The following is a 72,089-nucleotide window of genomic DNA, read 5'->3' as shown; positions in this document are numbered from 1 at the left end:
TTTTTTTCGCTTATATAAGCAGCCTCTAAGGGTTTTCCCTAGGGCATCCAGTCTTTATTTTCAGTTTTTACCTAGACTTGTTTTGGTAGCCGCAGTGTGTTCTTCCTGCGACTTTGTATTTGCTTTCAAGTATTTTATAATTCAGTTTTTGTTTCAGTCTTTATCATTTCTTGTTATCATGTTTTCAATCGTTTCATTGCTATTGTTTTTGATTATGTCTGAGTAGTGAATTGTATTTCTGAGGATGGGATAGAGTAGTCGGGGTTGTCTTAGTCGATTTAGATGGTTGAGTTTAGATTGTTTGAATCCCTTCTGGATTAGTTGCGCTTATTGCTTGTTCCTTTCTGATCAACTGGAAAATGAATCCAGACATTCCCGCACCCAAATGGTGTTTGATGGAATGTCTGATCCACTAATTCCAGAAATACTCATCTCTATCCCAAGGTATTGGCCGTTTAGAGCGGGTATTGGCTTTAACAAGTTGATTCGGTATTGCCTGCTTAGTTAGAGATCGCTAATGGTGATTAGGTCTGTGTCTAGCTCTGCTTGAGAATTTCTATCACGGTGGTGAATTGATTTGCTTTTGAACTTGTTGTCAAGGGATAGCTTCTGTGAAGTTTTGTCAACCGTCTAAATAGATTAAGGAGACCACGCTATTCGATTACCCTGTCCTTAGGAATCTCTCATCCATTTGATTGCCTGCTATCTTACCTGCTTTGCTATTGCTAGTTTACATTTCAACTTCATTTCATTTCTGTTATTTCGCATTAGGATTATTAGAAAACAACAACTCTCTGCTTGGCTTGACTTAGCAAATTCTAATCACATCTCATCTGTTTGCATCACACTAGATTGGATTGACACCCTAAAATACTACAACGACACGATAGTGTTTTAGGTTTAATTGAGTGAAAAATCTATTATCAATTTGGCGCCGTTGCCAGTTTAGTGTTTGTTTGCTATATTTGAGATCATTAGAATCGTTAAGATCAAGTTCGTTTTTGTTACACAAGATACTGACATTGTGTTTTTCTGTCTGTGTTTCAGGTACTCACAGTAACCAGCTTTACAGACTCATCTTTGATTGGTCTGCTAAAGCCTTGCTGTTACCTGTTATATGCATACACGGTCAAGAGGAAATCAGAATCTCCTCTTCAACAACAAAATCGACCGTATCGCTCGCCAACTAAGAGAACAAACAGCAACAGACACAATGGCTAATATTGTAGATGACCAAGACCAACCCAACAACATTGGTGCTGGTGACTTCCCACACAATCACAACCAGCGTCATGGAATTGTTCCTCCACCAGTCCAGAACAACAACTTTGAGATCAAGAGCGGTCTCATTGCAATGGTTCAGGGGAACAAGTTTCACGGCTTGCCAATGGAGGATCCGCTTGATCATCTTGACGAGTTTGAAAGGCTCTGTGGCCTTACTAAAATCAATGGAGTAAGTGAAGATGGTTTCAAGCTTCGCTTGTTTCCATTCTCACTTGGAGACAAAGCCCATATGTGGGAAAAGACGCTACCCCGGGGTTCAATCACGACCTGGGATGACTGCAAAAAAGCCTTCTTGGCTAAATTCTTCTCCAACTCCAGAACAGCAAGACTCCGGAATGAGATATCCGGATTCACTCAGAAGAATGCTGAAACCTTCTGTGAAGCATGGGAGCGCTTTAAAGGTTATCAGACCAAATGCCCTCATCACGGCTTTGGAAAAGCTTCTCTTCTCAGCACACTCTACAGAGGCGTCCTTCCCAAGATAAGGATGCTGCTTGACACCGCTTCCAATGGGAACTTCCTCAACAAAGACGTTGGAGAAGGGTGGGAGCTCGTTGAAAACTTAGCTCAGTCGGATGGCAATTACAACGAGGATTATAACAGAAGCATCCGCACTAGTACTGACACTGATGACGAGCACCGCAAAGAGATGAAAGCTCTCAATGACAAACTTGACAAGCTCCTGCAAGTGCAACAGTTGCATGTTCACTTCGTCTCTGAAGATGAACAATTCCAAGTCCAAGAGGGGGAGAATGATCAGTCTGCTGAAATCAGTTACATTCAGAACCAAGGTGGCTACAACAAGGGTTACAATAACTACAGACCAAACCCGAATCTGTCATACAGAAGCAACAACGTTGCCAACCCTCAAGACCAAGTTTATCCTTCTCAGCAGCAGCAGCAACAACAACCCAAACCGTTTGTTCCATACAACCAAGGTCAAGGGTTCGTTCCAAAGCAGCAGTTCCAGGGAGGATATCAACAACAGCAACCACCACCTGGTTTCCCATCACAGCAACATCAAGCACCTTCGCCCCCGGATTCTGATATAAAGAACATGGTCCAACAGATACTTCAAGGGCAAGCCACAGGAGCGATGGAAATTGTAAAAAAGTTGGCTGAATTAAACAACAAAGTCGACCGCAATTTCAATGACCTTAACAGCAAGTTTGAATCATTGAGTACTAGACTGCGCTATCTGGAAGGCAATCCTATTTCAACATCCATTTCCAACAACCCAGGCCAACTTCCAGGGAAAGCAATCCAGAACCCAAAGGAGTATGCCACTGCTCATGCTATCACTATCTGCCATGATCGAGAGCTGCCACCTCGACATGCCACTACCTCAATCACTGAGGACAGTGAAGTTTAGGATTCAGCTGAAAAGGCAACAGAGGAGCATATACTCGATCCATCTCTTCGATCACCTCCTGCAGCATCTCAATTTCTTGAAAAACTATCTGCTGCAATGACCAAGGATACAGTCTTTGTGCCACCTCCCAAAAAATTGGGAGATCCTGGTTCGTTTACCTTACCTTGCTCTATAGGTCCTTTAGTCTTCAATAACTGCCTATGTGATCTAGGTGGTTTTATAAGTCTCATGCCTCTCTCCGTGGCCAAGAGACTAGGTTTCAGCGAGTACAAATCTTTTAACAACACCTTGATCCTGGCTGATGGGTCTGTTAGACAACCTCATGGGTTATTAGAAGATTTGCCTGTTAAGATCGGAAATGTTGAAGTCCCCACAGACTTCATAGTGCTAGAAAAGGATGAAGATCAAATAAACCCTTTAATCTTAGGGAGGCCCTTCTTAGCTACAGCAGGAGCAGTCATAGATGTCAAGAAGGGGAAGATTGATCTTAATCTTGGAAAAGATTTCAAGATGGAGTTTGTCATTAATGATGCTATAAAAAAATCTACTCGACATGCCCCTAATTCAATCACTGAGGACAGTGAGATTCAAGAAGGGGAGGCTTCTACTCAGATTGAAATCTCTGTTATTGAGCTCGACTATTCAGCTCAACCTAGCCATCAAACTCAGTCTTCCTTAGAAGAGAAAGCTGCTATAATTGAGAGAATGGTAAAACGATTCAAACCAACTCCATTACCTTCACTTGCTCTCCCATGGAAGTTTAGGAAAACTTGGAAAGACAGATATGAATCTCTTGCAGAAAAACAGCTTGACGAGATGGAAGCAGTGATGCCATTAATAGAAGTTCTCAAGTTGATTCCGGACCCTCACAGAGATGTGAGAAACTTGATATTGGAAAGGCTCAACATATATCAAGATTCAGGTGATGCATATGATACCAATCCAATTCAAACCCCTTATGAGAGGATTATTCAAGAAAAGTTGGAAGATCCTAGATCCTTCACTCTGCCATGTTCCATCAAGCAATCGACTTTCAGCAATTGTCTATGTGATCTAGGAGCTTCAGTCAGTCTAATGCCACTCTCTGTGGCACGGAAGTTGGAATTTGTCCAGTACAGGCCTTGCGACATCACCTTGATTCTTGCTGATAGGACTACAAGGAGACCTTTTAGCCTGTTGGAGGAGGTGCCAGTAATGATTAATGGAGTAGAAGTGCCTACTGATTTTGTTGTGCTTGACATGGATGAAGAACCTAAGGATCCTCTGATTTTAGGAAGACCTTTCTTGGCCTCAGTGGGAGCATTAATAGATGTCAGATATGGTAAGATTGATCTCAACCTTGGGAGGCACGTCAAGTTGCAGTTTGACATCAACAAAACTCCAACAAGATCAACAACAGAGGGAAAGACCTTGGAAATTCAGAGAGCGGTTCAGGGAGAAGGAATTGAGGCTGCAAAAGTGAAGGAACCAGTTCTGGTCCAGACTCAACCTTCGAACTCAATCACTCAATCGAGTATACCTTCAGCGCTTGATTGGCGAGAGCTCAAAAGGAAATCTGATCTCCAAGAAAGAACCATTCAGAAGCTGACCCACACTGTTGAAAAGCTTAAAGACATACTAAGTCATATTCAAAGGGGAGTTCAACCTCAGCCCAACATGGACGTTACTTCTACTAGGAAATCCACTTCGGAAAGGTCAGAGAAAAAGGACTATCCACCAGAAGAGGAAGCAGCTTACTTTGAGGAAAGAGGAATTGAGTACTCAGCTGCACAATTGTCAAGAGAGGATGCTGAGTATGACGACGAGTTCAGTGAAGGAGAGGACTTCTCAAGTTCTCTCTCTCACAATTTTTCAGCCTAATAAGTGTGAGGAGTCAAGCTAGAGCTTCTAAACAAGCTCACTTGGGAGGAAGTCCCATGATTATCCTTGTATATACTTTTTATTTTCTAGGTATTTTTGATGTGTTTTGGTTCTCAGAGAATAAATAGCATCTGGAGTAATAAACAAGTGTGCGATTGAGTGTTGAAATAAAAATTGTTTCGATTTTTACTAAACCACTCGATCACAACATAGGAGTGGAGAGCTCGGGCATGCGATCTAGCGGTTCTGGATCACATCCTTTTAAACAATGTTTTTAAACCACTTGATCGCAACACACACTTGGTGAGATCGAGTGGTCATTTATTTGGCTAACCCATTTCACTCGATCGCAAGGGTAGGTGAAAGTGTCCGACAAGAACTTCAATAACAGCCCATACTCAATCACAAGGCGCGTAGGTTAAAGCAGACCCATCCTGCCGACATCATAAAGGGTCATTCCATCCGCAATCCGGCTATCCGCTACTTCCAACGTGCCCTGGCCAATGTCCCGTATGCTAGAAGTATATCCGCCACCTTAACCAACCCAGACATGGAGACGTTGGACTTGGCGTTGAAGAGTTTACTCCGTTACACCAAGAATGGCGAGACGATAAGAGGCGATACATGCGACACACCTCCGTCCATGTATCTTCTCAACCACCTATGCAGCTACAGAGGGTGGGCTTTATCCAATAGCAAGAAGAGAGTAAAAGGCGCTCTTTGCGTTGGAGGGGTGGTGACACCAATTCTCCAATTTTGTGAAGTACCTTTGACATCGGCTCCAACTGAACCAAGGTGGATGGATATTGCCCATCTTAAGCTTGCCCATGTGATCGAGCACCAAATGCACGATGAGAGATACGCCTACAAGTTTGACCATCCGGCGGTAGGAGCTGCACAATTCCTCATTCCGTTCCGCGAGATGACGACCATCACGGTGAGAGACAACATTGACTTCTCACCACCCATCGAAACCCTCCATGCTGTGATTGGAGGCTCTTCATCCAGAAATGTTGCTGAAGAAGTAGAAGAACAGAGCGACAATGAAGAGATTAGCTGGGAGAACTATGACACAAGCAGGTTTCACTTCGAAGAACACAAGCCTCCTTCACGAGAAAGTAAGAGTCTCGCTGAATCACACCAGAAGCTCAGTCTAGTTCAAAAATGGTGCAAGTTTCAGGACAAAATCATCAAAAAGTGTATCAAGGCCCTCAGCTGCACATCATCGACTACTGCCGTCGCAAGAGACAACCCGCCCGAAGACATGCCGTCCAGGCGCCATGACATAGCCCCGCCAAGGCAATCCGCCTATCAACAGAGAGAACGCGCCGCTCCGCAAGAACCCGCAAGGCACTCGTCTCACGAGACCAGAGAACACAAGAGGAGGAAGAATGCGAATATAGTTCGTTCATCAAGCAAAGGGCGAGTAATGTCAAGGAGGAGATCGCATGATCGCCGAGCTCAACAACCTGCTGGGGTTGCAATTGAGCACGATGATGAGGAGATGGCGGAAGCGCAGCTAGGACCTGTCATGCCTACGGATTACACTCAAGCGGAGATGGATGACTACATCTCCAGGCAATTTTCCTGAGGTAACACACCAAAACACAATTGTAAATACCGTTTTTGTTTTTGTTTCTTGTGTTTATCTTGAATTCTTTCACAAATTTTTATTACACAAGGGACTGTGTAATTTAAGTTTGGGGGAGGGTTCAAGACGTATTTGACTTGTTTTTTTTGTGAATATCATTTGAGTCTGCATATTATCTAAAACATAGAAAGAAAAAAAACAAAAAAAAATTTGAAAATTTCTGAAAATGTATTCCACAAAAACAGAGTGCTCATGTAGCTGCATTGCATTTAGGATCGAGTCTAGAGTGTTTCATTTAGGATTGTTGCATATGCATAGGGGATAATGAGGAAATAACCTTGTAAGCATGTTGATTTACTGAATAAACTCAATGCCCTCGTTACTAGTTGTCTGATGCATTTGAATGACTTTGAAGTAAAACCGCACCATGTTCTATAGAAACCACTCGATAGCATGTCATGAAACCTTTCCCTGTCAATTTGAACTTGAATCTGACTTATAATTATCATGTTTGCATCGGTTTTGAACTCGTGGATAGAATACATACTTGGATTTTCTTTCACTTATTCACCACTCTTGTTAATCCAAGTAGCTGCTTCTGTTATTGGAGCAGTTTCCCCACCCTTAACCAACCCTTCTTTCAAGCCATGTTATTTGTGAGAGCATGTGAGGTCTATTTCAGGATTGAGCTTGGTAGAACGTGTTAGGTTTGAGCCGACAAGAGTAGTATCTCATGTAGTTCCAATCCGCGTTTTCGGACTTGGTAGGACTAGGTGGGAACTTATTTGGGATTGAGATTGGGTGTGAAAAGAAAAAAAAAAAAAAAAAAACGGGTTAAAGTCTTAAGGAGAAGGAAGCTGAAAATCATACTCAGGTCTAGTGAATGTTTGGGAAGTAAAGAATTGTTAAGTTATGCTCTAAAAAAAAAGATGGCAACAAAAACAGAAAAGATTATAAGAGCCATAAGAGTTTAAGAAAAACCAATTCACTAGACTAGACTCATAGAGTATAAGAAAGTTTCTCCTTAAGAACAAGAGCCAAAGAAAAGAAAAGACATATTGATCCAAGAAAAATATCGAAATATGCCTTTAGTGCAAAAGGGTAGACTTAGGATCATCAATGGGTTTAGAAATAGGACCATCTACTTGTTATTCACAGTTTATGTCATTGGGTAGATGGGATGCTATTCTTGTATGCATAGGTTGGCACTTACCTTTAGCATTCTTCTAAAGCTCAGTCTATTCTTATTGAGAGTCCCCTGTTATTAATATCTGAACCACCTTAAAGGGACCATCTTTGTCTCATAACCTGTCCTTAGCCAAACGAGTTCACTAACGTTGCACAGCTTGATTCATGATTTTGAACTTAATGAATGTTAAAGGGATTGGTTGATTTTGACGAATTATGCAATTGAGTGTGAGTTGGATCTTGACAGAGCATGGCTAAAGTTTTTAAGTAGAAGTCGTTCACCTCGCATCTTAGAACTATTAACTTGGACATTGAGCTTAATTACTTCATCACATGTTTTGGTTCTGAGTCCCCAACTTCAAACCTCTCCTCCCGCTTATGTTTCTTGTTTGCTTGAGGGCAAGCAAAGACTAAGTTTGGGGGAGTTGATATGTCTATAATTTGCATGATTTAAGCATTCATTCTTCATCACTTTGTCATTGTTTCAATCACATTTCATCTCATTAGTAGTCGTTTTTAGTGTGTTTTGCATACTTAGGACGTTTTTGCATTAGGATTGCATGTGCATCGCATATTTGGTTGTTTTCAGGTACTTTGGATGCTTTTGAAGTTCAAACAGAGGAGAAACAGAACAGAAATTCAGAACGCTCAATCACTCCCTCAGCCAAAGCACTCGATCGCAACCTCGGAGCCCTGACAGAGCAAAGCACTCGATCGCAACCCCAGAAACTGTCATGAAGGGCAAAACCACTCGATCACAACCCCGGAGCAATTTCAGAAGAAACCACTCGATCGCAAGATCGAGCAGAAGCTGTCATGAAGGACATATCACTCGATCGCAAGCCCTGAGGGATCACCCACTCTACACCACTCGATCACCACCTCACGTCATCTACTCGATCGCACCACTCGATCGCAAGGTCGCTGGACCATTCCATCTCGTCTTCACTACAGACCACTCGATCGCAAGACGGAGTTCCCGAAGCCCAGTTTGATCAGTTTCACTCGATCACAGGGAAGCCCATTTCAGCCCATCAGATGTTTGATCGCAAAGTCTCGTTTTGAAGACCACTATCCCGAACTTTCCTTATTTAACTTTTTTTCGCTTATATAAGCAGCCTCTAAGGGTTTTCCCTAGGGCATCCAGTCTTTATTTTCAGTTTTTACCTAGACTCGTTTTGGTAGCCGCAGTGTGTTCTTCCTGCGACTTTGTATTTGCTTTCAAGTATTTTATAATTCAGTTTTTGTTTCAGTCTTTATCATTTCTTGTTATCATGTTTTCAATCGTTTTATTGCTATTGTTTTTGATTATGTCTGAGTAGTGAATTGTATTTCTGAGGATGGGATAGAGTAGTCGGGGTTGTCTTAGTCGATTTAGATGGTTGAGTTTAGATTGTTTGAATCCCTTCTGGATTAGTTGCGCTTATTGCTTGTTCCTTTCTGATCAACTGGAAAATGAATCCACACATTCCCGCACCCAAAAGGTGTTTGATGGAATGTCTGATCCACTAATTCCAGAAATACTCGTCTCTATCCCAAGGTATTGGCCGTTAAGAGCGGGTATTGGCTTTAACAAGTTGATTCGGTATTGCCTGCTTAGTTAGATATCGCTAATGGTGATTAGGTCTGTGTCTAGCTCTGCTTGAGAATTTCTATCACGGTGGTGAATTGATTTGCTTTTGAACTTGTTGTCAAGGGATAGCTTCTGTGAAGTTTTGTCAACCGTCTAAATAGATTAAGGAGACCACGCTATTCGATTACCCTGTCCTTAGGAATCTCTCATCCATTTGATTGCCTGCTATCTTACCTGCTTTGCTATTGCTAGTTTACATTTCAGCTTCATTTCATTTCTGTTATTTTGCATTAGGATTATTAGAAAACAACAACTCTCTGCTTGGCTTGACTTAGCAAATTCTGATCACATCTCATCTGTTTGCATCACACTAGATTGGATTGACACCCTAAAATACTACAACGACAAGATAGTGTTTTAGGTTTAATTGAGTGAAAAATCTATTATCACCCTGCACCCCGCCGGCTCGGACTGGTAATTGGATGGTTCCAAACGTCATTAAAGTTTCTCTTGAAAATCCGAGGACAGGCCTCGGGGTCGGAGTTACCTGTGACATATCGATGTTCATTTGTCGGAGCGTTTCGCGGAAGATCACGTCGATCGTGCTGCCGGTGTCAACTAGTACTCGGTAAATGTCATGGTCTCCGATCGCTAATGTGATGACGATTGGATCGTTATGAGGCATGTCGAGCCCGTTCGTCTCGCTTTCTTCGAATGTGATCACGTCGTTAGGTCGATCAAAGGGTCTTGTCCAGTTGCTAGGCGTCTCGGCTCGGCGTTGATAAGCTTTGATTACCGCTACGGTGTCAGGACAGTATGGCGATCCACCCATTATGGTGAGAACCTTCTGCCGTGTACCATCTCGGTCTTCGTCTTCCGTCCCACAGGTCCTTTTTTGAGACTCCTGGTTCCTTGGTTCGGGATCTCTTCCCGGGTTGGTCTGTTCGGGCTCTGGCTCTGGCTCGAGGTCTTTAAGTGTGACGCTCGTCCCGAGCTCTCCTGCCAGGAATTTGGCTGCTAACTTAGCACCGACGCTTCGGCATCTCGAGGTGTGGTGGCCGAAGATTTTGTGGTGTTCGCAATATTCTTGATCATTGCTCGGTGGCTGATCTCTTGTCCAGGTGAAGGACTCTCTTCCTCGCCCACGGCCTCGGCCTCTGCCACGGCCTCGGCCTCGGGGCGTGTCAATCTGGTAGTTATGGTATCCTGAGAAATTGCGCCCTTCGTGATGCGTATACGTACCGCTCTCACGCTTGGGCTTTCTCGGTTTTCTCAGCTCGGGGCGCATGCTTCGTTGGCTCATGCCTCTTTGCTAGCAACGCCATCTCTTCTTCGTGGGCGACGAAATCCGAGGCTCGATGCAGCGCGTCGCGAATTGTTGTCGGTTTAGACAGGTTCAACTCTTTCATGAATTCTGACTTGTACCAGAGAGCTTTCTTCAAAGCCGAAAGAGCGGCTACATCTGTAATTCCTTCGACCTTGGCTAGCGTCGATTTGAAGGTTGTGAGAAAATCTCTTAACGGCTCGGTGGGGTGTTGAGACAGGGAGCACAGATCCGCGTCGGAGGTTCCGAGGTCGATGAGCACGGAGTATTGCTTGAGGAATAATGTCGACAGCTCGTCGAAACTGTCAATCGAGTTTCGTTCCAATCTTGAAAACTACTCTAATGCGGGTCCCTTGAGGTGTTCCACGAATAGTAAGCATAGACCTGCGTCCTTCTCCCCGGGCTTGAACCTGGCTTGGGCCACGGATATCACGAACGATTTAATGTGACACTTTGGGTCGGTCGATCCGTTGTAAGAGTCGATTTTGAACTTCCCCAGATTGGACATCGTCGTTTCGGAAATTCTTTTGGTGAAAGGCGTATTCCGAGATTCTTCCAAAATTCGGTCGATGTTCGGTGCGGAGGATGAAACGCTATGTATCTGGGTTTTGAGGAGCTTCATATCTGCTTCCGCCTTGGCTAGGGAGGCTCGGATCTTGCTGAGCTCGTCCTCTCTTTCGGATTCTTCGGCCCACCTTATGTTTTCCTCAGTTTCTTCATCATCAGTGAGATCGGTTCGCTCGGCGGAGTTAGCTCCGGCTCGGGTGCGCTCGTCTTGCAAATCATCCGGCTCGTTCGTCAAATCCACTGCATCTGGCTCGGTGGGATCATCCTGATTCTCGCGTCTGGCAGGGTTGGCTCGGGTTGCGACTCTGGTGTTGTCGGTCGGCGTTATGAATGTGAGCCTTGTCAGGTTGATGCCGGGCAAGTCCCTCCGGGCTCGCACCGGTCGAGTCTGGAAACGCGTGGTTTTTTGTTGTCCACGGGTTGCGATTTCGTCGATTCGCTGCGCCAAGGTCTTGTTAGCTTTCTCTTGGTCGTCAGCTTTCTTCTGGAATTTAACCATCAGGTCTTTCAGTTCGGCTAGGGTCGCTGTAATCGTCGGATCGGCTTGAGGATTTTGAGGGTTCGGAGCATTGGGGTTCCCTCATCCGGCTAGCGGTATCTGACGATCGTCTTCGTTCATCGTCCTTTTCGGTAATCGAGTTCTGCGTCTTAGGGTAAGAGAATTCTAAAGTATCCCCACAGACGGCGCCAAAATGTGGAAGTCGAAACTAACACAATCGAGATTTGTCTAGGGTTTTAATTTAGGGATTCGATAAATGTGAATTCTCAAAGAACAACAGAAACAATTGTAACCAAAGATGGTGTTCTTGATCTCATTGATGAAAAGAGTAGTTTTGATCGTACAAGAGTTTGATCGTAAAAGAAAAGATGTTTGTGCTGTGAGAGCTTTGCGTAGTGTGAATTCTAGAGCGATATTGCCTCCTTTCTGCGAGAGCCTTGAATCTCTTTATATAGGGGTGATAAACCGCCTCTCCAGCGATATTCTCGGAAGATTTCCATTTATCTTGAAGTCGGCTTAGAATATCGGATTAGGATAGTTTCCTTATTCTTTGGGGTTTTCGGAAGTTTTCCTGATTTGAGTTGATCCTTCGAGATTCTCCCTTATCATTTCCGGGTCTATCGGAAATGATCCTTCGGAAATGACGCCTTGCTTGGAAATGATACTTTGAAGATGAATATTTACTAAGTCTTTGCCTCGGGTGATGATGAAGACTTCGCCTCGGAGAACTTGTGCAATCGGCTTGGGTATACAGGAGAGACTGGCTCGGGTACCCCGATGTCTTGTTCAGGTGCCCCCGAGGCGATGGGCTCAGGCACTCCGATGCGATTGGGCTCGGGTACCCCGATGTCTTGTTCAGGTACCCCCGAGGTGACGGGCTCGGGTACCCCGAGGCGACCGGGCTCGGATACTACAAGATGATGGGCTCGGGCACCCTAGACTGATTAGGTGGATAATCCAAGGTGGATGATGCGATGTCCCGAGGTGATCTCTGAAAAACTCCCGAGGTGCTCTAAGTCTGGCTCGGCGCCAAAGGATGGAATCCGACCCCAACAAACAAGCTTGCTAAAGTTGTTCTAGCAACATGGTATTATAGATTTACTTTTCCACTAAATAATGTTCATGAAACTCGGTATATTCACATTTTATATGGAATAATCTTATGTTTGTATCAACATTTAATCATAAATAATATATACAATTAGGTCAGCAATCGATAATTAACTTCAAAACTTTTAAAGAAATGTTTTCATAGAATATGAATAAGATAAAACTTCAATTCAAAAAAAACAAAAAGAATAAGAAAGAAACTCTTTTAGAGATAAAGAATCATGAGATGGTCATCGATACCGTTTATTCTTTTTGCAAATTTTTTAAGTGATATTTGTTAGTACGTGATATATACCAAACTATTTATTTGTCAAGGAAACATTCTCGTCGACAATATATATGTTCTATATCGCTTCATAAAATAAGTTTAATGTTTATATAGATTTATCTTTTAAAATTTGAATTATTATATTTATACTCAAATATTTATCTTTTAAATTATACTGATATACTCAAAATTTTATATTAATAGAAGAGAAATTAAATTAAAATCCCGCGTAACGCGCGAGTACAAAATCTAGTGGATTATCAATGTCTTCAATAAGACGGTTTACGTAACTACCAACAAAAAAAATTTCAAATTACTAAATTTTGGGAGGATAAAAAATTATACATTAAAGAAATTAAAGAAAATTACCTTATTGCTCCCATGGAGAATGAATTTGGGAGAAGTAATGGTGCACCTAAAGCACCCACCAATTGCCCTTGTTTGGGTTGGTCAGAACTAAATTTTGACCAGGTGATATTTGTACCTTCTATTTTTGAATCGTGAATGTTGATTAAACAAAGATCCCGATCACTATCATACGAAGATATTATCCTGATCACTATTGCGCCAGTATAGAGAGTAACAACAATCTGCAAGTTAAGAAAATAATCAATATTGTAAAACACACAACAGAAAACGAAAACATAAATATATATTATCAGTGCTAACCTCTTTCCCTATATAATATGGTGCACGCAATTTGAGCAAAACGTTATAAGTTGTAACGATCATGTTCCGGTTAAAAAAACCAGATCCACCACTACCGCCACGAACAACATCACCAGCCAAATACACAAGAGAAGCTCCAACCTTTATAAGGGTGTCTGAGAAGGTATCCCTCGTGAAAAAAGAATGACGCTATTGTTGTTTTGCCGACAATCTATCATCCTCTACTATTATTTGGGAAATACATCTTATAAGTCGTAATGTTGATTTTGTAAGACATTACAATATATACCATTAGAGATCTCTAATCATAATCATTTTAATTCTATGTCACTAATATATATTAACGGGTCAACAGGTCAAACGGGTTTAAGGATATTAAAGAGATTTTGTTTAGATTTTATAATTGTTATAAATAACATTTATAAAGAAAATGTTGTTATTCACGTATGATAAAAGTATTCACTAATCAAAAAAATATAAATAGATCGTTTTTATTTAACTTAATCACGCATCAAATATTTTATGTTATTCAGTTTCCATAAAATCTTTCGAAAATATTGTTGGTAGTTATAATTTGTTTAGATTTAGGTATAAATTTGTGCTATTAAAATTTATTTAATAAAAATTTTACAAATTTTGTGGCGTACATCTAAAATTTTAAAACTAAATTGCTAACTAATCCGAGTTTGGTAACTATATTTTTGTTTGTTATTTTTAGTATTTATTAAAATTTTAAAAAATAATTGCTCATAATCCATTTTTCCATTTATTTTCTACAAATGTAAAAGAAATTTCCAAGATTGTCATAATAAATACAAAATTTCTAAATATATTTAATGCTGAATATTCTATAAGTCGAGATCATATTCAATTCTTTTTATTTCCTTAAATAAGGCTTTTTGTTAAAAAAAAATATTATATCTTTAGTTAATTATTTTATTTTGAATATATAAATATTAAAAGATTTAGTCAAAAGATTATCATTCAATTTATTAAGATTGCTCTGCAAGCTAAAAAAATATTCCACTAGAAGATTTTAATTTTTTAGCCCTTAATCGACATCTCCTCTTCATTATATAAGATCATCCATTTCTCTGAACAAGACATCCTTTTGTTTCTTTCAGTTTATATGATTTTTTTTTCTTTCTAATTTTGTTCAATCAAATTTATTAGTTTCACTTTAGCTTTCTTATTATCAGATTATATATAATTTCATATACATTGATGTTAATATCCTTTTCTAATATAAATTTTTTTCTACATTATGCAGGTGCATATTATATTTGATAATGGAAAAGCAAAATTCATATTTGATTGGGATGTGATTTTTAAAGTTCAAGGTACAATACTTTTAATTTTCCATTGCTGCTACTTTGATATATGCTTTAACCAGATTTCAAGATTGAAAACTATAAAACTACAACAAAAAAATGATAAGATTTGTAAGCTTAGATTTTTACTTTCAAATATATTAAAACTTGCTAACAAAAATATATTTGAAAGACTTGCTAACAAAAATTCCTTTAAATTGATATTTGCGTTTTATCTTGCGTCTTGACATTGTTAATTCGTAGATTTATTCCGTAATCAAGGAAGAAGAGATAAAATTCTTATCAAATATAAATATATATTTTTTTCAACAACATGATATTGGGTCAAACAAAACCCAATATAGCCCACGTAAAAACTTAGACCCAATACAACTATTTTTTTTGTTGCTCTCAATGACACAATGCAATTATGAATACTTAATTGAACCAAATAAATTGTTAATCTCATATAAACAAAAATATAAATCTAATGCAGCTAAATATATTTGATATACAATACAATATTCTCTCCTTCTTTATTACCAAGTCATGTTTTTCAACCAAGTTAAGACTAAACAACATTTAATTCCTACAATAAAATAACCCTTTATATGATATAGAATATAGATTTAAAATTTATCATATACTATTATTTAATTCTACAAACAAATACAACCATCATCAAATGAAATATATAACATTATATCCAAATAGAAATAAAAATAAAATATTATGATATATTCCCTTTTATACTATACTATTATACTATTATACTATATTATTTCATATTTTTTCGAACAAAATTTACAATTTAATTCATAAAAAATATTAAATTCCGTGCTGTATAGCACGGGTCATGATCTAGTATACTACTCCCTCCGTTTTCGAATAGTTGTCGTTTTAGAGAATTTTTTTTGTTTTTAATTAGTTGTCGTTTTCAGTTTTCGATGCAAAATTTATTACTTTTTTATTTTTTATATTTATTTTTATTATACAACTTGATTTACTATTGGTTAAATTATGTTTAGGTAAATAATTAATGATATTTTTATATTGAAAAACTAACAACATTAATAGTTTCTTAATTTGTGTGCATATAGTTAAAACGACAACTATTCGAAAACGGAGGGAGTATTATTTGAGAAGTACATCAATAAATTGTAACATTGAGAAGTGTAAAAAATTAAATTATATCTTATTACAAACCTCTAATCATAAACATAATTAATCCACGTCACTAACATTACCCACTTCTTAATCATGCGGGTCAATGGGTCATCAAACGGGTTTTCAAAAATTACCTAAACAATATAATCAAATAATTTTGTAATTGATTAATTAGGAAAATTTCGTAAACAATAATAATGAATATTCATTTGAATAAAGTAAGTATCAAATGTTTACCTACACAATAACGCATCATAACTATCATTCATTATCAATCTACTTAACATTTTTTAAGTACATTTTAAGGAATCCAATCGGGTCGGGTATTTTTTTAATTTTGACCCGGAAATAATTTAATCGAATCTTTGCTAAGAGTTACCAAAAATGAATTAAAGCATTAATGAAAAGAATTTAATGAAAAAACCAAGAAAAAATCATTAATTAGAGTAACAAACTTAAAAGATATTCCTTAAACCAAATATTGTGTTTTCAAATATTTGAAATGTTAAATATTTACGAGTTTTATATGGTTATTTTTTGTTACTAAATTACAACATAAATTTTCTTATATAATGTAATTCATGTGTAATGTTTTTTGTTTTCTAATACGTTTTTTTTTTTTTTTTATGTATGGTTTAGTTTATACTTTTTAATATCCAAATTACTAAATTAATTTGTTTTTTCTCATAACATTTTTGAAGTACATATTTGCTCATCTAATCGGGTCGGATTTTCTTTTTCGACCCGAAATTTTTTCTATCGGTTCCTTTCTTAAATTTCTTAGATTGTAGTTTTTAATTAAGTAAACTAACAATACAAAATTTTTAATATATTCTAGTATCATAAATTCATAATTTCTATATTTACTGTAATATTTCTGTTTTCTCTTGCCAAATTACAATTAGTATAAATCAAATTTTCAAAAAAAAATGCTAACAAATCAGATTTTTGGTAACTAAATTTCCGTTACCAATGAACTTTAGAAGTACAAGAGTAGAAAGATGATACACTATTATGTTTCCACAGATCCCACTTTCACCTTAGCAACTTGGTTGGATAACACGGTTTAGGAATAGCAACAACGGGAATCGGTCCAACAACGATCTTGATCTGCGATGGTTTAGATAACTGGCCAAAGATTATTTTCCATTAATAATCTATGATTAATTTGATAATATCCAAACTTAATTCTAAACCTTGATTAAGAGTTTTTGGTATTTTCCTTTGATTAAATTACTAGATCATGACCCGTCTATACAGCACATGTTTTAATATTTTGTATGAATCAAATTGTATATTTTGTATGAAGAATTAAATAATAATATAGTATAATAGTATAGTATAAAAGGGAATATATCATAATGTTTTATTTTTATTACTATTTGGATATAATATTGTATATTTTATTTGACCATAGTTGTATATTTTGTTTGTAGAACTAAATAATAATATAGTAATAAATCATAAATCTATATTCTATATCATATTGGGTTATTTTATTATAGAAATTAAATGTTGTTTAATCTTAACTTGGTTGGTCTGCAAGCCAACTCAGAGGAAAGAAAGGACGGAACAGCCATTACATCAGTGACTTGATAATTAAGAAGGAGAAAATATTGTATTATATATAAAATATATTTAGCTGCATTAGAATTGTATTTTGGTTTATATGAGATTAACAATTTATTTATGGGAACTTTACTCAGATGTATAACATTTTATATGAAATTACCAGATACATACAGATCTTTTTTTTATTACTATCATATTTCGGGTATATTTTTTATACCCAGCGTGCCCCTGTTAAACGTTACAGGAAAAAACGTAATTACAAAGAATGTCACTGCCATGTCAGCAAAGCCGCGTCGCCACGTCAGAAATCGCTGACGTGTATTAATGAACTCGCCGTAAAGCGATACAGCGGCAGTGACGGCTGAGTTACGGTTAGTAGCGGCTGATTTATGGAAAATGACTGAGTTATGAGCAAACGGCTGACTTACGAGTATAACTCAGACATTAGTTACGGCTGAGTTAATGAAGTCGGTCTGAGTTATGAGAAAATGGCTGACTTTCGAGCATAACCCAGCCTAAGTTACGGCTGAGATTTCACCCGTTGGTTGATTTGTCAAAATTTTGGCTGAGTTATTGTTTCGACACGGCTGAGTTAACTTTTTCCGGTTGGCTGAGTTATCAAAGACGGCCTAGTTATGTGATGTCGTTACGGCTGATTTAGCCTCTAGTGTCATAAATCAGCCGTAATGAGCTGAGTTAATGGAAAACTCAGCCCAATTACGGCTGACTTAGTAGCAAAAGATTAATTACTAGAATAGCTTGCAATTACGGCCGACTTATCAAACGATACAGCTGAGTTAAAGATTTTCGGTTGAGTTACGACATTAAACGGCTGAATTTGGCTGCATTTTTTTCGATTTTTAATTACTGTAATAGTATGCATGTTGCGACTGAGTTAAAGTTTTGTTTGATGGCTGGTTTAATTCGGTTGATTAACATTTTCGTTTGGTGGCTTACTTGCCACTTCATCAATTAAAAAAATGACGTCGGATGCAACATTCCATGTCATCATCATCAAGGGAAATACGAAAGGTCTTTTCTACTACTCATCTTCTTCTTCATTGTGTCGATCTTCACCTGTGTTTTTTCACATCTCTGGAACTTAAATTTCACTCGACTCGTCATCGTCTTACTTCTTCATTTTCGTTCTTCCTTACCCCGATATGACTGATCCGGTTCCGGTAATGGTTGTTTTCGGTAATTGGGTAAAGAAACACAAATTTGTATTTAACACCGATGATAAAGGGTGTAGAGTTGTGCAGATAGATGCGGAAACAACGCATGACAAGCTTGTGAAGTTGGTGCTCGATGACTACGGATTGAATGAGTTGAGCCATCAGTTAAAGCTGAGCTACATGTTCTCGAAGAAGGCTATGAAAAATATGTCGCTTGATAGTCCACCAGTTTATGTCTCCAATGATCGACAGTTGCAATGTTTTCTAAGCCTACAGAAAATCAATCAACTACGTCTCTGTGTGAAATTTACGGTGAAAGAGTATATGGAAATTAGTCGGAAGGACGGATCGAGAGGAAGGATGAAACGGCCATCCAGTTCTGGCTCAAATTTAGAATCTAGATACGAAGTTCCCGATGGTGGATTTGAAGGTTTCTGTTATGATTATAGTGAAAATCAAGACGAAGAAGCAGGTGACCAAGAATCAGGTGACCAAGAAGCAGATGACGAAGAAAAAGATGATGAATTTTCAAGCCGATTTGATGTTTTTGACGACTCCGATGGTGCCTCATCTGATGATTATAACTTTACTGTATACGGCGATCCTCAGAATAAAGACGAAGATTCACCGTCTCTGCCTCCTAAGAAGAAACCTCAGAACATTGAAATGGCCGGATCGGCTGGGAACTCGAAGGCTTTAAGGTTGGAGTTGTCTTCGCTAAACCTCGCTGTAGGTCAACGATACCGGAGCAAAGAAGATTTGGTGTATCGACTCAAACATAATTGCATTGTGTCATTGCGAAGAAAAAAAAAATTGTATTGTGTTGGTTTTACGTGGGCTATATTGGGTTTTGTTTGCTCAGTTCTAACTGTATTTTGTCTAGTATCATGGTGTTTAAAAAATAAAAATATTGACTGAAAAACGAGAAGAAAATGTCTAAGAGTTCTTCCAACGATGATCTGATGTCGGCATCTTCAAAAATTGAAAAATTGGAACGTATACGGTTACAAAGATTGGGGGTTTTCAGTTGTCAGCTAAATTCAATCCTGTCGGGAAAGTTTTGATGTCTTGGAAGGTCTCAATTTATTTTCAGGTGTCTGACATCACAAAGAATAAAGAACTTGCCTTCAATATGTGGTCTAGATTTTAACCCGCGGTACATTGCGGGGCTATAATTTTTTTTGAAAAAATCAAAATGTAATTTATTTAATAGATTATCTTTATGTATAACCTATTGTTTTGTATTTAAAAAATATATATATATATATATATATATATCTAGTTATTATTTAGTGTAAAGTTACAATGTTTTAGGTAGCATCATCGGGACTATATATACTTAGAGATTGACCCACGGTGTACTGTGAGACGCGATATTTTCTAAACATTTATAATTTTCAAAACTTCATAATTATGTATTAATATATATATATATATATATATATATATATATATATATATATATGTATCATTTTTTAGATTTAACTCGTAGTACATGTGTAATTAGTATTGCAATTATATATTTAGGTGTCTAACAATTTTATTTAACTCATCTTATATCAGACTAATGTCAATTGTAGGATCCAATCATACCCCCTTTTCTCAAATTGTGGTAGTCATACTATTGGTGATCCTAACCCGTTCTACCATATGATTTGGGAGCTCTTATTATTTTATTTTATTTTAGTAAAACTAAAACACTAAAGAGATTTGTTATATTTAATCTAAAAATTATTTTGTTTGTAAATAATATATGATGTTAGCATAATAATAATAATTTATTTTTTGGAATTACATTTTAGATTCTATAATTATATTTGGATTATATATATTTTTTTTGTTGGTTTCGAGTATTGAATAGATACAAAAAAAAAAGAAATTACTATAATTATTATGATATTCAAATCCGAATATAATAAATAAATAAAAAATATAGTCAAACACAACAACATGATTCAATCAACTCCCACAGTTGAGATTGCAATAACAGATTTTACAATGTTAGTGGTTGAAACTTTTTTTAAAAAATCAGCTCTTACAATCTTGCAAATCAAAACTTGATCTTCTTAATTAGTATGTATTTATAATCTTTTTAGTAAGCTATGTGAGTTAACAGGGGTGTTATTATTTGATTAAAGGTTTTGTAAAAAATTACAATATATGCCATTACAAATCTTTAATCGTAACCATTTTAATTCCACGTCACTCACATTAACCAATTCATTAAAAAACGGGTCAATTGTTCATACGGGTTTAAAGATATTAAAGAGATTACCTAATATTTAGGAGGCCAATCACAAATCTAACAAACATGGATTTTGTTTAGATACAAATAATTTTTAATCATACAACGAAATTTAGTTTAGATTTTAAAATATTTTCTTGACTAAACTATACTAATTAATTATGATTAGTATATATGGAAGAAAAAACAAAATTGTATATATGTAAACTAATTAAATTTGATAATATATTAGTAGATATTTCCAGAAATGACAATCCAATTTAATGTAATTAAATAATAACGAATCATCATTTATTTTTAAATTTCAAAAATTCAAATGATAAGAAATCATCATTTTAAAATAAATATCTTTTATTTTAAAGATTTTGTCAAGATTTGCATCTTAAATTAAGAAAATATACCTTTAATCGATAGTATTAAAAAGATTATTCTAAAAAGATTGTAACATATGCTCGTGCATCAGTATTTGCAAGTCTTTGCTTAATGTCTTTAGCAATAGAGAAGAAAACTTCCTCAACGTTTAAGTTAGTCTTGGCACTCTGCAATTAGCAAGCTCTTCATTCATCAAAGTTAAACAAATGAAAAGTTAAATATATTATTTTATTAAATATATGTATTTTATATAAATTCAAAAATATAATATCAAATAAAAGTGACTAAATAATCTATTTAAGTTTAAATTAAGTAGCGAGAATTTAGGAAATTGGCAATTAATCTAATGTAGTTAAAGAAAGATAAGATTTAAGAGAAAATTAAGGAAATAAATCGTTTTGTTTTCAATTTAATTTTGTTAATATTAAGAATTTAAGACAATGGCATTAAAACAATTAAACAATCATAATTTTAAATCTTAATCAAATCTTCTAAATATCTATATTATTAAATGTGAAATATTATATGGATATTTTTATTTTATAATTGATGTTAAAATCTTTTAATTGTGTTTGGTTATATGGATAGTGGAGAATTAATAATAAAGTTGTTTAGATACATGATATACGTAATGATATTCTTTGTAAACAATATAGAAACAAATATTTTTCTCTAAAATGTACTTAAAAATGTATGTATAGTTTTAGAATATTATTTGTTAAAGAATTTTTTTTGGATTGTAATAGTTTCGAAAAATATATTACTGCATTTCGAAGTTGTTTAAAATGTTCTTTTGTACTTCAAAAGGGATCGTATCTTGATAAGTCTGTATTTTACTTGTTTTAAGCATTCATTTGTCATGGTTTTAGCATCATTTCATCACTGTTTCATACTAATTTTCATCATTTGTCTTCACTTTACATGTTTAGGATAGATTTGCATGCATGTTGCATATTTGAGTTGTTTTCAGGTGATTTGAAGTTGTTGGTGAGCAGACTTGGAGAAGCAGAGCTAAATCAGACAGCATCACTCATCTTACTCAGTCGAGTGTGATCAGGAGCAGAACGAGGAGCCACTCGACCACGGCGGTCGAGTAACTCAGCCCTACTTCATCAAATGACTCAACCACGCTCTTCATCAATATACTCGATCACGCACTCGACCGTGTTGGTCGAGTACTCTCAGCAACCATCCTCCCCAGACACTCGACCACAACCTCTGCATCAACACTCGACCAACCACTCGACCTCGTGGTCGAGCATCACCTTCTTCATCCACTCGACCAAACACTCGACCACGTTGGTCGAATACTCTCAGCAGTCTTCCTCACCAGTCACTCGATCACCACTTCCCACAGTCACTTGATTGCACCATCTAGAGACCACTCGAGTGACATGGTCGAGTAATAGGCAATAGAGGAGAAGCAGAAGTCACTCGGCCAAGTCACTCGACCACATGCTTCGGAGTCTTCTAAAATCCGCACTCAACCAGACATTTGAGCATAAGGAAGAGAAGATGATGAAGCAGACACTCGACCGCATTGTGACCAGAGCAAGAATCCGCAAAGACGCTAACTTTACTTGACCGCTCATACTCGATCACAGGGGTCGAGTACTTTCTTAAACCGTCTTAGTACTTTGTCATTTTGTGTATTAGGGCTTTCTAGTATTTTCTATAAATAGGTTGTTTCTCTTTGCCCAGAGGACCTAAGTTTTATTCAGCAGACAATTAGTGTTTTCTTCACATTTGTAATCCAGATTCCTCTTAATCTATTGAGTATTTGCTTTTGATTTCTTCTACAAAGTTGTTCATCTTGTTAAGATCTTGCTATTATGAAGTTTTTATGCATTTATGGGTTTATGTTGTTGGCTATGAAGTTTGAGTAGTGGTTAGGGTTCTTGAGGATGGGTTAGAGTAGTTTGGAATCCTTAATCTACTAGGTGGTTGAGTTTAATTGGTAGATCCCTTCTGGATTAGTTGTTCTTAATGCTGATTGCTTTATGATCAACTGGAATCTGAGCCCAGACATTTCCGCACCCAAAAGGTGTTCGATTAAATGTCTGAACCAGTAATTCCAGAGATTCGTGCGTCTGTACCAAGGTATTGGTTACAGAGAGCGTTTTGACTTTAACTTGTTGATTCGTAATGCTTGTTAGGTTAGCTCTCGTCAATGGTGATTGAGTCTGGGACTAGTTTAGCTTGAGGATCTCTGTTGCGGTAGCACTTTGATTTGGTGATTGAACTTTTTGTCTAGGGATAGTTTGAGCATGTTAACCACCTGTAGATTAAGGAGACTTCATTACTCGATTACCCCATCCTCGGGAATTTCTCTTCCAATTGATTTATTTGCTTACCTTGCTATTGATTGCTTGTTCTTGTTACATGTTGCTTAGTTATTGCATTTCTAGCCTGTTTCACTGAAAACACTCGACCACATCTTTAGCATATTAATAGAGACTTTTAACTGAACCAAAATACAAGTTAACCAATGTCTCAATCACAAAGTATTCAATTACAACAAAACACAAAGAACTAAATTCATTTAGCACAAAACACTAAAGCATAAAATTCATTTAGAACAGAACAGGGAGACTGATTCAAGACATTAAAGACATCATTCAAGCATTTGACAGCATGATGTCGACAGTTTTACTTAACAGCTACCAAGAATTTATCACAAACAAGACATTTAACAAGAAACTTAAAACTTTACCTAATGAATAGCTAAAGAGTTAAAGAAAGAAGAATTGCCTTGATTCGTTGGTGATAGCACTTGCATATTCTAATTATGTGATGTCGTTTCTCGCAGTTTCTCCAATGACCTCAACAAAAACAGAGATTCATATCAAATTCAAGATAAAAACTGAGCAAACTTAATCAAATTCATGTAGATAGAACCAAATATTTTTCATATTCGACATACATTTAAAAATAATTGTTTCAGCCTTGCGCAACAGAAGCAATATAACCAACAACTTAATAAATTTAAGAACAAATTAAGTTCCAACAATTTTAGGAATCGAAACTATGGATCAGGATCATGGGAACAAACAATTTATGCCATAAATCGTCTTCAATCATGGCTAATGTCGCTAAACCTAAGCATAATCATGTCCTACTCGTCTTCAAATTACTCTAATTCAACTAACAAAACCCCTAATTTTTCTAAAATCACAAAACTCTAATTTCTATAGCCTCAAACAAACACGAAATCGAAGCATGAGAAAGACATTTGTACCATGAGCAGCCGATTGATGAAGCAAATACACCGATTGGTGAAAGAAAGTCGCGGATCTGCTCAACCCGAGTCGCAGATTTGCTCAACCAAAGTGGCTGATCGTGCCTCGCGTCGGTGGAGATGATGATCACGGCGGATCGAGGACTCGGAGATCATTATTTCTCCTCTGTTTGCTTCCGATTTCAGTGATGTAATCGCCTTTTCCGTGAGAAATAGATAGAGAGAAAGGCGATGAATCGAGAGAGAGAGAAAGAAACACGGGCAAAGTTTTTTTAGATAATTGGGTGAGAGACGCTACTTTTTGAAGTATTTAAATTTTTCGGTGCTAGGCCATATAACCCAAGACATTGATAATAATTAGCCATCCTTTTTTCCGATTTTAGCCTTACTCGCCTCTCTCCTTTATTAAAACAATCGGTCCAACTTTTCTTTTCTGCAACATCTCGCCTCTTTCGTCTGTTTTCGAAGTTTCTTGAATTTAGTAAGATTTTTGGTCGATTTATGTTGTTTTTGTGCTTCTAGTCACCGGTGTTGGTTTTAAATCTTCTGTTTCTCCGTCATTTGCAACAAATCCTAACTATCTATACTTGTCGTTTTTTTCTTCCCAGATCCACTTAGTTCTTTACCTATTTTTTTAGATCCGGGTTAGATATTCACAAATCAGCATAGATCTATAATTTCATGTTTGCATGTTCATAATTTTTCTAGGTGGTCTAATAACTGATGAAAACCTTTTTTTTTTCTTTAGGAACATGTCGGATGTAGACCTTCCTGATAGATCTACAAACTATAGATGCATATCTCATGTTCATCTCTCTCTTTTCATTTTGTTCTAATTTATTCAACCGATAAAAAAACATCGTCTTGTTTATTATTCACACCACCATTGCTTATTCATCGGAAAAGATAACTTTTACGATACAAATAAGGATCTAAAACATTTTTTGGATCTTCACAAATAGATATACAAAGTATAGATGCAGATCTATGTATGTGTTTATCTGTATACAAATGTTAAAATCGTGTAAAATATTTATTGGATGTCCATGCCTGATAATAGAATTTTAAGATCAATTAATCCTAAAGCACTATCATGTCGTTGTAGTACTATAGGTGTCAATCCACTTTAGGAGTGATGCAAACAAATGAGATATGATCAGAAAGCACTAAGTCAAGCCAAGCAGAGATTGGTTGTTTCTCTAACAGTTCTAGTGATTGATGCAGAAACAGTAAAAAGTCACAGAAATGACTAATATACTCGATCACAAGGCTCACTGCCTGAAGGGAGGCTGTGATCGAGTAAACTGGTCCAAAAACAGACAATTATCAAATTCAATAGCTGTTAAAAGAGAAGGTGAATGCAGCAGATAAGTAAACAGATAAATCAATTGGATAAGAAACTCCTAAGGATGGGGTAATCGAATAGTGTGGACTCCATAATCAATTTCGATGGTTAACAATTCTCAATGAAGCTATCCCTAGACAACAGGTTCAACAACAGATTTATTCACTCCTGTGTAACAAATCCTCAAGCAAAGCTAGCCCAGACTAATTCCCATTAACGGAATCTAACTATGCAGGCAATAAGAATCGACTGTTAAAGTCAATAACCGCTCTAAACGGCCAATCCCTTGGGATAGAGACGATTATCACTGGAATTAGTAGGTCAAGCATTCCATCGAACACCTTTTGGGTGCGGGAATGCTTCTGATCGAATTCCAGTTGATCAGAAAGGAATAAGCAGTAAACACAACTAATCCAGAAGGGATTCAATAAAACTACACTTAAGCATCAGAATCGACTAAGGGTCTCACATCTACTTTATCCCATCCTCAGAAATCCTAGTCACTACTCAGACAACATGCTCAAAGACACAGAAACGATTGATGATTGCATAACTTCTAAGATTAAAGGAAATAAAAACAGAAATGAACAAGGAAACGAAAGCGAAATCTCAATAACTTAGAAGAAACGAAAATACAGAGTTTCAGAAGCAAAAACGGCTACTGAACGAAACTAGGTTGCGATTCTAAAACGTAATTGAAAAGAGAATGAAAAGTCGATGTCTCAGGGGAAACCCTTAGAGACTTACTTATAGCAAAAACGACAAGGATAAGTAAGTGGGCTTCGAGTCCGCTTAACAGGCCCATGGAACGTTGTGGTCGAGTATATGGGCTCAAAGTGGGCTTCATGGTCGAGCGTGAATCGAAACCCGCGATTGAGTGGTTCCTTCTCTCCTCTTCTCTTTCCTATGCTCAGGTTGTCTGGTTGAGTGCGGATTGATCAGAGGGTCGAGGTGGTGATCGAGTAGAATGGGTGGTGGCGTGGTCTGGACTGCTTCTTCTCTCTTGTGATCGAGTATGTGGGTAGACTGTCAGGACGGACTGCTTCTTTAACCTTGCGATCGAGTATAACAGTGAACTGGCAGGATGGACTGCTCCTCTTCCTCTGCGATCGAGTAGAACAGTCTGGCTGGACTGCCCTGTGATCGAGTATAAGGGTCCTGGTGGTCTGCTGAGCTGACTGCTTCCCTCTCTGCTACTGGTGATCGAGTATAAGGGTCCAAATTGGACTTTCAGCTCTGTTTTTCCTCTTTCTGAACACCAATAGCTCCGAAACACCTGAAACAACTCCAGAATGCAAAATGCATGCAAGACTAATGATAGACACACTTAAACATGCAAATTATGCGAAATGATGATGAATGCTATGAAAGATGAACGAAACTAGACTCAAAATGGTGATAAATGGATGTATAAAACATGCAAATTATAGACATATCAATGCCACATATCAATGCCACTAGGTTAGTAGTTTAAAAATTTCAAAATAAGTATTTATTGAGTGTCCATGCAATTACAATAGTTGTCTATATTCAAATTTGAGTTAGCTCGAGTTAAGATATGTTGCATTTATTAACAATCACTTTCCATTTAATTTGAACATTTAATTTGTGTTAGTATGTTCATTCGTTTATTCGTAAAGCCATATTCTCCTTCCCCACGCGCACGACGTAAACCCAGCCTGGTATTCTTGTAATTATTGTCAACTACAAGACTTATTCCAACTTTTTTTTCAATGTTGTCTCCGACGCTTCTCACTTATACCGATTTCCTAATTATTATAACAAATAACGTCTCTGCAAAAATTCACTCAAGTTTGTTTTCCCGTGTAATAGAGTTTCCCAAACCAACCAATTAAAGACACGTATAGGTGTCTAAATGATTTCTAAAAATCTAACTTTAGACACGAGTCCAATGTTTTCTTTTTTATTGTATTTAAATTTTAGACATTTTGGGTTTAGATCCCATACTTAAACCTCCCGATAATCATGCTCTTACACGCCATCTCAGAAATTGGGGAAAACGGTCTATTTCCCCACGCGAAGTATGTCATCATAACAGATAGAGCCCAAACTATGACCACGATTCAGATATCCCCAAAAAAATACTTCTCAATCTATATCTCTTTAAATCGATGGTTTTCATCTATTTCCCCATAAATCTTTGTTTAATCGGTTTACGAACCAAACCCGATGAAAAACCACTCAAACCGATTTCAAACCACTTGCATGTCTAATCTTTTTGATTTAGAGAGTTTTAAAAACGAACAAAAAAATGACAAAATTACATCCTCTTCCGATCCTTCGTCTTCTTCATTCTTCCCCTTCTCATTTCAGATTACACTTATTTAGAAAATTAGTGCATGTCTCTCTTTGATTGTTATGATGGGTTTCAAATTTATTTTGAATTTGCATTCAAATTTGACAATAACTAAAGAAGAGATATTTAACAAAGCACTAGATTTTAACCCGCGCTATACCGCAGGATGATTTATTTTTAAAGTTAGTATAAAAATATTTTGAAATTATATCTCTCTATAAAATATTTATTTATATTATAGTTTACAATTGTTATTAAGTAACGGAATACCACGAGTCCACGAGACAATTGTTAATAAACTGAGGATTTAACCCATATTAAACGGCATGCTAATGATATTTATAAATATTGATTCAAATTTGTCCGCCATATAAACCTGTTCTGAAATATAACCCGTTCCATAATTTCTTAATCCGTCCCCTGATTTGTTTTAGTTTAAAATTTAATGATTATTTATTATATATAAAAGTTTACAAATCATATCATTCTCTAAGACATTTATATTTTAATAAACTGAAGATTTAATCTGTATTAAAGCGGCATGTCAATGATATTTTAAAATTTTATAAATATTGATTCAAACTCGTCCACCATATAACTTTGTTCTGAAATATAACTTGTCCTGTAACTTCTTAACTTGTCCCGTGATTTGTTTTCTAAAAGTAGTAATTTTTAAAATTTAACGATTATTTATTATATATAAAAGTTTGCAAATTGTATCATTTTCTAAGATATTTAATTTTTATAGTTTACAATTGTTACTAAGTAACATTATAGATATAGAACTATTAATTCGGGGAGATTTAGATATTGAACTTTGTTTCAGGGGGAAATAGATATAGAACTGTGTTTTCGGGGATAAGTGGCTTTCGGTCATAGTTTGGGCTCTATCTGTTATGATGTCATACTTCTCGTGGGAAATTAAACCGTTTTCCCCATAAATTGTACATAGAAGTAGGAAGAGACGAAGTATGTGGTACCCGCAACAATTGGAAGAATACGACGCCAGATAAAATTCACTTCTATGTAATTAAAAATTAAATTATACTTGAAACTATAAATATTGAAATTCAATAGTACAAGTTGTTTGTAAAAAAAAATTCATAAACAAGTCTTTATGAACATCTTACAACGAAAAAACAATAAAAAAACAAAACAATTAAATCTTACCTAGCGTGAACAGTGATGGTTCCACAGACAACAGCTTGCTTTGCAAAAATAGAAAATATTGAGTGGCAAGGAGAGAAAGGTTCTGACATATCAGAGTAGGGTTCAAGTAGTAATTGTTGCAGATGGGGCAGGTAACAAGAGGGTACTTATGAAACAACACTGTTTGATGGAGATGGGTTGCAAGACACTCTCTGCAAAAGTAATGGTAACAATCTGTAGTCAAGCAGATTTTGTTCTGATTATACACACCACATAGAAGCTGGAAAAAAAGGAGGATTAGAGAATTAACAATCAAAACAAAGACATGAATATAATCGAATGGAGAAATCTACATACAATTCTGTAGATTGTGTACACAGCTCTTTCTGGTCGTCCTCTACCAAAACATTGACTTTATCTCCTCCTTCACTCAGATCATTAACTAGATTTTCTCTGTCCCAGTTGTACTGGGCAAGTAACAATAAAGCTGACCCGTTTTCAATGTTGGTATGTTCAGTAATTGAAAGTATCGATTCCCTAAGAGGGTCAAATTGATCCTAAGACAATGAAAGACCAAATCCAAAAATCAAACGATGAACAAATCAATAGATCCAGATACTACATACAAGAATTAAAATCATACCGGATCTTTCTTGAGCGCCATGTAAGAAGTTGATCGATGATTAGATAAGATGAGAGCACAAGACCTAGAAACGGATCGACACATGAATGAATCACAAAAGTTAGGTTAACGTAAATTGAGAGGTCGGAGATTATCAGGTGGATGGAAAAGAAACTTACCAGAGAATCGCCGACAATCAGGATCGGAAAATGCAGATGAGATCCGAGAGCCGATATCGGTGAAGGGCGCCAGCCCTAGAAACGAATCGAGACTAGCCAAAGAAACTTAATTGCTTATGAAACCCGACTTCACAAATATTAAGCGAAGCGCTTAATATTTGAGTAGCGAAGATATAAGTATCGGATCTCATCATAAGAGACAAAATAAAATTTAGTTCTTGGAGAACAAGAAAGAAGGTAACGAGTTTCTTGACATATCTCTGAGTTTTTTGAATTTTATTGTACAATAAATAATAAAATTTGAGTTTTTTGGATAACACGAAAAAGAAATACAACTACTATTTAATAAATTAAATATACTTTTAATCCTAACGTTCTTTTTCCTTTGTATTACTAATTATTGTTGTTGTCTGAACAAAAAAAAAATAGGAATCTTTTCGTTAGTATATTACTCTATCCGTTTCGTTTTAGTTGTCGTTTAAGGTTTTGTCACACAAATTAAGAAAATTATTAAATTTTCTGTTTTACCCTTTATTAATATATTCTATAAAAAATTTCATTGGCCAAAACATTAAAACAGTAGGGATAAAACTGGAATTTTCACCAAACATTTGCATTGAAAACCTAAAACGACAACTATTATGAAACAAAATTTAAATCCTAAAACGACAACTAAACCGAAACGGAGGGAGTAATACTTTTGTTTGTCTTCTCCCAAGAGGAAAAATATCATTTCCTAAGTCATTTTATAGTTCTCTTTAGTTTCCGAGGTCTAATAATAAAGCAAGTTTGAGGTGAATCAAACGACTCCATGCGTAACAGAGTTTATTTACGTTATCCGATTGTGTAATTAAACATTTGGTTACTCTTTATTTTTCCCAGCAATTACCATCAATATAAATCACAATTCATAATTTGACAAGTCCCTCAGACATTAGAACAAATACATCAAAAGTTCAATATTCAATATTCAATCTAAGAAAAGAAGCAATGATGGGAGAAAATAGATCTTTATAAAACTAATTGACGAAAGAGATAGTCGTGTTTAGCTACAGCCCATGGAACCAAGTTTTTATATTATTTTACCCAAGAAGATCTTAAACCCACAAAGATTTTTCGCTACCCTTTTTTTCGACAAATGTTAACTTTAGGTAACACATGATTGACTTTAGGTAATATAAAAAAACAATCATTGACTTTAGGTATATATACAGATTGTATTCATTAATATACAGATGTTAATAGTCGGATTTTTATTTGGCAATATACGGATTTTCTTTTAACGACTTTCCACTGATCATAAGTTAGATTATACTAATACAAATTAATATTAAAAAACAAAAATTCTTACAGCATTATTACATTTACTAATTAAAAAAAAATGTTTTAGAAAGAATAGTCTTGGTATATTCTTCTTGAAATTGATTTTTTAAATTTCAGTTAAAAACATTATATAAAATCAAATGAAGGTCACAAGACTCAAAATAGGGGTGATCAATTAATCTAGTAGTTATTATAACTAGATCACTGGTCTGTTTATGACTATAATTTCAAAGTATATAGAGTGACATCGCTTTGTCGACCATTCAAATTCTTAAGCATAGAAATATATCTTCTTGCGGTTTTGGTGGTGGGTTTGTCTCACCAGACATCATCATCGACCATTTTGTATCGCATTGGCTATGTTCATTAATCGAAATGCCTAGCGAATCAAATGTTCCACTATGTAGTCGTGAGCTTTCTCATTTTTGACTCGGATACTCTCCACTTAAACTAGCATAATGCTGGTTAAGTTAGTAGACCGTGGTTTTCTTAGCCGAGATGTTTTATATGGTTAATCAAAAAAAAAAAAAAAAATTAGGCAGACACAGACACTATTAAAAAGAAAAACTAGAGCTCAGTAATAAGGCTATCACATCTGAGAAGTCAGAAAGAATGCTAAGGACCCAACCATCGCTAAAGCCCGTGTCTTCACAGCTCCAATAATTGCACCAGTCGGGAATGGAACCCGGGTTTGTACCGTGGGTTTATTGATAACTTAAAAATTTTACAGAACAATATGGAATATGGTAAGAGAAATTGAGTGATATACTCATAGAGCAGAATACAAAAATATTTATAAAATGTGACTTAAAAATTAGTTACCCAATAAAAAAAAATGTGACTTAAAAATTAGTTTACACAAGGTAAAAACTAAAACAAGAGCTCAGAGGTGTGGCAATTCTCAACAAATATAGTCCAACCAACGCTGATGCCAATTTCTTCACAGCTCGTGGGTTTCTCGGCACAAGTTGGCGGATCGATCAATCCACACTACGGATCGACCGCTCCACGCGTGGGATCGATTGATCCCGTTTCGGCAGGTCGTGGTGGATGTCCTTTCTTTTCTTGCACCCATTGTGGCAAAACGGGTCAAGAAGTTAGCCGCTTTTATCAAATTATTGGCTATCCAGACTCTGGTTCTGGTTCTGGACGCGGTCGTGGTCGTAGCATACCTTTGGTGGCTGGACGTGCCAATAATGTTCAAATATCCGATGCTATTGGTGCAACTGCTCACACAATTACTTCTATTGATCGAGAAGGTCTGTCATTAACTGACTCTCAATGGAAACAGCTCATTACTACATTACGGCTTCCTCATGCGGGTTCTACCTCGGCTTCTTCCTTGCGTCTTTCTGGTATTGTTATCGATACCGGTGCCTCCCATCATCTTACAGCTTCCCTTGACTCTTTGCTTGATGTTGTTGATATCCCCTCATGTCCTATTGATTTACCCAATGGAACGCTTACATTGGCAACTAAGCGTGAGAAATTGTTTCTAGGCGGTTCTGTTACTTTGTCTGTTGTTCTATATGTTCCCAAATTAACCAATACATTACTCTCTATTGCTCGGCTAGTTAAAGAGAAGTCTTGTATTGCGGTATATACGAACAAGTTTTGTTATGTGTATATAGGACCGGTCTACGAGGATACTGATTGGAGCCGGGGATGAGTGTGATGGCGTTTATCTTTTCCGCGGTGCTATGGTGGGTCAAGCGAATTCAGTAACCAGTCTTGGAAATTGTGATCTGTGGCATCGTCGGTTGGGACATCCGTCTTTATCTACGTTTAGTCATTTGTCACATTTTGTTGATGTTGGATCTAAGGATCAGTTTTATTTGCCTTGTGACGTTTGTACTCGTTCGAAGCAACCACATTTCAGTTTTCCTAATAGCAACAATAAAGCCGAGGCTATTTTTCATCTCATTCACTGCGATGTTTGGGGTCCTTACAGCACACCCTCTACTTGTGGTGCCTCTTATTTTTTGACGATTGTTGATGATCACTCACGTTCCGTTTGGGTGTGCTTAATGAGAGCTAAGAGTGAAGTTAACACTCTTTTGCGTAATTTTTGTGCTATGGTTACTCGTCAATTTCACATAGAAGTTTGTATGGTTCGTAGTGACAACGAGTCTGAGTTTGTGGGGTTGAAGGCATGGTTTGCTTCTGAAGGTATTATTCATCAAACGTCTTGTGTCGGCACGCCGCAGCAAAATGGATGTGTGGAGCGCAAACATCGATACATTTTGGATGTTGCACGTTCACTTCGTTTTCAAGCCGATCTACCTCTCGAATTTTGGGGAGATTGCGTGCTCACTGCTTGTTACTTGATAAATCGCACGCCTTCCTCTGTCTTATCTGGGAAAACTCCGCATGAAGTTTTGTTTGAACAGTCTCCCTCTTTTGATCATCTTCGTGTTTTCGGTTGTTTGTGTTATGCGCATAAAGGCACTATGATTCGAAAGAAGTTTGATGAACGTGCCTCTTGCTGCGTTTTTCTTGGATACCTCTACAATCAAAAGGGTTGGAGGGTATTCGATATTGACAAAAAGAAATATTTTGTTTCTCGGAATGTTGTGTTTAACGAGAAATCCTTTAGCTACTTCTCCTTCGGTTTCGGTTGAGCCACCATTTGTAGCTCCGATCACACCCTCAAACATTCTTGCCGAGGATTATTGTCTTGTCTCTTCCTTGACGCAGACAGTTTTGGATGAAAGGGGGATTTCTATGGAGGATATAGAGGTTATTGTAGAATCAGGTGTTGCAGACGTTGGTGGATCGATCGATTCGGCTCTGCGACTAGTCGATCCGGTTCAAAACACAGCCGAACCAGCGGCAACGATAGATCGTTAGGCATTGGGATCGATCGATCCGGTTGGCAACACGATCCCCGCGGTTGATTGATCGATCGATCCGTCACTGGATTTGACACTTATTTACAAGAGAATGTCATTGTCACAAATGTTTATCTATTAATTAATATTACAAAATATTTTCAAAAAAATCTGTTAGAAACCATGACTTCCAAAAATGGTAATAAATTGATTTTGCTTCAAAATTCGATTAATTCCTAATTTTCCTAAAACATCTCTACCTAATTTAAACATTAATATATGATTCTTCTTTCACTTTTATAAGATCTTAAAGTATTTATTTTGAGTTTATATAAAATACATATAATTATTAAAATAATAGATTTTTTATGCATATAATGTGATTCAAATTTTTAAAAACGGACATATATTACTCAATCGATGAAGAAAAAATATGTGTACAATGTCCCACATTGCTTAAAAAATTGGACAATGGTTCAGAGTCATACTATAAAAAGGACCCAAACGATTATGAATACTAAACGGGGTTATATGGTGGGGCGGATTTGGATCGATATTAATACGGGACTGTATACCACAGGTGAAACCTAGAATTAAAAATAAAAATATAATTATATAATCTTAAATAATAAACAAACCGAAAAATATTAACAAAACAAATATAACTTAAAATTTAAAACTTTTAGTTTTAAAAAATTGACCCGCAATATACCGCGGGGTAAATATTTTTGATACAAAATAATAACAAATTATTATAATAGTCCAAGATTAGAAATGCTTGCCAATATTAATACTATATCATTTCTATACCTACAAATCTTCTAAGTACACATATTTCAACTATATTAATTATAATATAAAATAATTAAATAAGAATTTTTTTTTTATAATATCAATTTAAAATCCAATAAATTATAAATTATATATAAAATATATAAAATACAATTTTGCCCCACAGTATACCGCGGGTTAAATCCTAGTATTTAATATATTCAAACAAGATATTACATTTTAAATCCGTTTAATGGGTGCGTGAAGTATAAATCTCTCTTTTGTTTTTTTTTTTTACAACGGATTCCGGCAACTGAATCACTGGAATTAGATGGTTATGGTGTTTACAACATGGCTTATGTTAGTTCGGGGATGTCCGTATGTAATGTCAATACTTCGTGTAGCTAACGAAACATTTTTAAAGTCTGCATGTGTGACTATGTGATGGCGTCTTTTTCGTATAGCTGGCAAACATTCTCCCTAAAATATACACGTTGTTTTTTAAAAAACTAAAATGCAAAATATCGATTTGATGACAGTCGATATTTGAAGATTTTTTGGTTAATGAATTTTGAATTGAAGAATTTTTTGTTAGTAGATCTTTACTTAAAAGTTTGTATTTATTAATAATTTAGTTGAGAAGTTTGAAATAAATTTGTCCATACTTAAGAGTTTTTGTATTTCTCTATAATTTGATATGTTTTATTTTCATTAATATCACCTAAAATCTTCAGTCACCTGAGATGATGATACTCTTTAAAGATACTAAAGAATGGCCCAAATCATAATATTAATAAAGCCCGTTAGTAACCGAATCGACCCACCCGACATTACGACCCAGATCGTTTTAATATCCAAAGCCAAAATCGGAGCTCCAAAGCTCAAGCTTGTCTGGCTTGAGAACAAAGAAAACCCCTTTCTTCGATCTCTGCTTAAATCACTCGAAGAAGAAGAAATCACTAAGAGTCACAAAAAAAAAAAGATCGACGAAGATGAGTAGCATTGGAACTGGGTACGATCTCTCCGTCACCACTTTCTCTCCCGATGGCCGTGTTTTCCAGATCGAGTACGCCGCTAAAGCTGTCGACAACAGTGGGTTAGTACTTTTTTACTTCTCGATCTTCGCCCTTTAGTAGATCGGATTTAGCTTTCAAACCTTTTGATAAACGAATTAGGGTTTCTTAAAAGTCGTTCCCTTTTTTCTTCTTCACAGGACTGTTGTTGGAATCAAGTGCAAAGACGGGATTGTTATGGTTTGATTCTTTCTCCTTCTTCTTTTGATTTTTGTACTACTTTGTCAGTTTCTTCATTGGGTTTAGTCTCTTGCTCGGGTTCTGGGATGAAATTAGGGTTTGTTCCTGATTTAACCTTCGAATTTAGGTTAAATGAAGTATTAACATGTTTGTTACCAGATTCGTAGCTTTTATTTGATATAAACCTTGGAAAATATTGACTGAAGATGACACATTTCTCAATCCCTTAGTTCCATTTCCTTTTCTACATTTTGAGAATCTGTTGTTGCTTGCTACCTTAGGGCTTTTGTAAGGTTTACACATATATGATAAAGGAATGGTCTTTCTAAGTGTTTTTCTTTTGGGGGTTTGGTTTTAGGGTGTGGAGAAACTTATTGCATCAAAGATGATGTTACCAGGTTCCAACAGGAGGATCCATTCTGTTCATCGTCATGCTGGCATGGTATGTTTTTTTTCTTTCGTTTTTCTCCTAACCATAGGAAATTAGTTTCTGCTAAGGATATGTATCTTTCAAGTTACCACTGTGTCTAGTCTGGTAGTATATTGTTTTGTTTCATGTCATTTCTACTTCTTGTCATGTCAGGCTGTTGCTGGGCTTGCAGCTGATGGGAGGCAAATTGTTGCGCGTGCCAAGTCTGAAGCACGAAGCTATGAGAGGTATCAATGAAAACATCAGTAGCTTCTGCTGTTAAAGTTTTATTACTATGAATCAACTGTTCAACACCTATAGCTTTTCTCAAGGGAATGTTTCTCTTAGTTAAATTTTCAAAATATTTTCTCTGCACTTTGTTAGATTGAAAGTCTTAATATATGGGCATAAGATTTCAATGTGTCTTTTCTCTGCATTGCTTTGCATAAATAAAGTATTCCTGATTGTGCAACTAACTCTACTTTGTCACTTATGATAATTTAGTGTTTATGGCGATGCTGTACCTGTGAAGGAACTTTCAGAGCGTGTTGCAAGTTATGTACATTTGTGTACCCTGTATTGGTGGCTGAGGTTTGTCCAGTTCATCGACCTTTTTGATAGCCACCTAAGCATTTCTCCTACTTAAATGAATTATAAGAATTTATTTTTATGTTGAAGGCCTTTTGGCTGTGGAGTCATTCTTGGAGGTTATGATAGAGATGGACCTCAATTGTACATGATTGAACCATCAGGCATATCATATGTAAGTCATTTCTGTTCGTAGATATGTGTCTTTAAGTTTTAAATCTTACGTCATTTCTCTCTGTCATCATATGGATCCTTGTCCTGCAGAGGTATTTTGGTGCGGCCATTGGCAAAGGAAAGCAAGCGGCTAAAACGTAAGTTACAGCGTGAATGTTTTTGATATTATCCTAGTATTTTCTAGGATTCTCTTATAGTAGATATGCGTACATACAAAGGGTATATGTACCGCTAGGATTGATCAAGTTAATGTGTCAAAAAGAAATGCTAATTAACTTCACAAATAAATCAAAGAAATAATTTAAACTTGAAGGATCAGGTGAGCTTTCATGGTTAATAGGATTGATGATTCTCCATGAATGTTATAAGAACGTTATGACAGATGTTTCTGAATTGAGCTTTTGACCTGTGTGGATCTTGTTTCAACTAAAGGGTTATAGATATAGTTAGCAAGGGTATACAAGTGTTCTGATGGATCAGACAATTCCTTGCAGGGAAATTGAGAAGTTGAATTTATCTGAGATGACATGCAAAGAAGGCGTTATCGAGGTGGCGAAAATGTGAGTAGTGCTTGCTTCTAATGTACATGCTTTCAGTATTAAACTCTTGTGGTTCTCATGTGCTTTTTATAACCAGGTTCATTTTATAGCAAGATCTAATGTGACTTTTTCATGTGCAGCATCTACAAGCTACACGATGAAGCCAAGGACAAGGCCTTTGAATTGGAGATGAGTTGGATATGCGACGAGTCAAAACGAGAACATCAGAAGGTAAAATCTTATATGGTCTTTACTTACTGACAGATGATTTAAAGAAATGTTGCTCATAAACCATATAATTGGACTCATTGTAGGTCCCTGATGATCTTCTGGAAGAAGCAAAGACAGCAGCTAAAACTGCGCTCGAGGAGATGGATGCTGACTAAAACTGAGGAGTGTGTTGAATTTAGACCTGTTGTAATGCGTCGTTTTGTGTTTCTTATGTACTCTGAATTGAATTTTGTCTTGGAGGGACAGTTGTTGCAGTGTCTTATGAACCATTGGAGTCTTTTATCTTTATTGCTATCAACAGTTGCTACGATAACTCCTTTAGGAGAATTAACATTCATTAGAATTGACCCTGGCGGCTACCAACTGCAAAGATTCCGATCAGTAGCTCCGGTGAATACAAAGCCCACTGAATTGTGGCACTATCAATGGCTTCGGGCTCCTTGAACTGGAGTATTCAGTTCCCGTAGCGAAGCCGAGTACACTGATTAGCCAACCCACAATCAGGGAAAATCCAATCTCCGACTAGACGGCTCCCTATTGATAACTCCTTGACCTAGCAAGACGTTAAACTCAAATCGAACACCCGACCACTGTTCCCGCTCCCACATCCTCTCATAGACAAGTCAACCTTCCATCCGGTCCGGTGAAGACCTTTTCAAAATTTCATTACCCAACACAAAGATAAAGAAATCTTAGAAAACCCTAATCGATTAATAAAAATATTGTTGATGGAGTAGCCATCAACACAACGAATGACCATAAGTCCATAACATTTTACCAGTAAAGAATAACTATACAAACATTGAAATTTTACTCACTTCCTGATCACTCTCGACCTACATAAACTATAATCATTGTTTAGACGTGAAAAGAAGATAGATGTCAATTTCATAGTAGAGAGACTCATGATACGTTTTACATTTTGAAACAGTAGCATAAACAAAACTAAACCGTGATTCAATTTGCAATTCAGATAGATGTCAGTTTCATAGTAGAGACTCATGAGTGAGTGTATATATAGTAAAAAACTTCTGAACTGGATCTATTAGTATTTGAATATGATTTGGATTTTTCTAATACTATTCACAAGAAAAGATTCCATCTACCTACTATCCCACTTCTTCCGAAAAGATAAACATTTGATTTAGGTAATAAATGAAGCATGTGATCATATTATATTCATGAATTCTTGATAAATTCATCTACATTTTCACTTTGAGCAACAATGGAAGCAATAATGAATGATTGACCCAATGAATGGTTTATAATATGTAAATAAATTCAAATGTATTAAGATAAATATATGATTTTTTTCCTTTTTCTTTTAGATATGATTGACCCAATTAGTGATTATAATATACAAATAAATCTACTGTCTAAAGATAAAGATATGATTTTTTTCCTTTTTTTTTTAAAGATTTGATTGACCCAATTAATGGTTATAATATGTGAATAAATTCACTGTCTATATATACGTATACATATATATATATATATATATATATCTAAAGAATAAACTCTCAAACAAATCAGATCAAGAAGAAAAAAAAAAAAACAAAGCATCAAAAAATGTCATTCTTGCTCTATTTCCTCTGTCTTTTACCTATTTTCTTAGTTTGCTTATCAAACTTTTCTAAAAACCTCAAACACTCAAAATGGAAGCTTCCTCCAGGACCCAAGACGCTTCCAATCATCGGAAACTTACACAACCTCACTGGATCGCCTCATGCATGTTTTCGAAATCTCTCCCAAAAATTTGGACCAGTGATGCTTCTCCGTTTCGGATTCGTCCCCGTGGTCGTGATCTCATCGAGAGAAGGAGCAGAGGAAGCTCTGAAGACCCAAGATCTTCAATGTTGCAGCAGACCAGAGACTGTCGTGACAAAAATGATCTCTTACAACTTCAAAGACATCGGGTTCGCCCCTTACGGCGAGGAATGGAAAGCGTTAAGGAAGCTCGTGGTTGTCGAGCTCTTGAACATGAAAAAGATTCAGTCTTTCAGATATATAAGAGAGGAAGAGAATGACTTGCTGGTCAAGAAATTAACAGAATCGGCTTTGACACAATCCCCGGTGAATCTGAAGAAGACCCTTTTCACGCTCGTCGCTAGTATTGTGTGTAGGCTCGCGTTCGGGATAAATATCCACAAGTGCGAGTTTGTCGATGAGGAAAAGGTTGCAGATCTAGTTCACAAGTTTGAGATGCTAGGCGCTGGTATTGCGTTCACTGACTTCTTCCCTGGAGTGGGTTGGCTTATCGACCAGATCTCCGGACGGAAGAAGACATTGAACAATGTTTTCTCAGACCTCGACACTTTCTATGAGAATGTGCTTGATGATCATCTCAAACCTGGAAGAAGAGTATCAGAGAGCCCTGATGTGGTTGACGTGATGGTTGATCTGATGAAGAAGCAAGAGAAAGATGGAGACTCTTTCAAGCTAACAACAGATCATCTCAAAGGAATCATCTCGGTAAAATCTTCTTAGTGACCTCAATGCCACTAAACTGTTGTAAAATTTGAACTTACGCGTTCTGTGTTTGTATCAGGACATATTTCTTGCAGGAGTAAACACAAGCGTCGTCACTTTGAATTGGGCGATGACAGAGCTGATTAGAAACCCAAAAGTGATGAAGAAAGTGCAAGACGAGATTCGGACAATACTTGGGGACAAGAAACAGAGAATCACAGAGCAAGATCTAAACCAACTTCACTACTTCAAGCTCGTGGTCAAGGAGATATTTAGATTACACCCAGCAGCTCCACTTTTGCTCCAAAGAGAGACGTTGTCTCATGTCAAGATTCAAGGTTACGATATTCCTGCAAAGACACAGATGATGATCAACATTTACTCGATCGCACGTGATCCAAAACTATGGGAAAACCCAGATGAGTTCAACCCTGACAGGTTCCTCGACAGTTCCATAGATTACCGAGGACTCAACTTTGAGCTTTTACCGTTTGGTTCTGGCCGGAGAATCTGTCCAGGGATAACGATGGGAATCACCACCGTAGAATTGGGACTGTTTAATTTGCTCTATTTCTTTGATTGGGAAGTGCCTCAAGGGAAGAATGTGAAAGACATCGACTTGGAAGAAACTGGATCGTTCATAATCAGCAAGAAAACAACTCTACAACTTGTTCCAATACTTCATCGCTGAAAGAATTAGTCAATAAGATTATTTATTTTTGTTGTACTCAGCTTCTTAATTTTGATTTTGTGATATTTGTTCTATATTTAAAATCAATAAATCGTAATCTGAAAAACATGACGGAAACAAAAGGTTCTAAAACGTGAATTAAAATTTGATTACGAAAATAATAACGACGTTTTCATAAAATGACAAAAATCATTAAACTATGAGCACTGAATTATTTAATTAAAACTAGATTAGGTTAAGACAAATAATTAATTGTAACAAAACCATGAAATTCTGGAGACGCGTTTCCTTACTATATTTACCATTAATTTTAAAATTATAAATAGAAAGACTTTTGGAATTATTTTTAAGATTATCATACAACGAAAAAATGAATAAATAGGAACGCTCATTCTCAGCAGTCAGCACGGAAACAACTCTTGAACTCGTTCCACTTCTTTATCACTTAAATGAAAAAAATTACTCAATAGTAAGAGAAAACGAACGCTTCATGACAAACATTAAGCATATAGGATGTTCTTTCGGGATGTGAAAATGATAATTCAGGAATACAGCGGGAATTATTACGAACTGTTCTTAAACTCGAAACACAATTATAAAGACAACTCGCTATCGCACTATTATCTAACTAAGCAATGAATATACTAGATCCTAAACAATCGTTTAAATCTAGCAAAATAAGCAAGCTTTAACGAAAAGATTGATATGTTCACTATCCCGGGGTATTGATAGGTTGAGAGTGCCATTGGCTTTTATGAGAAAGAAGGCAAAAAGACCAGAGGTAGAAAGGCAAGGCTTTGGGAGAAGAAGAATCAGAAGAGAAGTGGCTAAGTGTGACAAAGCTTCTAAAGGAGAAAGAGGGTTCCATATTTCTTATAAATAATGTGATGTCATCTTGTTGAGTTGCCATAAGTAGAGTTGTATTTAAGGCAAGACCAAAACATTATGGAACCTTATCTTATGAAATATGAACAGTAATGAGATCTAAAACAGATCTAGGTTATTTCTCTTCTTCATTTCTTTCCTTATCTCTTCTATTTTCTGGTTACGAGTTAACATTTGGTGCTCTCGTTGAGAGCAGGTGATGAAGCCCTCTACTACCGACAGCCGTTCCGGTACATCGGAACTCGAGAACATAGTTGTTGAAGAAACCCCTCAACCAAAGACGATGGAACAGCGAGAGGCTCGCCGAGATCGTGAGATGCAACAGATGAGAGAGGCGTTACACTCTGTGCAGACCATGCTTCAAAGTCTAACCATGGGAGATCCTAGATCTACTCCTCTTGTGGGTTACGAAACGCCTCCAATAGCCTCGCCTCAGCAACAAACACCCATCCCTGCTTCAACCAGTGTCGAAACCAGTCACTTGGAGAAAGGGGTTTCGGCACCGCCGTGTGTTTCTGAGGCACTGCTACCACCGCCGCCTCAGTTTCAGAGATTTGAGCCGTCTCAGTCGCGATTTGACTCTACTCAGCCATGTTTTGCGTTCGAGTCTTCACAACCTCGCCTCGACGCATTTCAGAAGAAGGTTGAGCTTCCCCTCTTCGAAGGCATTAACCCAGACGATTGGATTTTCAGAGTAGAGAAATGTTTTAGCACTAACCATACACCGGAGTTTGAGAAGGTAGATCAAGCTGTGCATTGCCTTACTAGAGCCGCAGTGACATTGATCTAAGGTCAAATACCGGATCAAATACGGTAATCATCATAGCATTTTAGAAACAAATTTCAATTTTAAAAACATACCATGTATACAGTTTTGAAAATCTCAAATATAATGAAAATAAGAACAAATAAGGCCACTTCCAGTACAGGCTTGAACGTAAGAAAAGTTTTATTAAATGGAAGGGAAAAAAAGAGCATTGAGTAAAAAAACAGCATTGACTTAATTTTACGAAGTCGACCACGTTCATCTCCGTAGAAAAGGCAGTTGACCGTGGACGACTGCTCACAGTGGCGGACCCAGGATTTTATTTTATCCAGATCAAAACACAGCTTGAAAAAAAAATCATTTTTAATAACTAAAAAGAATCCAACAAAAGGTTCACGCAAAACAAAGAAAAACACACCCTACAAAAAATTTATCCAAAAAAAAAAAATTGTCTACAAAAGCATCCTACGATCCTTCATGTCTTAAAATCTTTTAATCACAGTCTCATTTGTAATAGTCTCGAATACATCTTTCTCAACAAAACAAATTTCTAGACATGATAACTAATGATTACAATTATACAAAAAGACTAATTTTTTCTAAGTTATGAACTTACTTGATTTTGGAAAAGTAGACCGGTACAGAACACACCCGTAACGTGAAGAAGAAAACTGATAATTGAAGAAGAAAACTAAACACGTTTGATGGCCAAAGAATAACAATTAGGTTAAAAGGCCACTTTGTTGTTAATTATAATTTAAAATAAAGAAAATAAGAAAATATACATAAACCTCAAATTTGTGGGCCATCAACTATTTGCTGCACATCAATCTTTTGGGCTGTGGGCTTCTCACGTATTGAGTCATTAAGTCAATGTAGGCAGATCAACTTATATACTTAAGTCATTAAATCTTATACAGAATTATATATATACAAAAAAAATTGAAAAATTGGGCAGGTCAGCTGCCTACCCTACACTACAAGTGGGTCCGCCCTTGACTGCTCATTGAAACAGAGTAGACGGCGGGTCTACTCCGTTTTATAATCAGATAGGACTTGCGCATTTTCCGTTGCAAAAAAAAAGTTTTCGACTTAGCTTGTTATGAGTATTACGCTCTGAGCTTGTTGCTCCTCTATACGTTTTACACTTCGATGTTTATTTGACAAATGGTGTTGGAGACAGTTTCAAGTAGACAAATTTCAGTTTTAAAAACATACAATGTATACAGTTTTGAAAATCTCAAATATAATGAAACTAAGAACAAATAAGGCCACTTCCAGTACAGGCTTGAGCGTAAGAAAAGTTTTATTATGTGGAAGGGAAAAAAAGAGCATTGAGTAAAAAAAAAGCATTAACTTAATTTAACGAAGTCGACCACGTTCATCTCTGTCTAAACGGCCGTTGACCGCGGATCTACTACGTTATATAATCAGATAGGACTTGCGCATTTTCCGTTGCAAAAAAAAAGTATTCGAACTTAGCTTGTTATAAGTATTAGGCTCTGAGCTTGTTGCTCCTCTATATGTTTTACACTTTGATGTTTATTTGACAAATGGTGTTGGAAACAGTTTCAAGTAGACAGTTTCAAGTAGACAGTTTCATGTAGACAAATTTCAGTTTTAAAAACATACCATGTATACAGTTTTGAAAATCTCAAATATAATGAAAATAAGAACAAATAAGGCCACTTCCAGTACAGGCTTGAACGTAAGAAAATTTTTATTAAATGGAAGGGAAAAAAAGAGCATTGAGTAAAAAAACAGCATTGACTTAATTTTACGAAGTCGACCACGTTCATCTCCGTAGAAAAGGCAGTTGACCGTGGACGACTGCTCACAGTGGCGGACCCAGGATTTTATTTTATCCAGGTCAAAACACAGCTTGAAAAAAAAATCATTTTTAATAACTAAAAAGAATCCAACAAAAGGTTCACGCAAAACAAAGAAAAACACACCCTACAAAAAATTTATCCAAAAAAAAAAATTGTCTACAAAAGCATCCTACGATCCTTCATGTCTTAAAATCTTTTATCACAGTCTCATTTGTAATAGTCTCGAATACATCTTTCTCAACAAAACAAATTTCTAGACATGATAACTAATGATTAACAATTATACAAAAAGACTAATTTTTTCTAAGTTATGAACTTACTTGATTTTGGAAAAGTAGACCGGTACAGAACACACCCGTAACGTGAAGAAGAAAACTGATAATTGAAGAAGAAAACTAAACACGTTTGATGGCCAAAGAATAACAATTAGGTTAAAAGGCCAATTTGTTTTTAATTATAATTTAAAATAAAGAAAATAAGAAAATATACATAAACCTCAAATTTGTGGGCCATCAACTATTTGCTGCACATCAATCTTTTGGGTTGTGGGCTTCTCACGTATTGAGTCATTAAGTCAAAGTAGGCAGGTCAACTTATATACTTAAGTCATTAAGTCATTAAATCTTATACAGAATTATATATATACAAAAAAAATTGAAAAATTGGGCAGGTCAGCTGCCTACCCTACACTACAAGTGGGTCCGCCCTTGACTGCTCATTGAAACAGAGTAGACGGCGGTTCTACTCCGTTTTATAATCAGATAGGACTTGCGCATTTTCCGTTGCAAAAAAAAAGTTTTCGAACTTAGCTTGTTATGAGTATTACGCTCTGAGCTTGTTGCTCCTCTATACGTTTTACACTTCGATGTTTATTTGACAAATGGTGTTGGAGACAGTTTCAAGTAGACAAATTTCAGTTTTAAAAACATATCATGTATACAGTTTTGAAAATCTCAAATATAATGAAAATAAGAACAAATAAGGCCACTTCCAGTACAGGCTTGAGCGTAAGAAAAGTTTTATTATGTGGAAGGGAAAAAAAGAGCATTGAGTAAAAAAAAAGCATTGACTTAATTTAATGAAGTCGACCACGTTCATCTCTGTCTAAACGGCCGTTGACCGCGGATCTACTACGTTATATAATCAGATAGGACTTGCGCATTTTCCGTTGCAAAAAAAAAGTTTTCGAACTTAGCTTGTTATAAGTATTAGGCTCTGAGCTTGTTGCTCCTCTATATGTTTTACACTTTGATGTTTATTTGACAAATGGTGTTGGAGACAGTTTCAAGTAGACAGTTTCATGTAGACAAATTTCAGTTTTAAAAACATACCATGTATACAGTTTTGAAAATCTCAAATATAATGAAAATAAGAACAAATAAGGCCACTTCCAGTACAGGCTTGAACGTAAGAAAAGTTTTATTAAGTGGAAGGGAAAAAAAGAGCATTGAGTAAAAAAAAAAGCATTGACTTAATTTTACGAAGTCGACCATGTTCATCTCCGTAGAAATGGCAGTTGACCGTGGATGACTGCTCATTGAAACAGAGTAGACGGCGGGTCTACTCCGTTTTATAATCAGATAGGACTTGCGCATTTTCCGTTGCAAAAAAAAAGTTTTCGAACTTAGCTTGTTATGAGTATTAGGCTCTGAGCTTGTTGCTCCTCTATACGTTTTACACTTCGATGTTTATTTGACAAATGGTGTTGGAGACAGTTTCAAGTAGACAGTATCAAGTAGACAAATTTCAGTTTTAAAAACATACCATGTATACAGTTTTGAAAATCTCAAATATAATGAAAATAAGAACAAATAAGGCCACTTCCAGTACAGGCTTGAACGTAAGAAAAGTTTTATTAAGTGGAAGGGAAAAAAAGAGCATCGAGTAAAAAAAAAGCATTGACTTAATTTAACAAAGTCGACCACGTTCCTCTCCGTCTAAACGGCCGTTGACCGCGGATCTACTCCGTTATATAATCAGATAGGACTTGCGCATTTTCCGTTGCAAAAAAAATGTTTTCGAACTTAGCTTGTTATAAGTATTAGGCTCTGAGCTTGTTGCTCCACTATATGTTTTACACTTTGATGTTTATTTGACAAATGGTGTTGGAGACAGTTTCAAGTAGACAGTTTCATGTAGACAAGTTTCAGTTTTGAAAACATACCATGTATACAGTTTTGAAAATCTCAAATATAATGAAAATAAGAACAAATAAGGCCACTTCCAGTACAGGCTTGAACGTAAGAAAAGTTTTATTAAGTGGAAGGGAAAAAAAGAGCATTGAGTAAAAAAACAGCATTGACTTAATTTAACGAAGTCAACCACGTTCATCTCCGTCTAAACGGCCGTTGACCGCGGATCTACTCCGTTATATAATCAGATAGGACTTGCGCATTTTCTGTTGCAAAAAAAAAAGTTTTCGAACTTAGCTTGTTATAAGTATTAGGCTCTGAGCTTGTTGCTCCTCTATATGTTTTACACTTTGATGTTTATTTGACAAATGGTGTTGGAGACAGTTTCAAGTAGACAGTTTCATGTAGACAAATTTCAGTTTTGAAAACATACCATGTATACAGTTTTGAAAATCTCAAATATAATATCTACAAGAAAACCTGCGTTTTGCAACTAACTTTTGCGACTAAATATTTAGTCGCAAATCTCTGCGACTATTTACCGACGTTATTGCGACTATTTACTGACGAAAAACAATATGGACGTACATTAGTCGCAAATCAGCGACTAAACAAAACAGTCGGTAATTAGTCGTCCATTAGCGACATATTTGCGACCGATGACAGACTAAATGTTTTGGTCACAATTCAGTAGCAAACGTGCGACTGATGTGCGACTAGTTATTTGGTCAGAAGTGGTAGTCGCAATTTAGTCTCAAAAGAGCGACGATGTAACGACCACTTATTATAGTTACGCTTTAGTCTCAAAAGAGCGACGATGTAACGACCGTTTTGCGACAAACGTATATTGAAACGCTTATTCTCTCCACCAATTTTCTGTTAGTCGCTAAATAGTCGGTATTTTGCGACTAGCACCTGAAGATTTTGCGACTGTTTTGCGACTAGCACCTGAGATTGCGACCTATTTGCGACTATTTACCAACTCTCGATTTTTGTTTTCTCAATTTTCACGTTTTAAATTTGCTTACATATAAAGTTAAACATTTCTACCCTTATTTGATATTACTCATTAAGAAAATTTTAACCAAAGTCATAAATACTGATGTTTAGAAACAAAACATCAAAAACAAACAAATCTCTTTATGATATTACATTACTCATATGAGTAATGTTTAGGGATTTAGTAAAAACTCTAAATTACTTGAGTTTTGCAAAGTTTTGTAACCTTAAACTAATATATGTCCTCTATAACCCTAATATGAGTGTTATAGAGTGATATATGTCACCATTTTGGATCGAAATGTGTAGATTTCTAAATTTTGCCTTGTGACTAATAGATCACAGTCACACAAACGTCGCAAATTTGCCACCATTTTGGAACGATTTCCCATTGTGCGACTATGTTGCGACCATTGTTGCAACTATATACCGACTACCATTGCGACTATTTTGGTACTGAATATGAAATTACTTGAGTTTTGCAAAGTTTTGTAACCTTAAACTAATATATGTCCTCTATAACCCTAATATGAGTGTTATAGAATGCCATATATAACCATTTTGGATTGAAATGTGTATACCTCTCCTTTTGCGTTGTGACTATAGATTATAGTCACAATCTAGTTGCAAATTTGCCACTATTTTGGAACTGTTTACCATTTAGCGACTATATTGTGACAATTTCTGCAACTATTTGCCGACCATAATTGCGACTATTTAGGTACTAAATGTGAAATTTCTAAGATTTTCGCTAAGTGTTTGGGCGGTTTAGATTTCCCCCAATTTTTTTACTTTGGTACCATTTTGCGACTAAAACGAACCCTCAAGTTAGGACTTATGAACATGTTTAAATCATCAACACTAAATTTGTTATTCTAAATTATTAAAAATTAATATCAAACTGTGTGACAAAAAAATTCAAGTATAAGTTTTTGTAAATTCTAAACTTTAAAACCTAAACACTTATACTAAACTCTAAAACCAACACTTATTACAAATTTTGAATTTATTTTTCCCAAATCTTTGATTATGAATTCCAAACACTAAATTATGAATTCTAACACTTATAATATCAAATCTTTAAACTTAAATCCCAAACACTAAATTATGAATTCTAATACTTAACTATATATAATCAATCATTAAAAAAAAAAAAAACTATAAAACTAAAATATAACTATTTTTGCAAATGAAGTTGATTACATGTGTTATATGTCATAAAATAGTTTTAGAATATCTAATTTATTTTCATGAATTTACAACATATTGCAAAACTAATCTGTTAATTAAATGTGAAAAATTAACAAAACAATGCTAAACGTTAAAAATGCAAATAGAAAAAACTGTCATTGGTTAACTCATTTAGACAAGGATCACACAGTTTTTAATATAGACCATTGATTAGAGTGAATCCAAGGGATACAAATTTCAACTTCTCTTTATTATCTCATTGGTTAACTCATTTAGACAAGGATCACACAGTTTTTAATATAGACCATTGATTAGAGTGAATCCAAGGGATACAAATTTCAACTTCTCTTTATTATCTCATTGGCTAAGTCAATAAAGTAGGGATCACAACGATTCCGATATGAACCGTTGATGAAAATGAATCTAACGGACACAAATTAACCCTTTTTTAAGCTCTTCTTTTCACTTCTTCCCTCTTTCTCCTCTTCTTAGTCGTCTCTTTCGTCGTCGTTTTTTTATTCTTCAATCGATTATCCAACTATACCATATTCTAATTCTACCATGCAATTGAATCGATTATCAAATTAGTTTCGATTTGGGGATCTCAGCTTCAACCCACGACATCTCGGCTATATGGGAGAATCTCGATTTTGAAATCCGAGACCTGTTTATTAGTACGGAGCTATTTTCAATTTGTATTCATTGGTTGAATTCACATATATAATTAGTTTCCTATTGTTTTTTATCGATCTAATGTATTCTCTTGCTGGGCTTCTCTATTGCAGAATCGAATTGGAGGAGGAAGAAGGCGAGGTGATCTAGTTGGCTCGGAGAAAAAAGAGTTCTCGGCACTTCCGAGTTCCGGCGTTCACAAAAAAGCTCCTCAAAGCCGGAGATGGCTGGGAAACTCTTGAACATGATGGGAATTCGAATGATTTTGCAGCTTAAGATGGGGAAGAAGATGACAACGCTTTGTGATTTTGAGAACGTATTTTTATTTTTTAATTATTGTATTTTTTGTAATATTGATTTTTTATCATTTTTTCATATACTAGATAATAATAAATTTGATATTTTTATTTAATGTTAGAGGATACGGCTGGGACAGAGTTCCCACGTCAAGTACGATTGTAATTTTTAGTTTGCTTTAATAAATGGTAGGAGATAATTATCTCCCCCTCCCCTACCAAAAAAAAAAGATAATAATAAATTTGATATTTTTATTTTTAATATATCAATTTATCCCAAAAAAATCATTAATCATAATTTAATATAATTAAAATAATTAATAAAAGTAAAATGTTATAGAAAATATAAATAACTAGAATAAATTATAGAATTATTATTATATATATATACAATTATTATTAATATATGCTTTTCTTGTAGTGAAACGGTTGCAAACGAATCGCAAATTGGGCCCAAATATGTAAGGTTATTACAGTCGCAAATGAGTCGCTAACGTCAGTTCGTTGCTCTTTCGTCGCAAATTTGCAACGATATTCGCCTGTTACAGATTAGTCGTTAATCTGCGACGATATATTTATAGTCGCTAAATAGTCGCAAATTAGCGACTATAATGAGACAAAGAAATTTTGCGACCGTTTTTTTGCGACTAATGGAAATAGTCGTTATTCAGTTGCAAAACCCTCTTTTGCGACAGTTTAGCGACCATTTTCACAGTCGCAAATGAAGTGTTTTCTTGTAGTGAATGAAAATAAGAACAAATAAGGCCACTTCCAGTACAGGCTTGAACGTAAGAAAAGTTTTATTAAGTGGAAGGGAAAAAAAGAGCATTGAGTAAAAAAACAGCATTGACTTAATTTAACGAAGTCGACCACGTTCATCTCCGTAGAAACAGAAGTCGACCGTGGACGATGGCACATCGAAACAGAGTAGACAACGGATCTACTCCGTTTTATAATCAGATAGGACTTGTGCATTTTCCGTTGCAAAAAAAAAGTTTTCGAACTTAGCTTGTTATGAGTATGAGGCTCTGAGCTTGTTGCTCCTCTATACATTTTACACTTTGATGTTTATTTGACAAATAGTGTTGGAGACAGTTTCAAGTAGACAAATTTCAGTTTTAATTTAACAAAGTCGACCACGTTTATCTCCGTAGAAACTGCCGTTGACCGCGGATCTACTCCGTTTTATAATCAGATAGAACTTGCGCATTTTCAGTTGCAAAAAAAAGTTTTCGAACTTAGCTTGTTATGAGTATTAGGCTCTGAGCTTGTTGCTCCTCTATATGTTTTACACTTTGATGTTTATTTGACAAATGGTGTTGGAGACAGTTTCAAGTAGACAGTATCAAGTAGACAAATTTCAGTTTTAAAAACATACCATGTATACAGTTTTGAAAATCTCAAATATAATGAAAATAAGAACAAATAAGGGCACTTCCAGTCCAGGCTTGAACGTAAGAAAAGTTTTATTAAGTGGAAGGGAAAAAAAGAGCATTGAGTAAAAAAAAGCATTGACTTAATTTAACGAAGTCGACCACGTTCATCTCCGTAGAAACGGCCGTTGAACGCGGATCTACTCCGTTTTATAATCAGATAGGACTTGCGCATTTTCCGTTGCAAAAAAAAAGTTTTCGAACTTAGCTTGTTATGAATATTAGGCTCTGAGCTTGTTGCTCCTCTATACGTTTTACACTTTGATGTTTATTTGACAAATGGTGTTGGAGACAGTTTCAAGTAGACAAATTTCAGTTTAAAAAACATACCATGTATACAGTTTGAAAATCTCAAATATAATGAAAATAAGAACAAATAAGGCCACTTCCAGTACAGGCTTGAACGGCAGAAAAGTTTTATTAAATGAAAAGGAAAAAAAGAGAATTGAGTAAAAAAACAGCATTGACTTAATTTTACGAAGTCGACCACGCTTATCTCTGTAGAAACGGCTGTTGACCGTGGACGACTGCTCATTGAAACAGAGTAGACGGCGGGTCTACTCCGTTTTATAATCAGATAGGACTTGCGCATTTTACGTTGCAAAAAAAAAGTTTTCGAACTTAGCTTGTTATGAGTATTAGGCTCTGAGCTTGTTGCTCCTCTATACGTTTTACACTTCGATGTTTATTTGACAAATGGTGTTGGAGACAGTTTCAAGTAGACAGTATCAAGTAGACAAATTTCAGTTTTAAAAACATACCATGTATACTGTTTTGAAAATCTCAAATATAATGAAAATAAGAACAAATAAGGCCACTTCCAGTACAGGCTTGAACGTAAGAAAAGTTTTATTAAGTGGAAGGGAAAAGAAGAGCATCGAGTTAAAAAAAGCATTGACTTAATTTAACGAAGTCGACCACGTTCATCTCCTTCTAAACGGCTGTTGACCGCGGATCTACTCCGTTATATAATCAGATAGGACTTGCGCATTTTCCGTTGCAAAAAAAAAGTTTTCGAACTTAGCTTGTTATAAATATTAGGCTCTGAGCTTGTTGCTCCACTATATGTTTTACACTTTGATGTTTATTTGAAAAATAGTGTTGGAGACAGTTTCAAGTAGACAGTTTCATGTAGACAAGTTTCAGTTTTGAAAACATACCATGTATACAGTTTTGAAAATCTCAAATATAATGAAAATAAGAACAAATAAGGCCACCTCGAGTACAGGCTTGAACGTAAGAAAAGTTTTATTAAGTGGAAGGGAAAAAAAGAGCATTGAGTAAAAAAAAGCATTGACTTAATTTAACGAAGTCGACCACGTTCATCTCCGTCTAAACGGCCGTTGACCGCGGATCTACTCCGTTATATAATCAGATAGGACTTGCGCATTTTCCGTTGCAAAAAAAAAAGTTTTCGAACTTAGCTTGTTATAAGTATTAGGCTCTGAGCTTGTTGCTCCTCTATATGTTTTACACTTTGATGTTTATTTGACAAATGGTGTTGGAGACAGTTTCAAGTAGACAGTTTCATGTAGACAAATTTTAGTTTTGAACATACCATGTATACAGTTTTGAAAATCTCAAATATAATGAAAATAAGAACAAATAAGGCCACTTCCAGTACAGGCTTGAACGTAAGAAAAGTTTTATTAAGGGGAAGGGAAAAAAAGATTATTGAGTAAAAAAACAGCATTGACTTAATTTAACGAAGTCGACCACGTTCATCTCCGTAGAAACAGAAGTCGACCGTGGACGACGGCACATCGAAACAGAGTAGACAACGGATCTACTCCGTTTTATAATCAGATAGGACTTGCGCATTTTCCGTTGCAAAAAAAAAGTTTTCGAACTTAGCTTGTTATGAGTATGAGACTCTGAGCTTGTTGCTCCTCTATACGTTTTACACTTTGATGTTTATTTGACAAATAGTGTTGGAGACAGTTTCAAGTAGACAAATTTCAGTTTTAAGTTAACGAAGTCGACCACGTTTATCTCCGTAGAAACTGCCGTTGACCGCGGATCTACTCCGTTTTATATTCAGATAGGACTTGCGCATTTTCCGTTGCAAAAAAAGTTTTCGAACTTAGCTTGTTATGAGTATTAGGCTCTGAGCTTGTTGCTCCTCTATACGTTTTACACTTCGATGTTTATTTGACAAATGGTGTTGGAGACAGTTTCAAGTAGACAGTATCAAGTAGACAAATTTCAGTTTTAAAAACATACCATGTAAACTGTTTTGAAAATCTCAAATATAATGAAAATAAGAACAAATAAGGCCACTTCCAGTACAGGCTTGAACGTAAGAAAAGTTTTATTAAGTGGAAGGGAAAAAAAGAGCATCGAGTAAAAAAAAAGCATTGACTTAATTTAACGAAGTCGACCACGTTCCTCTCCGTCTAAACGGCCGTTGACCGCGGATCTACTCTGTTATATAATCATATAGGACTTGCGCATTTTCCGTTGCAAAAAAAAAGTTTTCGAACGTAGTTTGTTATAAGTATTAGGCTCTGAGCTTGTTGCTCCACTATATGTTTTACACTTTGATGTTTATTTGACAAATGGTGTTGGAGACAGTTTCAATTAGACAGTTTCATGTAGACAAGTTTCAGATTTGAAAACATACCATGTATATAGTTTTGAAAATCTCAAATATAATGAAAATAAGAACAAATAAGGCCACTTCCAGTACAGGCTTGAACGTAAGAAAAATTTTATTAAGTGGAAGGGAAAAAAAGAGCATTGAGTAAAAAAATAGCATTGACTTCAGTTAACGAAGTCGACCACGTTCATCTCCGTAGAAACAGAAGTCGACCGTGGACGACGGTACATCGAAACAGAGTAGACAACGGATCTACTCGGTTTTATAATCAGATAGGACTTGCGCATTTTCCGTTGCAAAAAAAAAGTTTTCGAACTTAGCTTGTTATGAGTATGAGGCTCTGAGCCTGTTGCTCCTCTATACGTTTTACACTTTGATGTTTATTTGACAAATAGTGTTGGAGACAGTTTCAAGTAGACAAATTTCAGTTTTAAGTTAACGAAGTCGACCACGTTTATCTCCGTAGAAACTGCCGTTGACCACGGATCTACTCCGTTTTATAATTAGATAGGACTTGCGCATTTTCCGTTGCAAAAAAAAGTTTTCGAACTTAGCTTGTTATGAGTATTAGGCTCTGAGCTTGTTGCTCCTCTATATGTTTTACACTTTGATGTTTATTTGACAAATGGTGTTGGAGACAGTTTCAAGTAGAAAGTATCAAGTAGACAAATTTGAGTTTAAAAAACATACAATGTATACAGTTTTGAAAATCTCAAATATAATGAAAATAAGAACAAATAAGGCCACTTCCAGTACATGCTTGAACGTAAGAAAAGTTTTATTATGTGGAAGGGAAAAAAAGAGCATTGAGTAAAAAAAAAGCATTGACTTAATTTAACGAAGTCGACCACGTTCATCTACGTAGAAACGGCCGTTGAACGCGGATCTACTCCGTTTTATAATCAGATAGGACTTGCGCATTTTCCGTTGCAAAAAAAAAGTTTTCGAACTTAGCTTGTTATGAGTATTAGGCTCTGAGCTTATTGTTCCTCTATACGTTTTACACTTCGATATTTATTTGACAAATGGTGTTGGAGACAGTTTCAAGTAGACAAATTTCAGTTTTAAAAACATACCATATATACAGTTTTGAAAATCTCAAATATAATGAAAATAAGAACAAATAAGGCCACTTCCAGTACAGGCTTGAACGTAAGAAATGTTTTATTAATTGGAAGGGAAAAAAAGAGCATTGAGTATAAAAAAGCATTGACTTAATTTAACGAAGTCGACCACGTTCATCTCCGTCTAAACGGCCGTTGACCGCGGATCTACTCCGTTATATAATCAGATTAGACTTGCGCATTTTCCATTGCAAAAAAAAGTTTTCGAACTTATCTTGTTATAAGTATTAGGCTCTGAGCTTGTTGCTCCTCTATATGTTTTCCTCTATATGTTTTACACTTTGATGTTTATTTGACAAATGGTGTTGGAGACAGTTTCAAGTAGACAAATTTCAGTTTTAAAAACATACCATGTATACAGTTTTGAAAATCTCAAATATAATGAAAATAAGAACAAATAAGGCCACTTCCAATACAGGCTTGAACGTAAGAAAAGTTTTATAAAATGGAAGGGAAAAAAGAGCATTGAGTAAAAAAACAGCATTGACTTAATTTTACGAAGTCGACCACGTTCATCTCCGTAGAAACGGCTGTTGACCGTGGACGACTGCTCATTGAAACAGAGTAGACGGCGGGTATTAGGTTTTGAGCTTGTTGCTCCTCTATACGTTTTACACTTCGATGTTTATTTGACAAATGGTGTTGGAGACAGTTTCAAATAGTAGTCGTAAAAAGGTAACTGATATACGACCAAATATATATAGTCGTAAAATTGTCACATATTAGTCATTAAGTAGTCGCTAACTTTGGCGACTATATATGTAGTCGCTATTTGTAGTCGCAAACACCCTCTTTTCTTGTAGTTATCAATCTTGTTTGTTAATGCTAGTTTTACTTTAATAGGCGAACAAATGGTTTAGGATCTATTTTAGTATTGCTAAGTTTGGTATTTACGCGGGAGCGACTTGCCTTTATTATCGTGAATTGAGTTCAAGAACGATGCTTAATAATTCTCACTATTTCCAGTAATTGATGTTTCAAATCCCTGATGATTTTCCTATGCCCAATGCTTCTATCTTATTAATTATTTATCTTTTATTTTCTGCTATACCTAGAAAAACCAATATTTATTTCTGTCTTAGCTTAACTTTAATCCCATAATTCGTAGTGTAACTTATTGGTCTCTGTGGATTCGACCCTAAAGTGCTACAATTGATTACCGTATTTGATCCCGTAGTTTGCATATTTAGGTTTATTATTAGACCTACGATCAAATTGGCGCAGCTGCCGGGGACCAATAACGATTGCCTACGAGTTTAAGATTAGGGTTTAGTCTAAGATTTATTTATTATTTTTCTTACTAATTAGTGTTTTTCTCTTTTTGCAGGTTTTTTCTTGTTCAAAAAAAAAAAAAAAAAAAAGGATGGAAAGCGGCGGCAAGGTCTTGTGGAGGCACAAGACATGAAGGAGAAGATGGAAAGCGTGTACATCGAGCTCGATGGAAAGCGTGTACATTGAGCTCGATGGAAAGCGTGTATATCGAGCTCAATGGAAAATTGAAGATGAGATTGAAGATGTACAAGCCTTCGAAGAAGCTCAGGATCGATCGATCCAGCACATCGATCGATCGATCCAACACAGCCACCAACTAGTCCTGATCTGCACTACAGACCGACCGGTCCATCCTGTGGACCGATCGATCCCTTCACCTGTTGCCGATTCCAAGGCTGAAGATTGGAGGTGATGCGCTTTTCTCTGACTTGTCCGCAATTACGGCTCATGCTGGAGCCAAGGCGAAGCTTTATACTGCGGCAAACCCACGATTCTGAGCGAAAACAACGAAAGACCGATCGGTCTAACCCCTAGACCGATCAATCTCCTAGACGATGATGCCTTACTGACCAGAGGGTCAGGACCGACCGATCCCCTTCAGACCGATCGGTCTCTATGGCGAATTCAGATGTTTCTGATTTGTTTTCTCATGATGCAGTAGCCAATATCGTTGCCCAAGCAGAGGTAGTTCCTTACAAGACGAAGATTACTTATCCGCGCGTTTCTAAGGCACAACACGATGCGAAGACGTACAATCGCTTCAAGGAAGTAACAAGCGAGATAACCAACGCACTCTCACTCTTAAAAGCATTGGACCAATTACCTTTCCTGTGGAAGATTTTCCGAGATGGGGTTGCTGGAAAGGAAGATCTTGAAGAGATTGGTGTGTTCTTAGCCAAGCGAAGGGACACTCTCACCCCGAAGCTCACTAAGCTGTCTAAGCTAGAAGATCCAGGGAAATTTGTTGTTCCATGCTACATCTTAGAGGTGGATTTTGAAAATTCCCTTTGTGATTCTGGATCTAGCGTGAACCTTATGTCTAAGGCTATTGCAGAGAAGTTGGGGATAGGTGATGTAGTGACCCTCATTCTAAGGTAAATGGCCGTGCTAGGATTGATCAAGGAAAGGTCGAAAAGAACTTAGAAAGAAGAGTAAAGAAGATTGGACGAGTAAAAATGAAGTTGGGACGAGTGAAAATTGATCTGTACGTATCCGGACGTATCCAGACGACAGCCGACCGTACCGCAAGGTACCTATCGATCGTTCGGGTGATTCCGTATCAAAGTTGTCGTACTGAATTGAGTCTTTGCCGAACGAAATCGAATATCATGACGATTGGCTGAAGATTGTACGAGGAAATATTGATTTGGGCGAGAGATGATCGAGAAGCTCTGTACCGCGACCGTACCGCGAGATAACCTATCGATGATCTGATGATTCTATAAAGAATTCATCGAGCAAGCCAGAGTCTAGTCCGACCAAAATGTGATTTAACGCTTATTAGACGAAGGTTGATCGAGAAAATAATAATTTACGCGAGAGTTGATCGAGAAAAGCATGTCCGACCGTACCGCGGTACGTACCGTAAACCGTTGACCGACCATTGACCAAGTCAAGACTCGTGACCAAGCTGACTTGGAGCCCAAGTTTCGTAGCTTGGAGCCGAATTCTTAAGGAGTGGAGCCGAAGTTTAATCCCTTGGAGCCGAAGTTACGCCGGACGCGTGTCTTCATTCTGTGTACCGCCGTACGTGTATGTCTGTATGGCTGACACGCGTGCGTGCTGACTCGCCCGTTCTTTACCTATAAATACTCGACCACCCTCGAGTCATTTGAAGAGAAAAAGGAGGGAAAACGCGGATGCTGAAGATCGTTGAAGCAAACCGTGGATGCTGAAGATCGTTGAAGCAAACCTTAAACCTTCAACCGAATCTCTGTGAGTCTTGAAGCATGTGTTATGGCACATGTTAGGGCTGGGTAGTTGTTGTGTTTATTTGGTAGTTGATTGATTGCTAAGTCTCGGTGATGTGCTTAGGCGTATCATCGAGCAATTGCTTGATTGTGTGCGTTTAGGTGCGAGGTTAGGTTGCATGGTAGATTCTAGTTTTATCCTAGTTGATTAACTTGAATCTCTATGCAGGGTTGTTTGATTATGGTACCGAATCATGTACTTGTGATCCTCGTGATCCGTACATAAATGATTCCGTACTTATGTGGTTGTTTGCATTAGATACATATATTTCATTGTGTCTAAGTTGTTGCATTCTTAGTATGTGGTACTCGTGACTTAATATCCGGTGCCTTAAGCATATTAAGATTAGGGGTATGTCTGTCCTTCGTTCTGCGGCTTGTCAAGTAAGCTTGATCCCTAGCTGGTCACTTACATAAATTGGCAAAAGACCCGGGCCCTAGGCCGGGTAATGCATGGCTATGCATGTCTCTTGTTGATATCCTTTATAGGTTCAACTTGAGAGTTTTAAGTGATGTTCCGGTTATATGCCTTTAATGGTTATAGCTCGGGTGTTCACAGTTATGGAAGGCAGCATATCAGGGCCCATATGAGTCGTCTAGATAGTTGGTGTCGCATGCATAACTTAGTTATCTTGTTATACGGACTTGTTCCGTGTAAGCATGCTTCTTTGTTGTTTTCTTCCGTGTGCATTCTCTTATTTGTTTGTATATTGTTTATGCTTGATGTTATTATTGTTGGGATGAGTTAAACTAATGATTGTTGCAAGGAATCCGAGCTCACTAAGTAATCCTAGATTATTATGACTCCATTTTGTTTTGCAGGAAAACCTTAGTGGGAACTATTAGAGGGATGCTCGGGACGTAGGAAAGCCGGTATAGAGTTGTTGCTTTTGTAAAACCCTTTGTTTTATTGTTGTGTCGACATGAGCATGTAGCTCACGGCACCAATTGTAATTGTTGGTTTTGGATACTTGTTGTACGAAAATTTATATGATATAAAAGGAGTATTTTCTTATTAACTAAGAGTGTGTTTCATTCGATATTAGTCTTGTCCAGACTAACACAACTCGCGATCACGGTAAAGGTTGAAAAGCCTAAACCGCGGTCGTGAGGGATGGCTCGCGCGGATGGTCTGGCTAAGGGTCTGAATTCGTTTGGAACCTCTGTTGGATTGTCTGTGTGAGCTGTCTACGTGGCGTCTCTGGGTTGCCCGTGGCTTGTCCGGCCATAGAGCGGTTTGGGGGCGTTACAAGTGATATGAAAGCTTCTCAAGTATCTCTCAAGTTCGCGGATGCTTCCACCATAACTCATGATGGCTTCATTCATTACTTAGATGTTCGCGTTGGAAGTCGCTTGGTTCCCACCGATTTTCATGTTTTTGAGATGACCAAAGGTTCTGTCATGCCTTTGATTCTTGGGAGACCAGTCCTTGCAACAGTGGGTGTAGTTGTCGATCTACCTAATAAGAGGATCTCTTTCTCTAACATCGATGAGAAAATCTTCTACATCGGAACCCCTTCCAATGAAACTACGCAACATGGCCCTTGTCTCACCATAGACAATGAGAGGAAAGTAGATCCTTATGCTGCAGCTCGTGACCAGCTCTTCCCTCCACCAGCCCCTGCACGTCATGAAGACCATGGACAGCCTCCACCTGCTGGACGGACTGGTCCCCCTAACAGACCGATCGATCTACATCAGTCACCATCTGTTCGTCGCCCCACTCTTGGCGAACACGACACTCCAGACAAGTTCTACTCCAATCGTGCTGCAATTCACTTACCAGATGAGGGGTATGATTACAAGATCAACCCCCAAATCATTTACTTGGTGGCAGAGAACTTGTTTTATGGATTGCCTTCGGAGAGTCTATTGGATCATATTGAGAATTTTGAGGAGTTGTGCAATACTTTTAGATCGAGTGGAGTCCATGTTGACTTCATGATGTGCAAGCTCTTCCCTTTCTCATTGAGCAATAAGGCGAGAAAGTGGTTCAAATCATTGCAACTAGGCTCCATTACTTCATGGGATCAATGCCGAGCAATTTTCTTCTACACCAAGTCCAAGACGTCATCGCTCTGGAACAAGATCACCACATTCCAGCAGGATGAAACAGAGCGTTTTCATGAAGTTTGGTTGCGATTCAAGGACTATCTCAGAGATTATCCTCATCATAGATACTCGGATATACACTTCATGAACATCTTCTACAATGGAGTTGAATGGCAGTATCGGATGGCTCTTGACACAGCGAGTAGAGGTGATTTCTTGACTAACACGGTAGCAGAACCTAATACTCTGATCAACAATTTGGCGGCTAGCAATAGCAATCATTGTCCGGAGTATGATAGAGCGCATTATGTCATGCCAGTGGGAGACCTTGGTGATGAGAATGATGTCAACGAAGTCTTGAATGGAGACACATTCTTCTAAGAAGCGATCCGAGAAGGTCAAGAAAAGGGACAAGGCAAATATTGCGAAAGTGTTGGACGATTCTCATATCACTTTGGTACCACATAGATGCGTTGGAAACACCATTGAGTATAGGGTGAAGTGCAAAGGAAGATCAAAGCCTTTCTCTAAAGTCAAGGCCATCCTCACTTCGGAGTTTAAAGAGAAAGGCCAAGAAGCAATGGATGGTATGCTGAGCAAAGTTTTGCAACTAAGAACAACTGGTGAGAGAGCTTGCTTCGAAGATGATTTTCCTTCTGCCACACTTGCCGCCTGAAACCAGAGTCAAGCTAACAACTTTAAAAAGGCGCTTATGGGAGGCAACCCACTGAGTTCGTACATAATTTCTCCTTCTCTTTTGTTTTTCTTTATTTTTGGTTTTATTTTTAGGATTTTATTACGGTGAAATCACGTCCGGTGTTGAGTGTTTTCAGGAACATGTACTAAACGCAGAGGATGCGAAACTTTTTGTTCCAGACACTGGAGACCGATCGTTCCTGACGTTAGATCGATCGATCTCATGGAGATTGACAAAGTCCGAGACCATAGAAGATCCAGACCGACCGGTCCCGCGCGAAGAACGATCGATCCCTTGCCCCGAGCTGTACAAGGACTCATGTCACATTGTCCAGACACACCAAAGGTTTGATCACTGGTTTTTCTTTCCTTTTCTTTTAGCTTTTGATTTTCTTATATGTATATTATAACTATCTTTTGTTGTCGGTTTCCATTCTTCCTTTGGTTTTTTCTTACACACCGGGACAGTGTGAAGTAACTGTGGGGGAGGAATGTGACCATTTGCATTAACATTTTTGTTATTATTTGAGTCGTTTTATTGAGTCAAAACAGTTTGGGACTTATAAACTTTCTAGAAATCGCGTGTTCGTACTAACATCTTCCGCTACCCGTCGTGATTATCCTTTTAAAGAGCTGAAGATTGGAATGCCATTAGCCGAACAACTCACCAGAAGTCCCTATCTCTTGGAAATCCGATTGACACAGCATTGACTCCACCCATGACAAGACGTTAATTTGGACTTAATCTTCTCAACTTGGGGCTTGGTATACATCGAACGCGACCTCTGACTCAAGCTTTCCGAGACGCGCATAACTTCGGAAAAAAAATATGGTTTCCCTCTCTCTTCTCCTGAATAAGAAAAAGAAAAAAAAAAGGAAAAAAAGAAAAGAAAAGGGATGTGGTAAACAAAGAAGTGAGCTGAGGGATGCATGGTTACCCCTTTGCATACTTCGGACTCATGAAAACCAACCCCGGGCTAAAGAGAAAAAGAGAAAAGAGATCGATAGAAATAAATAGAATGATACCCTCAAGAAGGGAGAAATCGATCTCAATGAATGAAAAGGGAAGAGGAGGAAAGGAACCATAAGAAGAATGTCTTGGAGCTAGAGGAAGGTAAGCGTCTACGCGATCTTTGATCGATACTCCCTCGTTGAGACCGCATGCTTGTAAAGAATGAATGTAGGGAGTCAACAATGGAGATTTTGGAGCTTCCTTGAGATCTCGGGACATCAGTACGGAAAGTTGCTAAACCAATGGTTAATACATGTTGAAGCTCAAACCTTTGAGTGATGGATTTATAGAAGATGTACGGAGATTCTCAAGAAGTTGTAAGTTCCTGTTTTCAAACCTATCCCTTTAAAATTTGTATTTTGGATTGTTCTTGCTTGAGGACAAGCAAGGATTCAAGTCTGGGGGAATTGATGAGTCCCAAAATTACCGTTTTCTATATAGGATTTAGGTTTGTATATTGAGTCAACTAACTTATATTAGATAGAATATAGGACTATATGCTTTACTTAGTGTTTTACAAGTCTGAAGAGCATTTATTGCAAAAGGAAGCGTTTTGGATCAGTTTGGATGCAAATATACATTGAAAGATGCAGAGTCCAGCAGACCCGTCAGAAGTATGGCCTCAGACGAAGACCTTCCCTCTGTTGGATCGTTCTAATATTTTTACACGAGATAGCCACGGATGTTAGCTTTCATCTCCAAGTGGTTTCATGGAAATCCAACGGTGCAATCAAGAGTTATGGCCAATTTACTGAAGACAGGTCAACCTGCTGACGAAGCCGACGCGGACAAGAGTCGGGACCGATCGGTCCACACTTGTGATCGATCGGTCCAGTGAAGATTTCGGCCCAAGCCCATGAAGATGAGTGGACCGATCGATCCGGCCCATGGATCGACCGGTCCGCCGACTCTCTTTGCCTCCTCTCCAAGACTTTCCATTTCTCTTGTTTCCTTTTGTTGCTCTCCCCTTTTCCTATATAAGGAGGGCTCGACCATTGTATTTCACACACCTTTTAGAGAGCAGTAGCTCCTCCTTTTAGAGAGCAGTAGCTCTTTCCTAGTTTTGTAAATAAATATTTTATATTTTATAGCTTTCTTCTTAGGTTTAGAATCTTTAATAAAGATGTCTCTTTTATTGTTCATCTTTGTTCTTGCTTCTATGCTTGAGTAGTCTGCTTATTGGGTCTACGGTTTCTGAAGGGATGTTGTGAATAAAATCGTTTAGGTTGTTAGTTTGGGAATCTATTTTCTTGTTCTTCATCTATTGTTGTTCTTATTGCTGGATCTAAGTTGGCCACCTTAGAAACTGATTATAGGTTGATTTATCGTGGCATCAGAAGTGCTGTTAGTCGCCTGACATACATAGGTGAGCAAGGTGATCCATGGCCAACGATGGTTGTAGTCGTGGCACCTTGTGAACATATCAATCTTGTTTGTCAATGCTAGTTTTACTTTAATAAGCGAACCAATGGTTTAGGATCTATTTTAGTATTGCTAAGTTAGGTATTTACGCGGGAGAGACTTGCCTTTATTATCGTGAATTGAGTTCAAGAACGATACTTAATAATTCTCACTATTTCCTGTAATTGATGTTTCACATCTCTGATGATTTCCCTATGCCCAATGCTTCTATCTTATTAATTATTTATCTTTTATTTTCTGCTAGACCTAGAAAAACCAATATTTATTTCTGTCTTAGCTTAACTTTAATCCCATAATTCGTAGTGTAACTTATTGGTCTCTGTGGATTCGACCCTAAAGTGCTACAATTGATTACCGTATTTGATCCGGTACTTTGCATATTTAGGTTTATTATTTGACCTACGATCACTATGGCATCCGAAAAGTATGCCTTCAACAACACATTTCCGAAACAGCCCATCGTTACACTTCTTGTAGAGATAGGTATCATCCCAATAGTATCTCCTAATCTCTCTCAAGAAATTCTTCTTGTTGTATCCGAGGAATTGCGGCGGCTCCACCTCTGCCGCAAGGCAGTTCGCGATGTCACGGTACCAAGATGTGTTGAGGGCTGGCTGCTTGGCTCCAGGCGGTTGTGGTGGTGTCGGTGACATAATTGCACCCGTGAGGGGTAAAGCTTCAATAGCGTATTTGCTTTCCTCCGGAAGGCTGTCGTCTATCGGGATTTTTTCTTCGATCTTCATCCGAGAAGGGTGGTCGGCGACTCCATTATCAGTTCCCTTCTGGTCTCTCACCTCTATATCGAACTCTTGAAGTAAGAGAATCCATCTTATAAGTCACGGTTTTGCGTCCTTCTTGGCCATCAAATACCTAATTGCCGTATGGTCCGTGTGAACTATCACTTTCGAACCAACAAGATATGACCGGAACTTTTCAAATGCGTAGACAACGGCTAAGAGCTCATTCTCCGTGGTGGCATAGTTGCACTGGGCTTCGTCCAGCGTTCTACTTGCGTAGTATATCACGTTCAGCTTCTTATCCTTCCGTTGCCCTAGCATCGCTCCCACTGCGTAATCGCTTGCATCACACATAATCTCGAAGGGCAGCTCCCAATCCGGTGGTTGAACTATTGGGGCCGAAACAAGTGCACTCTTTATCTTGTGGAATGCTGCAAGGCATTCTTTATCAAATTTGAATTCCACGTCTTTGCAGAGAAGACACGTCAGAGGTCTTGCTGTTTTAGAGAATTCTTAAATGAAGCGCCTATAGAATCAAGCGTGCCCAAGGAAACTCCTTATTCCCTTCACGTTTGTTGGCGGCTGGAGACTCATCATCACCTCGATTTTCGCTATGTCAACTTCAATTCCCTTATCCGAGATATTGTGGCCAAGCACTATGTCATCCTTCACCATGAAGTGGCACTTATCCCAATTCAGCACAAGGTGTTTCTTCTCACACCTATCCAAGACTTTCCCGAGATTCGCCAAACATGGCTGAAATGATGATCCATATACCGAGAAATATTCCATGAATACTTCCATGAAATCTTCGATATATTCCGTAAATATGGACATCATACACCTTCAAGACAATGAAATCTTCGATTTTTCCTTTTTGTACGTTAATCAAAGCTCCAACGGTAGCGAGGAAAGGTCTCCCAAGAATGATTGGGTTCCGCGGTTCTTTGTCCAGCTTCAAGATAATGAAATCAGTGAGGATTGAACTATTTCCTATCTTGACTGGCAGGTTCTCGATAACACCTTCTGGACGCCGCGTCGATCGATCAGCTAATATGAGAGTCACCCTGGTTAGCTTAAAAGAGAATAAACCAAGTCGCTGCGCAACACTAAGCGGCATAAGACTCACAATTGCTCCCAAATCGCAGAGACATCTCTTGAATTTTAAGTTTCCTATTGAGCATGGTAGAGTGAACGGACCAGGATCTTCACGCTTTTCTGGTAGTTGATATTGAAGTATTGCACTGCACTCGTGCGTGAGGTGCATAGCTCCCTACTCTAGGCCAACTTTATTCGTGAGAATGTCTTTCATGAGCTTCTTTAAGGCATGTAACCATTTTGACTGGTTCGATGAATGGGAGCTTGACCTGGAGTATTGTGTTTCTCCTTCAGGTTGAGAATTCCAACTTTATTCGTGAGATCTCCCACTACTGATCTCATCCTATCATACTCCTTTTCGTGCATTGTGTTTCTCCTTCGGGTAGGAAAAGGAGCTTTCGGTGGAATTACAGGTGGCGACGGAGTAGTGGGCTTTGGAGTTTGAATAGGGAGCTCCCCGTCTTCGTGATCTCTCAAGATCTCATCGAAATTCTCCACATCGAATGGGTTGACTCTTGGGGAAGTAGGAGCATAGTTGGCTATAGACCGGTTGGTCTGTGCTGGAGATCGATCGGTCCCAGGCTCCCATCTAGGGTTACTCTCTTCTGCGGACCGATCGGTCTAGTTTGCGGACGGACCGGTCCTATCGGGCCATTTGGGTCCTTCGTACCCTTTTCCACTCCGTAGCGTTATTGCATGCATGAACTCCCTGGGATTTTCTTCTAGTTTGCTTGGGAGTACTCCTGGTGGTGCTCTAACGCCGGCTGCGGATTGTGCCGCTTGATTCTCTAGCATGCGAATATGATTGCTCAACGTCTCGATTCTTCCATTGAGGTCATTTTACATGTTGTTGATTTTGACGTTGATGTTGCTAGAGCTTTGCTGGTGGCTATCCATAAGAGTGCGCATCATGGCTTCGAGCCTACTTTCCGACGAGTTGGGTTGAAGATATGCACCAGGATAAGGTTGAAAACTTTTTTGAGGTGGGTACAATTGATGGGGGTACCCTCCATCGCCTTGGAAATTCGCTTGCCTACCCAAGTAGTGAAGCTCTTCAGTCTCGCCAGGATCGGGGTCATCGAGAATTTTTCGACGTGTGGTACGTCGATTTCTTTGCAAGAGAGTATCCACCTTAGAGCTAAGATCCTTGAAGGTGCCAGCATCTTCTAGAGATTCATCGGGGAGTTTGTAACTACTGCTCGCAGCTAGGTTGTCGATTAAAAGACTAGCTTTGTCAGCCGTGTTGGTGGAGAAATCACCTCGGCTTACTGTGTCTAGCGCCATTTGGTAGTAGAAATCGACTCCGCAGTAGAAGATGTTCATAAGATTCTCCCTTGTGAACCCGTGATGAGGGCAATCTCTCAAATACTCCTTGAATCGCACCCATGCTTTGCAGAATGATTCCTTCTCTTCTTGTGAGAAGGTGACGATTTGATTCCTTATCTTCGCGGATCGGGACTTGGTGTAGAAATAGTTCAAAAACTTTCCTCTACATTGCTTCCAAGTCGTAATGGATCCCGGCTCTAGCATTTTCAACCATCTCGAGGCCTTATTCCCCAAAGAGAACTTGAAGAGGGTAAGCCTTAGATAGTCGTAGGGCACTCCGCTTGGCATTGCAGTTTCACACAGTCCCTCGAAAGCCTCACTGTGGTCGAGAGGGCTCTCCGATGACGAACCATTGAAGATACGGATCTGTACTAGAGAGATCAAGCTGTGCTTGATCTGGTAGTTTTCCACCTGAGGAGTGGGTGGGCGGATGGCTAACCGGGTCTCGTACAATTGATCCGGTGCATTATGCTCTTTTAGAGTGATGCGTCTTGGTGGCTCAATAGGGAGATCGATCGGTCCTTCAACTGGATCGATCGGTCTGGCAGGTGGGGCGATGGGATCAATGACACCTGGGTTATTTCCCTCGGCTCGTGCTTCTTGGTTAACTTCTTCCATTGCTCACCTAGATAAGATAAATGAATAAATTAATAAAATACGAAAATTAAAACTTAGACTGAATTCAATTCTAAAAATCCTAAAGGCAATCTATTGGTCCCCGGCAGCGGCGCCAATTTGATCAGAGGTAAAATAATAGCCTAAATAAACAACTACCGGATCAAATACGGCAATCAGTTGTAGTATTTTAGGGTCGAATCCACAGAGACCAAGGATTGCACTAAAAGACAATTAGAATAAATAAAGCTAGGGATAAATAAATCAAGGATTTGGTTTGTTTCTGACAAGCAATTAATTCAAGCAGATAATTCAAATAACTAAACAAGTATTAGGCCTAGGGTATTCTTCCAGGATACGATACAACAAGCAAATCGAATTTAGGGAACATTTAACAACCGTTCTTGAACTCAATTTACTAAGGTATAGGCAAGTCGCTATCGCGTAATTACCTAACTAAACAATACTAAATCAGAACCTAAACTATCGTTTGATTCTAACAGAGTAAAGCAAGCATTAACGAGCAGGATTTATATGTTCACAAAGTGCCCCAACTTCAACCATCGTTGGCTGAGGATCACTTTGCTCATCCAAGTATGTTAGGCGATTAACAGCACTTCTGATGCCACGATAAATCAACCTAGAATTTAGAACAAGGTGATCAATCAAATTCTAGCATTAAGAAAAACTATAGATGAAGAGCCACAAAATTTATTCCCGAACTAACAACCTAACGAATCAATCACATCCCTTCTGAAACCCTAAACCTAATAAGCAGACTACTCGGACATAGAAATGGAAACAAAGAATTTAATAAATGAAAACATCTTTATTTCCGAAAATAAAAAGACTAAAAAGGGCTAAGAGAGTTTTTGAGATCTCTTGCTTACAAAACTAATAAAAAGCTGCAAAAATTCTACTTAGGGTTATAAGGCCGAGCCCTCCCTTTTATAGGAGAAGGAAGAACCGCAAAAGAAAATAAGAAAATGGAAGTTCTTGGAGAGTCGGCAAAAGCGGACCGATCGATCCGTGGGCTGAACCGATCGGTCTCCGCGTTCTTCTTGGGCTTGGGCTTCAATCTTCACAGGACCGATCGGTCAATGGGTAAGTTGATATACTTGACTTACACTCGGCCTGATATTTCTTTTGTCGTGAGTCAGGTTAGTCAACATATGCAAGTGCCTATGGTCTATCATTGGAGCATGGTGGATATGATTCTAAGGTATCTCAAAGGTAGCCCGGGCAAAGGAATTTGGATGGGAAAGAACTCAAGCACTAAGATTGTTGGGTATTGTGATGTGGATAATGGTGGAGATCGCAACACTAGGCAATTAACAACCGAGTTTTGCACTTTCTTTGGTGGAAACTTAGTGACTTGGAAGTCCAAGAAGCAAAAGATGGTGTCATGTTCAAGTGCGGAAGCTGAGTATAGGGCCATGAAGAAGCTAACTAATGAGTTGACATGGTTGAAAGCTTTACTCAAAGACTTTGGGATTGCGCAAAAGACTCCTATCATGTTTCATTGTGACAATCAAGCGGCTATTCACATTTCTAACAACTCGGTGTTTCATGAGAGAACCAAGCACATTAAGATAGATTGCCACAAGACTCGTGAGAAGATCGAAGATAGCACAATCTTACCTTGCTACACCAAGAGCTCGGATCAATTGGCCGATCGATGTGTTCACCAAGGCTACGAGTATTCAAGTTTGTCAATTCATTCATGGCAAACTTGGACTCATTGACCTCACACATCCTTGATAAAGCTTCGCAAACTTGTGGGGATAATACTCTTTTTCCCTAAGATTGGTTTTGTCCCACGTGGTTTTCCAATTTTAGGTTTTTAATGAGGTTATTTCACACAAGTGTCCAAGTTTATACAACAATGAGAATTGTAGTATAAACTTGAGGGGGAGTGTTAATCAAGAAGGTATTTGACATTAACTAATTCATAGTTAAATGTTAAATATAGTTACTTGAGGATCAAGTTACAATTAATAAGAGAGAAGAGAAGAGAACCTAACGATCGTGTTGACCGTACGGACACGCGGGTTGGCTAGAGCTTATCATGTCGTGGTCTTTCCGCGTGTCCTTATTCCCTTATCCTTTTGTGACCGTTGTGAGCTGTGCTAGGCTGTCACAAGGTGTAAAGCATGCGGCTCTATGAAGGATGAATGAGGATGCAATATGTGTTATGTGCACCTACTTCTGTGAATCAATCCTCAAGTACACATTTTTCTGTGGATCAATCCTCAAGTACTACAAGCGATAGGTTGTGCATTTGCGACCCTGTCAATTGTTTTTACATAAGGTTAAAAACCTAAGTTCGTTTGGGTGAAACATGTGAGGTCACTTTAGACCCCATCACTCGTTAGGTTGATTAGTGATATGAGATCACTAGTTAATGTCTATAAAAAAAACGGGATGGGTTATTTTAGTGGAGCATCGTGACAGCGAGTAGAGCAGATTTCCCAGTTATGTCGGAATGTGCAACAAGTCCTGTTAGAAGAAACAGAATTTCACAGATTCCTGAAATCCCTACTATATCAGCACCGCAGAGACATAAATCGAGTAACAACGGGGACAGTGGTTTCTTGATGAGCTGCCAAGGCTCATAAATCTGTTAGAGTTTCAGATGATTTAGACAGAAGAAGGAGCGTGAATAAGAAACAACCGAGTTACGTTCCTAAGAGTTTCTGAACACATAGAAGGATTAGCAGCAACTAGGTTTCACACACGATCATCTCTTCTTTATAGCCAGTGATTGCAAAAAGTAAAAGAAAACGATTACATTCTCTTATCTCTCCTTATTTGTAATTTCTACTAAGTGAGAAAGATTTGTAAACTTATGTAATGTATTGTTGATTCTTGATCACAATGTCATCTTCGAGTTGGAAATCAAATCAATTTTTATGGTTTTCTTTGATACCTCTTGATTAGAAAGTGAATATAACATTTTGCTGAGTCAAAAACAGAGATCTCAAATTCAGCAAGATAAGTAAACAAAATCAATTTAACCCCATCAAGTTTTGCCGTTTTTTTAAAAGTATAGTCTGAAAAGAGATATATGAGTTTTGTCTTAGCTTCAGAGTCTTGATTCAAATGTACAAGAGATTGACATACAGAGTTAGTAACGAGGAAACTAAAACCAATGAAAAGGTCATTTTAACAAACATATCTAAGGCTGGCCATGTATGTGTCTGAGATAAAAGTAAAGTAGAGAAAAACCTTAATTGTTTGAAATACGAAATGATGTGAAAGAATAAAACCAAAGAGCTTACAAAGATAAAAAATGCAAAGTTGATGACTCTGTAGCCTACTCGTTAACTTTATATAGTCATTATTTACACTACAACATATCCAAACAGACATATACACACTACAATAATACATATAAACAAACGGAAATTGCCATCATATTATTTTTTTTTTGTCGTCTGGATTTATTAACTATTACAAATTATGAGAACTATTACATAGACGATTCTACCATGGACAATTCTTTCCGATCCTATCAGATTCACGACCATACTTCCTTCTTCTTTCTCTATGTTGAATCACGGCAAACGGCTTCAATTGCGCATCACTGGAGATCTCCTGTAAACTTGCCTCCATTAATCTGCATAATTGTTAATAAATCACAATACCTGGGACTCGAACCCCAGACCTCTTGGTGTAGAAGCATTAATCAACCCTTGGTTAACCACTGGGCCAAGGGGGCTTCCACGCCATCATATTATTTACCAACCGAAAAACTAGCCCATGCTGTAGCACGGGTATATACTAGTTAACTTTATATAGTCATTAGTTTTACTTTTTGGATTCTATCCTTTAGTCATTTTAAAAAATAAAAATAAATAGGATTATCGTACACTAAATAAATAATAAAAAAAACTACACATTATAAATCCAGTAATTAGATTGTAATTTATATATAAAGGCCAACAACAAACAAAAAGTCACAAAATTATATAGTTAACTCTTATAAATTTAATAAGATTAGTGTTTTATCAATTAAATTAAAAGACATAACTAAACTATAAATTAAGAAAAAATCATTTTAAAAAACTTAACTATTTATTGATATATTATTTATATATATATATATATATATATGTAATTTACATGCTTATTAATTTATGATATTATTTGGACCATATTTTTATATAGGAGTTTTAAAAAAATATTATCTTATCGAATTTTATCAATTTTTACACTGACCCGACACGGGACCGATAATATTTATTAATTTATAGTGATTATTAATTTATCGAGTATTAATTTATAGAGGTTTTACTGTACATTTTTTTTTTTTTGGAAAATCACAAAATTCTCATTGAAAAATCAAAAACCCCTTTCTTATTTTTTTAGATATGATTGACCCAATTAGTGGTTATTAAAGATAAAGATATGAACTTATGTTTTTTTTTTAGATATGATTGACCGAATAGTATGTTAGAATATATAGCAAAATTCACTGTTCTAAAATATGATTTTTTCGTTTTTTTAAGATATTATTGACTCAAGTAATGATTATAATATGTAAATAAATTCACTGTCTAAAGATAAAGGTAAGATTTTGTTTCCTTTTTTTTTTAATAGATATGATTGACACTAGTAGTTGTTATAATATGTAAATAAATACGCTGTTTAAAGATAAAATATGATTTTTTCCCTTTTTTTTT

At 37.0% G+C, this 72,089-nt stretch overlaps 3 protein-coding genes and 2 long non-coding RNA genes across 6 annotated transcripts; all 5 read left to right on the top strand.

The window, feature by feature from the left end:
- Nucleotides 1-23,468: 23,468 nt before the first annotated feature.
- On the top strand, nucleotides 23,469-25,336 carry LOC110229474. Of its 2 annotated transcripts, none has more exons than XR_002332865.1 (2): nucleotides 23,469-24,865; nucleotides 25,133-25,336. It is a non-coding gene; the product is annotated as an uncharacterized LOC110229474 (long non-coding RNA). The 2 variants fall into 2 exon arrangements; XR_002332866.1 differs by having other exon boundaries at nucleotides 23,469-25,028.
- A 10,422-nt stretch (nucleotides 25,337-35,758) lies between these two features.
- Nucleotides 35,759-38,430, top strand: LOC9316940 (proteasome subunit alpha type-3). Its single transcript, XM_021029755.1, has 10 exons — nucleotides 35,759-36,017; nucleotides 36,135-36,174; nucleotides 36,533-36,616; nucleotides 36,758-36,831; nucleotides 37,088-37,174; nucleotides 37,262-37,346; nucleotides 37,436-37,482; nucleotides 37,840-37,905; nucleotides 38,025-38,115; nucleotides 38,199-38,430. Exons 1-10 carry the CDS (start codon nucleotides 35,914-35,916, stop codon nucleotides 38,268-38,270), a joined length of 750 nt encoding a protein of 249 aa, XP_020885414.1. The 5' UTR covers nucleotides 35,759-35,913; the 3' UTR covers nucleotides 38,271-38,430.
- A 1,240-nt stretch (nucleotides 38,431-39,670) lies between these two features.
- Nucleotides 39,671-41,392, top strand: LOC9316939 (cytochrome P450 71B7). Its single transcript, XM_002880826.2, has 2 exons — nucleotides 39,671-40,587; nucleotides 40,664-41,392. The coding sequence occupies exons 1-2, from the start codon at nucleotides 39,685-39,687 to the stop codon at nucleotides 41,273-41,275; spliced, it is 1,515 nt and encodes a 504-aa protein (XP_002880872.1). The 5' UTR covers nucleotides 39,671-39,684; the 3' UTR covers nucleotides 41,276-41,392.
- Nucleotides 41,393-42,242: 850 nt separating this feature from the next.
- LOC9315101 lies at nucleotides 42,243-43,310 on the top strand. The gene is made up of 2 exons (XM_021029290.1): nucleotides 42,243-42,766; nucleotides 42,816-43,310. The coding sequence occupies exons 1-2, from the start codon at nucleotides 42,360-42,362 to the stop codon at nucleotides 42,856-42,858; spliced, it is 450 nt and encodes a 149-aa protein (XP_020884949.1). The 5' UTR covers nucleotides 42,243-42,359; the 3' UTR covers nucleotides 42,859-43,310.
- A 6,195-nt stretch (nucleotides 43,311-49,505) lies between these two features.
- On the top strand, nucleotides 49,506-50,216 carry LOC110229362. The gene is made up of 2 exons (XR_002332754.1): nucleotides 49,506-49,754; nucleotides 49,866-50,216. It is a non-coding gene; the product is annotated as an uncharacterized LOC110229362 (long non-coding RNA).
- Nucleotides 50,217-72,089: the final 21,873 nt, after the last annotated feature.

This window comes from Arabidopsis lyrata (assembly GCF_000004255.2).
Source record: "Arabidopsis lyrata subsp. lyrata unplaced genomic scaffold ARALYscaffold_4, whole genome shotgun sequence".
NCBI classification, from domain to species: Eukaryota; Viridiplantae; Streptophyta; class Magnoliopsida; order Brassicales; family Brassicaceae; genus Arabidopsis; species Arabidopsis lyrata.
Note: the sequence above shows the minus strand (reverse complement) of the source record. Positions and strands in the feature narration are given on the sequence as shown.

Coding starts and splice junctions, on each gene's coding strand:
- LOC9316940 (XM_021029755.1), top strand. CDS start 35,914: ATGAGTAGCATTGGAACTGGGTACGATCTCTCCGTCACCACTTTCTCT. Junction 36,018..36,134: donor AAAGCTGTCGACAACAGTGG/GTTAGTACTTTT, acceptor TCTTCTTCACAG/GACTGTTGTTGGAATCAAGT. Junction 37,175..37,261: donor ACCCTGTATTGGTGGCTGAG/GTTTGTCCAGTT, acceptor TTTATGTTGAAG/GCCTTTTGGCTGTGGAGTCA.
- LOC9316939 (XM_002880826.2), top strand. CDS start 39,685: ATGTCATTCTTGCTCTATTTCCTCTGTCTTTTACCTATTTTCTTAGTT. Junction 40,588..40,663: donor ATCTCAAAGGAATCATCTCG/GTAAAATCTTCT, acceptor TGTTTGTATCAG/GACATATTTCTTGCAGGAGT.
- LOC9315101 (XM_021029290.1), top strand. CDS start 42,360: ATGAAGCCCTCTACTACCGACAGCCGTTCCGGTACATCGGAACTCGAG. Junction 42,767..42,815: donor CAGCCATGTTTTGCGTTCGA/GTCTTCACAACC, acceptor GTTGAGCTTCCC/CTCTTCGAAGGCATTAACCC.